This window comes from Ochotona princeps, chromosome 12, assembly GCF_030435755.1.
Source record: "Ochotona princeps isolate mOchPri1 chromosome 12, mOchPri1.hap1, whole genome shotgun sequence".
NCBI classification, from domain to species: domain Eukaryota; kingdom Metazoa; phylum Chordata; class Mammalia; order Lagomorpha; family Ochotonidae; genus Ochotona; species Ochotona princeps.
In genome coordinates, this window is record NC_080843.1 from 63,125,659 (window position 1) to 63,196,564 (window position 70,906).

A 70,906-nucleotide genomic window follows, 5' to 3' on the forward strand; every position below is an offset into this window, starting at 1 on the left:
CTTCTCTTTCTGCACCTTCTGGGACTCCCATAACTCTTATATTTGGCCTTTTAATAGTGTCTTTCAGTTGTTGAATACCTTTTTTTGGCCTGATCCAGCTCTGCTTCCAGGTTTTTGTTTGTTTCACCCTGATAACAGGAAGTATCTTCCAATTCCAAGATTCTTTCTCCTGCCTCCTTTATTCTATTTTGGAGACTCTCCACTGCCCTTTTAATTTGCTCCACTGTATCCTTCATTTCTGATATATCATTTCCAGTGTGATATATTCCTTAAATTCCTTGAATGGCTACTTTACGTGCTTCTCATTGTTGATAAGAAGCTTTATAACAAATGATTTGAATTCTGTGTCCCCCATTTTCTCCATGTCCTCCTCAGTGAACTCTGAGGTTGGCAAAAGCTTTTGTTCCTTTGCAGGGGAGTCGTCAATGATATTCATTGTGCCTCTGTCTCTTCTTTTGCTCTTGGTCATGGTACTTCTGGTTATCAGATTCTTCTCCTTGGGGCAGGTTTCTAACCTCTGTCACCCACAGGTCTACCGCTCGATTTCACTTATTGCAGTTGGCACATGGCTCTTTGTTTGTAGTCACTTGTACCACTCCCTCCAGAGAGTTCCAGATCTAGGTTCTTATGTTAGATTTCCACCATGGTCTGTGTAGCCCAGCTTCTGGCTCACCACTCTCTACCTCCTGTGATCCTGTGCTGAGGCTGCACCATTGTCTGTACAACCTTTCTTCTACTTCTTGTTGGACCAGGTCCCAGGATTAGGGATATGCCAGGTGTCCTATATAGCTAGGTTGTTGGTGGCGCTGATCTTGCCAGAACCTGTTGGCTGTTAGGTCTGAGGGCCACATGGACCTATTTTGACTTGTATGATGCCACAGTCGGCATTATTTTCCTGTGGTGCCAGTGCAATCCACTGAGCTCAGTGAGTTCTCACTGAACTCAGCGCATGTGCAGCTTACTGTTGTCCCTGCACTCTTAAATTCTTTGCCACACTGTAAGAAATGGCACCTGATGTGCCACTACTAGAGTTCTTGATCTGCTGACTGTCAGGTCTGAGGGCTACCTGGACCTGCCTTGGATGGAACCTGTAAGATGCCACATTGTTGCAGTTCACTGACTCAGAAATGAGTTCACTCTCAGTTCAGTGCATGTGCGGTACTGTCCTTAGCCCTTGCCTCCTTAAACAAAAATGGTGCCTGATACGGCTCTAGGAGGTGGACTTGGCTATGGAATCCACCCTGTTTCTGCACTGCCCATCTGGGACCTGTCATTTTCTCTCCACTCCTGGTCAAATCAAACAGACCAGCAGGACTAGCAGTTCTTTGTCTGGGTTCACCTCTGGAGCTCCCAGTGAACTTCCCTTCCCACCTTGTTGCCAATGGTGTTCTGGCTGCTGGTATCGCCATTCACTGAATGCCGCTGGGGTATCAGTCACTGCAACACCACACCATTGTTGTGCTGCTTTCCTGTGTCTTGCAGTCTCCAGATACCCCTCTGCTGTTGTTCTGTCCTCTTCAATTTCCTGGAATGTGCCCTCTCTGCTTCACACTGGCTAATATTTCTCTGTCTGTTTAAATGTGTCCTTACCCTATTCCACCATCTTGATTCCCTGGAAGAACAATTTAAAAAGTACTTTGGAGAATTCTGGCATCTTTAGGAAAACGGTGTCACTTCACAGGAACTGCTTTGAAGAACAAAGCTCACAGCCACCAGAGCCATAGAGTGCTTTTTAAAACAAAAAGTAAGAAAGAAAATCAGTAACTTATGCATGATGCCTCATAGGTCAAACTGTACTGTCCAAATTCCAGCCGTAGGCAATATTCTGGCTCAAGAAGACTTCTGAGCATTTTGCCCACCATCCTTCAATGCCAGGGTGTGTCTTGGTATTTTGGTTTTGCAAGAGCAAGGACACCTTGACTCGAAGAAGCTGAGTATTTCATTCATCATGTTTGACTCTTCCTGCATTGAATCCTCACACACACAGCAGAATTACTTCAGCCAAAAAGAGAGCTGAGAACCCATCGGAATGATTATGCAGTGGGTAAAAGTCCTCAACATCCAGGCTCAACAGCAGTGACTCTTCCAGGCATGATCTTAGCTTATTTCAACGTTCTTGGAACCTTTTGGAATTGTTTTTCAACAGAATAAAAAGAGAAACTAAATTCACTAACTACATGTAAAAAAGAACAAGACGTGTTTACAATCACATCTTTAAAACTCAAGGTTGCCAGCTCAGCATGGCCATCAACAGGTCGCCCTGTCTTCATACTTACAGAATATCCAAATATCAGAAGCCACATTTTTCAAGAAAGAGAAGTTTAATTGCCAAGCAGGGAAACTGGAGACTGGAGATAAAATTCAACTTGATCTATCCACCCAAAAGGAGTTTGGGGGCGAGCATTTGGTGCAGCGATTAAGCTGTCATCTGGGATACCAGTGTCCTGTATCAAAGTGCCTCTTTCGAAACCCAACTCCTCACTTCCAATCCAGCTTCCTGCTAAGGTGTGTCCAGGGAGGCAGCAGGCTTGGGTCCTTGGTACCTGCAACGGAGATCTGCATGGAGTACCAAGCTCCAGGCTTTGGCCAGCCCTACCTGGGCTGTTGTGGCCTTAATGGTTAGTCTTGGTTGCTGTAGACATTTCAGAAGTGAAGCAACAAATGGAAGATGTCTCTGCTTGTGTTTCTTTTCTTTGTCTTTCTGCCTTTCAAATAAAATAAAACTGAATACATAAAATAATTAAAACTAGGAAAAAAAATCATTTTTTAGAAAGGGGCTGAGGGGGCTAATGGTAGGGTAAATAGGGCCGTGCCTGGGTAGCATACTGGGTGGTGGAAGGTGACAGACAGGACCAAGAAGGGGTATGAATGGACTATATTCCACCTGTGCCATGTGGTCAGCGGCCATGGCCACTGGAATGTTGTGCAAATGTGTCGTTTAGCATAGTGAACTCTAAGGTAACTCTCAGGTCAGTCCGGGTCTACCAGCACAGGCTCCATTTGCCATCTTGATTTTGGTTGATTCTGTTTGGTTTTGTCATGGACCTCCTAAAAGACAGCTCAGCAGGAACTTAGTAGGAACAATTATAGGTTAGCAGGTTGCTGTACCACAATACGTTGGCATACAACTACTATGGGGGGGTCAGAACATGAGGCAGCAGGTACAGTTCAAGAATGGGTCCCTCCTACCTGCATGGAGGCCCCAGATGGGCTCTCAGTCTCTTGGCTTCTGCTTTTGGCCCCTGGTCCAACGAGCTGTAGCCATGTGGGGAAACAGCCAGCTGATGGGAGCGCCCTCCCTCCCTGACTCTCTGCCTCTCCAATAACTACCTCCCTAAAGACCCATTCTCCGAGGACAGTCGTATTCTGAGATACTGGGAATTCAAATGTCAACATGCTTAAGTGCTGAACAGAGTCATCTGCCACTACAGAAACAACACGGTCAGGTGCACACCCAGCATTGTTCTCCAAGCCCTCCAGAGCAGAGTGGTGGCTGGGAGTCGGGAAGCGCAGGAGAAGAGCTATAGCAGGAAGAACCTGCGCTAACAGCTTCCACACTCAGTGCTTCCACTGAAAGGAGTGGTCGTCAACAGCAGCTTGCTGTACTTGCTGAACGAACTCATTAGAAGGCAAGGCCTGGAGAGCAAAACATGTCTTTGTCTGCTGCTTCCTAACACGGACAGAACTGGAAGGTGTACAATTCAGATTCATGTAGTCCTGCTTCTGACCCCCACCAGCTGTGGTATCCTGGCTTAAGAAGCAATTTCACCTCCTGTAAATGCCTCAAAGCAAAGACTGCTCCAATGTTCTGTGACTTGAATTGGAGTGAGGGAGAGCAACAGCAGCACAGGTTTCACTCTCCCCTTCCTTCATCCACTTGTGCAGCAAGCACTGTGCCACTGCCTACCACATGCTAGGTGCTAGTTGGGAGGGGTGAAGACATCAGATGAAAGGGCCGGCGCAGTGGCTTAGCAGCTAATCTCCACCTGTAGCACTGGCATCCCAGAGGGATGTTACATCTGCTGCACTTCCGATCCATCTCCCTACCAATGCAGCAGTGAAAGATGGCTCAAGTTCCTGGGAGGTCACACATGGGAGACCTGGAAGAAATTACTGGCTGCTGGCCTTGGATTGGCTCAGTAATGGCAGTTGTGCCCACTTGGGGAATGAGCTAGCAGATGGAAGATTTCTCTCTCTCCTTCTCTCTGTAAATTTGCCTTTCAAGTACAAATTAATAAATCTTTAAAAAGAGAGAGAGGGAAAGAATCAAAGAAAAAAGACATAAATGAAGGAAGGAAGAGAAGGAAAGAAGGAAAGAAGGAAAGAAGGAAAGAAAGAAAGAAAGAAAGAAAGAAAGAAAGAAAGAAAGAAAGAAAGAAAGAAAGAAAGAAAAAGGAAGATGAGGCTGCCTGGAGGAGGAAGCATTTAATTGCACTGAAGATGGGCCAAGATTTTGATGAGCAGAGGAATTTCAGGTGGAAGGAATGGCAATGACTAGAGGACAAGAAACAGAAAATACAAGCTATATTTAGGGTTGATGTTTCCTAGAAACCAAAAAACAATTATGTCAGGAAAGAATGAGCTGTTGGTCCAGCAGCATAGATAAGTATTGGATTATTGAGCTCTTGGTCCCTGCCACACATGTGGAAGACCTAGACTGAGTTCTGGAATCTTGGCTTTGGCCTGGCCTAGCCCTGTTGCTGCAGGCATCGGGGGAGTGAACCAGTGGGTGGAGCACTTCTATCTCTGCTTCTGTCTCTGTGTTTTCAAATAAACTTAAAAAAAATTTTTTTTTCAAATCAATGATAAAAGCTTAAAAATTCTAAACTGTGCCTGGGAAGGTGCACCCCCACCCTTTTCCCACCCTGCCTTTTAGCGTGTGGTGAGCTTGAAGTCCAGCTTCCAGGAAGAGAGGCTGAAGAACAGAGCAGGAGGACCAATCTTTCTCCAGGGGAAGGATGAAGAATGAAAGGGGGCTGACAGTGAGTAGCTTTGGCTGTAACCAGCACATGGAACCTCTGGGTGGGATCCCCGCAGTCCTAGATTGGAGCCGAAGCAGTGGGCGTTTGGATGTGCGTGTCGCTGTGGGACGAGGCTGCCTATTTCTGAGCATCCCAATCTGTCACCAGTTGAGTGATGTTGTTGCTATACCAGTCACTCCCGGATGAGTGCTATTGCTCATGCAGTCACTTCCTGGGATATACTGACAGGAGAGCGGGAGGCTTATCCAAACACCATAAAGATCTTTGGGATTGGGATTGGGGATTGCCTATGGCAAGATACCCACCCCCTAAGAGTAGGATTGCAACATGACCTCCTCAAGTATGCCGGGGTGAAGGAATGAGGGACAGAGAGCTGCAGCCACCCAGCTGGCCCCAGGTTAGGCAGCTGGAGAGAACTCCCCGGCCCCGCTGTGGCCATATCCCTGGAGTCAGCAAGGACTTCCTGCCCAGTCCTATCATTAGGACACCTCCTTCTCACTTGTTTGTGAGTCAGAGTTCTGGGGGTACCCGATAAACAGTGCAGGGAAACTTCGCTTCTGGAGTATTAAGTAAGTCAGAGGGGAGGGAGGGATGAACAGGCAGAACTCAGGAGGTTTGCAGCACAAAGAAAATGTAGGAGTTGGGCCAAGGGGAAGCGCAGGAACACGGGCAGAGGAGCAGTTTATTCCCTGGAGCTTGTCTTTCAGAAAATGTTCCCGAAGAGCTTATCTGCTAGCGTGGTATTCAGACTCCTATCACCCAGGAAGGCTGCAAGAGACCAGTGTGAATCAGATTCCTTTTTTAAATATTTTATTTTATTTTTGATATTGTTGACATAGCAGAGAGGGAGGCGTGCCCATGGGGGCCTCCTGTGAGTCAGATTCTTGGTTATACAGCCTACGAAGATGTACACGCCAAACAGGAAGTGCCCTCCTGCTCCCCTTGTCCGCATCCTGGAAGTGCCCCTGACCTTGTTACGGAAGGCGTGGGAAACTACTTCCCAGAGGCCGCGTCTTCGAGAATGCTACCTTCCCAGGGTCTCCTTGACTTGCTACAAGCGCATAAAGCTGTCTTCTGAGACTGCTTATTTGGTGACTTCTGAGTGAACACCTCTCTTGTGTCCCTCGTGTCCCTGTTCCGTACACTACCACAGCAGGCACCTGTCACTTCCCACTTGCCAGGAATGGACTTCAGTTGGCAATACGCTTGCATCATGCCTAACAAATGTACCTTCCTGCACAAGAGTATGGGAACTCGGCAATGGAACGACCTGTGTGTGTGTGGACACGGGGCTGATAGGAACTCTCTGCACTTGTCACTCAACTGAGAACCTAAAACTGCCATAAAAATAAAGTATGTTTACAAGGAAGTGGGGTAATGTGGCATTTGGGATTGTGCTTGGCTCACTACTAGAAATGACTGCATCCCATATGGGAGCCCCTGGGTTTGAGGCCCAGCTCTGCCTTCAGCTCTAGCTTCCCACCAACGCAAACTCTATGAGGTGATGACTCAGCATTTGCATCCCCGTCATGTGGATTGAATTTTAGGCCTTGGCTTCAGCCTGGCTCACCCCCTGGCTATTGTGAACATTTGGAGAATGAACCAGCAGATGCAAAATCTCTGTCTCTTTACTTTAAAATCAGATTTTAAAAAGGAGCAATAGCCTAGTGGCTGAAGTCCTCTCCTTGTATGTGCCGGCATGCCATATGGGGTGCTAGTTTGTGTCCTGGCTGCTCTACTTCCCATCCAGCTCCCTGCTATGGCCTGGGAAAGCATCGGAGGATGTCCCAAAGCCTTGGGACCCTGTGCCTGTGTGGGAGACCCAGAAGTTGTTTCTGGCTCCTGGCTTTGACTTGGCTCAGCTCCGGTCGTTGCGGCCACTTGGGGAGTGAATCAACGGACAGAAGATCTTCCTCTCTGTCTCTCCTTCTCTCTGTATATCTGCCTTTCCAATAGAAATAAATAAGTCTTTTTAAAAAATATAAACACATACGTTTAAAGGGAGGAGGAAGGGGTCCCAAGCATGAACACATGGGCAGCTTCTAGAAGCAAGGCAAGGAAATGGGTTCCCCTGGATCTGCAAGAGGGACCTGACCTCGCCGATATTCTGGCTACAGTGTAGAGACCTGTTTGGAACTTCTGACTCCAGACTTGCAGCACACCACACATGGGTCTTTGTAGCAGTCCAGTATAACAGACACAGAAAACTAATGCGACAGTGTTGTTTTGATAAATGCACAACGGTTATGTGGGATAATAACGGGGGAGCTGACAGAAGACTGCAGAATGCCGCTATACTGCTTTAGAATGCTTCTGCAAATCTAAAATTATTTTTTAAAACATCTTAAAGTTGGGGCTGACATTGTGGTAATGTGGGCTAAGCCCCTGCCCAAGACACTAGCACCAGTTTGAGTCCCAGTTGCTTTGCTAATCCAGCTCCCTGCTTGTGGCCTGGGAAAGCAGTCAAAGACGGCCCAAAGCCTTGGGACCCTGCACTGTGTGGGAGACCCAGAAGAAACTCCAGGTTCCTGGCTTCGGATTGGCTAAGCTCCGGCCGTTGCGGCCGCTTGGAGAGTGCATCAGTGGACAAAAGATCTTCCTCTCTGTCTCTCCTTCTCTCTGCATATCTGCCTTTCCAATAGAAATAAATAGTCTTTAAATATAAAAAGTCCTAATTTAGTAATTATTCCTCTCCCTAAAGTTTATTTGTTTGTTTGAAATATAAACAGGCGGAGAGAAAACTCTCATCCAATCCCCCAAATGCTCCCAATGCCGTGAGGGCTGATACCAGGAGCCAGGAACTCAATCCAGGTCTTCCGCCTGAGTGGCAAGGAGCTAGGGCTGGGAGGCAGAAGGAGGTGCACCAATATGGGGTACAGACAGCTCCACTGCGAAGCTAAACAATCATCCTGAGACTTCCTGTTTACAAGGAAATCAGTCATACAGGATTAAAGACCATTCTGGTGACCTCATTCTTGATCATTTCTTCAATCTATTTTCAAATAAGGTCACATTCGGAGGCTGTGAGGACTAGGATTTCGCTGTATCTATTTCAGGAAATACAAATCAACCCACCCTAGGAATTCTCTTTACCCACAGACCATGGCTTTGTTAACTTCGTGTTATAGAACATCAGTTGTCCAATGAGAGTCCGCTGGGCATACCTTGGGCCAGACGTGGACCACTGCTGACTCTGCCTGTGAGGGTAGGTGCCCCTGCCATCAGGTGTCCCAAACATCCCTGAATACATGTGATGACCTTTGTCATTTCTTCTGGCTACCCTCAGACAGCTTCCTTACAGCACCCGGAGGGCAGCAGCCTTAGAAATCTTTCTGGACTACAGGGAACATGGGCCCAAAGGATGGCGAAAATGCAGATACCTACTTCTCAGTGTCCTTTACAGCAACACAGCTGTAGTTCTAAAGCTCTCCCAGGATATTCTGGGAGCCACTCAATAGCTTTTGGTTAGACATCCCTTTTGTACTAACACAGTCAGACTCTGTTCCGTTGCCTGCAAGCGACAGCCTTGATGTATGCGCCATGCAACAGTCAAGGTCAACACAGGTGAGCAGGAGAGCGATGCTAGCTTCCAGAGGACAGAGGCAGGCATATACTAGGCTGCAGCTGGCACTGAAGCAATACAGCAAAGTGGCTTCAGATCAGTTAGACTTGGATGCCAGTCTCAGGGTGCTCCTGACCATGGACAGAGTTGGTGGTTTTCAGAGTCTCATTTTGTTCCCTTTTCAATGGTAATGAGCAGTAAAAACAGTAAACTACTTTGTGGAATTGGGAAGGGAGAGTAAATGAGACAGCATGCTTCAAACTCTCACCATACTAAGTGGCTTGTTCTCTGTGTCGACTTGATTAGGCTACCAGGTGCCCAGGTATTTGCTCAGACATTATTCTGAGTGTGTCAGTGAGAATTTTGGGGTGACGGGAACACTGAATCAGTACAGCAAAGTGTCTCCATAATGTGACTGGGTTTTTCCAATCACCCGAGGGCCTGGACTGAGCAAAAGGTTGGCTTCTGGGGTCAGTGGTATGGTGTAGCAGATAAAGCTGCTGCCTACAAAAGCTGGCATTCCACATGAGCTCTTGTTCAAAACCCAGCTGTTTCACTTCCAATCCAGCCCCCTGCTAATGCATCTGGCAATGCAGTGGACGCTGGCTCAAGTGGTTGGGCTCCTGTAGGAGACCTGGAAGAAGCTCCTGACTCTCGGTCAGCATGGCAGAACCCTGTAGTCATTCTCTCTCTCTCTCACTCTCTCTCTCTCTCCTTCCCTCCCTCCCTCCCTCCCACTCTCCTTTCTTTCGTGTCTGTATGTGAATCTTAAAAAAAAAAAGAAGAAGAAGAGGTGACTCCCTCAAGCAGAAGAAAATTCTGTCATCAGATGGTCCTTGGATTCAAAATACGCCTTAAGCCCTCCTGGGTCTCCACCAGTCACTGAAGACTGGAGAGATGTCAGTTTCTATAATCACAGGAGCCAAATCCTTATCGCAAATCTCTCCCTCTGTCTCCCTCCATGTCTATACCTATACGAGCACTGATATGAGTACAGGTCAAAGTACAGACAGCTCTTGTTGCTTCTGATTCTCTGAGGGATGGTGACTAATGCACTGTAATACGTGGAGCAATAGTGCAATACTCAGTAACTATGGCAATTGCTGTTGCTGTGAGCTCTATTTTTGTACAGCAAACAATGTGACCAGCACACAAGCCCCAGGCACAGCCCCTCAACCATTGTTGACAGCATCCTCATATCCTCCGCCAGGCTGAGGAAATTCATTGACCTTTCTGTTATTACCCTCAGTCTATTACCCCTCTCCTGTCTCTCCCAATACCATCACAGGTGCCTGCACGCACACACACACACACACACACACACACACCCCAGCCTGCAATTTCTGGAGACAGTTCTGGATCAGATTTGTGGGTTAGGGATGCTTTAAGTGAATTTCCACTCCCAGCCTCTTTCCCTCTTTAATGAACCATTTACTCCCCCTTAGGGTGTTTGCCAGTCTTCCTCCTCCTCTCCACCGTGCTAACCCACTCCTCAGGACAGATCAGGTACAAGTACCGAGAAGGGTCACACGAATGCTGCATCTCAGACCCCATGGCCTAAAGAGAGCCTGAGGGGAGAACCCTGCCTCAGTGTCCACGATCCTCATCCCCTGCCGGCTGCCCACAGCCCAGGATGGCTCTCAGAGCAGTGGTCAGGGACACCTGGTTACAGGGATCACCCAGCGAGCAGTCTCACCGCAGTGCACCAGGCCATCCATGACCCCATTCCTGCTGGGCCTCCCCATCTCTTCTAGTATGGCTGCCTGGGAGGAATAGAAGTTGGAAGTGAGCCCACTGGGATCTTGCTTGCTAGGTCGAAATCTGAGACCTGAGACCTGAGACCCAGGGAGCATCACTGCAGGTTCTTTTCCCAGCACTCAAAGCCACAGCCACAGGGCCCCAGGATCTGCTAGTTTGAGAAGTTGTCTCATAACATAATGACACTCTGAAGGCCTGGCTCAAGCCCAGAGCAGTGGGGCCCCTCCTTCTCTCCTGGAGCCAGGCCTCCTGCTCCCATGGCTAATGCAGCACTAGGCCATCGCTGCACCTCCTGGTCCCTGGTCAAAACATGGGGGTGTGGGTGATCCTACCGCAATGGATCATTGACTGGGATGTCTGGCACATATTAAGGTTCAATGCACTAAGAACTATTGCTGAGGGAACAATAACTTCCCAGACTTGATATGGGAAAAGTCACATCCTTTTAAGCAGCTGCTATAGAATACCAGGAAATGTTTTTCCCAAACTCCCTTCATGATGTACCAAAACACCTTTGGAAACAAATCAATAAGACAGCTGCCACTGAGTATCTTACCACATAACACATATCACCAGCAGTTCTACCTGATCAACAATATGACTGTCATTTGAATATATGGACACTTACCTTGCACCTTCCCCAAGGCTGCAAGTCCATGAATAGGGAAGTTGGGGGATTTCAATGCAGACCTGATCCTGGAGCCCACACCATCCACTCCACGAAGCTCATAGGCAGGAGTTTCTGAAACACACCTGGTTTTCCAGAGCTATAAATCTACATTTGTCTTTGTAGACAAAAACTGTTTCTAGGGGCTGGCATTGTGGCATAGCTCATTAAGCTGCTCTCTGCAGTACTGGCATCTCATGTGGACACAGGTTTGAATCCCAGCTGCTCCTTCACTTTTGATCCAGCTCCCTGCTAGTGTGCCTGGGAAAGCAGTAGAAAATGGCCCAAGTATTTGGGTCCCTGAGAGACTCAGAAGAAGTTTCTGGCTCCTGACTTTAGCCTGTCCCAGACTGGCCATTGTAAACCGTTTGGGAATTGAGCCAAAGGTTAGAAAATCCTACTTTTTCTCTGAATTCTGTGTCCATATATTCAAATGACAGTCATATTGCTGATCAGGTAGAACTGCTGGTGATATGTGTTATGTGGTAAGACACTCAGTGGTAGCTGTCTTATTGATTGTTTCCAAAGAAAGAATTCTGTCTTTCAAATAAGTTTTTAAAATATTTTAAAATATATGTTAAAATAGAAAAAAATATTTTTAGAAATGAGTTTTGCAGTTGACACCATTCTTACTTATTCCTGTTTAATTTTTATTTATTTATGAAAGAAAGAGAGAGATTCCGTTTCCTGTTTCATTCCCCAAATGCCAACAATGGGAGATGGAATCAGAGTCAGTACTCAAAACGAGGCACTTGGACAGGAGATGCAGGCATCTTCACCGGGCCAGTTACTGGCCTTGTCTTAATTTGAATGAAGCTCTCACTCTGGCATAGCAAGTAAAGCCACCACCTGCAATACCTCCATCCCACATGGAAACCAGTCCCTGTGCCCAATGCTCCACTTTCGATCCAGCTCCCTGCTAATGCACCTGGGAAAGCAGCAGAAGATGGCCCAAGTGCTTGGGCCACTATTCCCCACATGGGAGACCTAGAACAAGCTCCTGGCTTTGGTTTGGCACAACCTCAGCTGTTACAGTCACCTACGGAGTGAACGAGCAAATGGAAGATCACTTTCTCTATCTCTTCTTCTCTCCATAACTCTGCCTTTCAAATAAATAAGTCTTTAAAGCAAGCAAGCTGGTAAGAAACAAGTTAATATTTTCTAATTGTAACTATTCAATCTTCAGTTGAGCACATGCCTTCAAGAACATCATACCTAATAGCTCTTTTTTTAAAAAAGGCTTATTTTTTTTTTAATTGGAAAGGCAGATTTTACTTGGATAAGGAGAGATAGAGAGAAAGATTTTCCATCTGCTTGTTCGCTCCACGGGTGGCTGTAGCAGCTGAGGTTATGCCAAGCCAAAGCCAGGAGCTTCTTCTGGGTCTCCCACGCAGGTGCAGAATTCCAAGGCCTTGGACCACCCTCCACTACTTTTCCAGCCATAAGCATGGAGCTGGATGGGAAGTGAAGCAACCGGGACATGAACTGGCACCCATATGGGATCCTGGCACTTGCAAAGTAAGGATTTAGTCATAGAGCCATCATGCTGGGGCCCTTAACAATTTTAAAAGTAAGAAACATCCCTCAGGGCCTGGTGCAATCGCCTAGTGGCTAAAGTCCTCTCCTTGCATACATTAGGATCTCATATGGGCACTGGTTTGTGTCCCTGTGGCCCCGCTTCCCATCCAGCTCCCTGTTTGTGGCCTGGGAAAGCAGTTGAAGATGGCCCAAAGCCTTGGGACCCTGTACCTGTGTGGGAGACCTGGAAGAGGCTCAAGGATCCTGGCTTCAGATTGGCTCAGCTCCAGCTGTTGAGGCTACTTAGGGAGTGAATCAGCGTATGGAAGATCTTCCTGTCTCTCCGCTTCCCTCCGTATAGCTGACCTTCCAATAAAAATAAAGAAATCTTTATAAAACAGATACATTCCTTCTTCAGAAAGGGCACTCTCACACTCTATGGGGCACTTTGCTCTCTCACCTAACCCTAGGATGCAGCTGCTATGGGTTTTGGCCACCAGTCAAGTGGAGTCAGTCTTAGTTCACAGTTCACTCACAGAGCTGCATGAGCTGCACCTGTAGGACTGGCCTGCGCTCCTGGGGGAAGGAAGACACGGGCTACATTCAGCACAGGGAACCACAGAAAGCAGATCCTCAATGGAAGTGACTTCAAATTATGCAAATTGCTATTGGCAAAGTCTTTTTTCAATGTGTGAGGAAGATTGAAAGCACCTATTTTGTTCAAGCGACCATCTCCAGGAAATGTTCGGTTGTCCAATTAAAGATGGTAAAGGGGCTGCCTCCAATAGCTTAACCAGAAGAAACCTGGAATGTAGATTTATATCCCTGTGTTCCTGAATGATGCAGACACTATGTTAGGCCATCTGATTGTGCTAATGGCTCAGCTGAGCAAGTATTTCTGAGTTTCCTGCTGTGTAATTGTTATGGTATAAACATGATTTAGCTCCCAACTCATGCATTTGCACTCCAAAGCCTTAAATCAGTGGTGAATGGTTTAGTGGCTGAAAGATTAAGACCCAATAATGGTATCTGGGAGGTGGTCTTCAGGGCTCTGGGGGCATACCCTGGAAAGGTGGTTGTTGGAAGAGGATTGGTTATACAAGTGGAGTTCTGCCCAATCGATCTGTTTGCTGACTTTCTGCTCCTTCCTCTGCACAAGCTCTGCCACTTCCAGCCTCCACCATCATCAGACACCAGAGGATGGGCTGCCCGATCACGCACTGTGAACCTCCAAAACCTGAGCCAGAAGGAACCTTCCTCCTCCCAGGTCTTTGCCGAGTGACCATGACAAGCTGACATAGTCCTGGCCACCCAGACAGCACCTTGAAGGTGACAGAGGACCTGTCCTGACCCTAATGGTGTTGATTTTCCACCCAAGGGATGTGAAGACAGCCAGAGGGGAGTGCTGACAAACTGTTTGATCCAGAATGGCAAGTCTGTTGTGATGAAAACTGGTTTTGCTTTTGGAATGAAATTGTTACTTACATAGCTGCAGTTTTCTAAACAATAAACAATGTATTAGTGTTTAGGAAATAGTCTTTTTATCACTATGCTACATCTTTCTTAAAAAAAGAAAAAGATTTACTTACTTACCTTTATTTGAAAGGCAGAGTCACAGAGAGAAGAAGACAGAGAGAGAAAGCTCTTTTAGCCACCAATTCACTCCCTAAATGGTCACAGCGGCCACAGTAGAGCTAATCTCAAGCTGGGAACCAGGAGCGCAGGTGCAGGGATCCAAGGTCTTGATCCACCCTTCACTACTTCCCCAGACCATACAGAGAGCTGGGTCAGAAGTGGAGCAGCTGGGACACAAACTAGCGCCCATATGGGCTACCAGTGCCACAGGCAGAAGATTAGCCACTGCATCAGCCCTGCCACATATTTCTTATTAAATATCAAAGTAGCTTGAAACTAAGTTTAATAAAGTGTTTCGAATTAGTGCATCTTGGGGCCAGTGCTGTAGTGTACCGTGTTATGCTTCTGCCTGTGATGCCAGCATCTCATATTGAAGCACCAGTTTCAGGCTGTTCTGCTTCCAATCCAGTTCCCTGATAATGTACCTGGCAAAGCAGCAGAAAATGACTCGAGTGCTTGGGCCCCTGCCATCCACCCAGGAGACCAGATGGAGTCCCAGGCTCCTGGTTTTAGACTGCCCTGCCCTGATCCTGCCTTGGCCATTTTGGACAATTGGAAAGTTAACCAATGGACAAATTTCTTTCTCCCTCTCTCCCTCTCTCTTTTTCTGTCTCTCTCCCACTTTGTCTTTCAAATAAGTAAATTAGGTCTTTACAACTGCCACGAACACAAAATATTTCACCTTTTGGCAAGAGATCAAGCAGTAAGAACAGCTTGTTAATCATACAAAATATCTTTGCATTGTAAAGTCGAGTTAGTAATTGCACGTAATGGAGAGTTGAAATTGCAGCACACATGATTTGCAAAACATCTATTCTGGTCCCAAATTAGCAAATGCATTGTCATCTCGTCTTTCCTATTGGCCCTCTTGTTTACCACTGCCTTCTCCAGAGACTTATTTTAATCCGTTTCTTCAAACAGATATTAATAAACTTCAGAATTTCCTCTGTGCCCTTCTCTTCCACAGAAGCAAAACAAGTTTGTTTTCTTCTAGTGTAATTGACTTATTTTTCCATGATTCGAGTTGGCTTTCATGGATTGCATGTGAAGTGCAGAATGCTTGCAGATGTACAAATTAGCCATTTGGATCACATCCATTTTTCTCTAGGACTACTCTGATTGCAAAATTAATTGAATCATTCTGCAGGGTTTTAGAATGGAATTAGCAACTGAACCATGGCCAAGGGAGGCTGAGCTGTGACAAGGGAGGGTTGAGAGTTTCAGGGCTGAGGCGGGCATGGGCGAAGCTGTGTGCCCACCTCCTTGTTGATGAAGGAAGCCAAGTGTCACATCATAGGGGTGAAGCAGAGCTGTTGGATAACCGTGTGCAGACTCTGTTTATCCAAGCCACTGCTTTTCTCCTTGGTGTTTCAAGAGTTCTGCCCGTGGCAGAAAAATATGATGTCCAAGGCTCCTGCAGTCACGTCCTCTTCGTTGCTGAGTGAAGGGGAGGCTGGCTCAGAACTCAGCTTCCCCTGGAAGGACTTGCTCAGTGCCCAGTCAAGGCCAAACCCTCAAATCCCCCACCCCACAGACAAATCCCACAGCTTCCAGCCCAAACCACCTGCTGATGACTTCACACAGATCTCTCCCCAACGCCAGGGTAGCTGCCCCAGGAGTCTTCTGGGTGTTCTTTAAGCCCCCTGAGCCCCCAGGAGACCCTACTGCCAATCAACAGGAAGCCAGCAAAGAGAAACGGAAGCAAGGCTATCTTTCTGAGAGCAGGGAGGCAGCTTCTGCGCGAGGCCAGCACTAAAGACCAGGAGACAAAGAAAGCTGAGAGGTCCTAGTCTGTGTTTTGTGGTGCAGCACAGTTCTTGCTCCGTCACTCAGCTGTGAGTGTTTCCCAGCAGGCCACAGTGAGCAATGTCCAGAGAGCTCGAAGGGGCGCCCGGCTCCTACCACTTACTTCATTCCAATATAAGCAGCCTGGAGACATCTCCTACACTGTCCCTCAGTCTTCACATTGTCACTTCTTCCTGTGATCCAGTTCCTGGAGGCAGGGGAGCCCCTGGGACCAAGTTCCATCAGGTATCCTTGGGTTTACTGAAAAGTCCTGCTCTACAAGGCAAGCACCAGGTGAGACGCTTGGAATACAAAGTCATAAAACAGTTACTGGAAAAGTGAATTGAAGGATCAGCTTAATTTGATGCAAAAAAATTTTTTTTAAAGATTTATTTTGTTGATTTTAAAGAGTTACACAGTTGGAGGAGAGAGGCCAGGGCTGGGTTAAGCCAGGAGCTTTGTCTGGGTCTCCTGCATGGATTCAGGTGTCCGAGGACTTGGGTCATCCTCTATAGCTTTCCCAGGTGCATTTGCAGGGAGCTGGGTCAGAAGCAGAGCAGGAGGGTACGAACAGGCACCCATAAGGAGTACGTGCTTTGCATTGGCTACATAAACTATTATGCCACAACTCCAGTCCCAGCACAAACTATTTTTGCAACCTATGCATAGTTTTGTCAGAAAATGCATTTTGGTGAATGCTTTGAACACCTTTGGTTTACAAGGATTTCAAGGTTGCTTTGAATCAAAACAAATGTACCCTTTGGTTTTATTACCTTTTGGAGAAGCAGAGAGACAGAGAGAGACAGACAGTACTCCCATCAGTTCACTCTCTAAATGTCTATAGTGGCCAGGGAAGAGCCAGTCAGGAGCCCGAGTGGCAGAAACTCATCGCATGCTGCCTCCCAGGATGCACATTAATGCAAAGTTGGAGCAAGGCTTTGGGTCCAAGTACTCTGATGCGGGACATGGGTGTCTCACCAGGGGCGTGAGCGCTTGGCCAGATGTCCACCCCAGGCTGCAACATCTTACTGGGCCTCCTTTATGAGAATCTGGGGAGAACTCCTTCCCTCTGTGGGCATGCTGCTTTGAACCTTATTGTAGCCCACATGTGAGCTACTGACCTAACTATTGACCCCAACCGCTGGATTCACCACACATGTAAACTTGAGATTGACCCGGCAGGCCTCACTGCCAACTGCTTCTCCCAAGCCCTCACGCCCATGCTGAACCAGGGCACAATGTCAGGCTCCAAAGACTCGCTCAGCACAGCTCTACCCTCCAGCATCTGGTAACCTTGTGTGTCCTCTCAAATCTCCATGGTGTGAGTCACGTCGACTTCTCCTGAAAACCACTCACATGTAGGTGCATCTTGGGCTGGACATTTCACCTGACAGTTAGGACAGGGTTGAAGATGCCTGTATCTCACACCAGGACTCTTGGAAACGATTGCTGGCTCCTGACTTCACTTCCTGCTCATGGAGATCCTGGGAGGCAGTGGTGATGGCTCAAGATCATTGACTCCTTCAGGTAGACCTGGATTGAGTTCTTGGCCTCTGCATTGCTATAGTTGTTGCAGGCATTTGAAGAGTGAGCTGGGGAATGGAGGCTCTCCTCTGTGTCTCAAAAATAAATAGATAAATGAAATTTAAGAAGCACTGTCATATAACAGATTAAACCACTGCCTTCAGTGATCACATCCCATGGGGTACTAGTTGAGTTCTAGCTGCTCCACTTCCAATAAGCTCCCTGCTAATGGTCTGGAAAAGCAGCAGGGGATGGCCCAAGTGCTTGGGCCCCTGCACCCACATGGGAGACCCGGATGAATGTCCTTACTCATAGCTTCCCCTGGGCCCAGCTCCAAGCTTTGTGGCCATTTAGGAGTGAACCAACAAATGGAAGATTTATATCTCCCTCCTCCTTTCCCTTCCCCTCCCCACCTTCTCTCTTTCTCTCTCATCCTGCCTTTCAGATAAATCTTTAAAATAAATTTAAAATAAGTCTTTTTTTTTTTTTTTTTTTAGGTACACTCTTCATGGAGAGCTGATTCCATCCTGATTGAGTAGCTGGTCTTTTAAGATGTTGGAACTCACTCATTATGTGGCTGACCTGCTTCGCCTCGCAGCGAGCTATGCTCACACTGTCCTCCCCTCATTTAAGCCTTGCTAACCTAAGAAGAATCCTCTCTGTGTGGCAATAACTCACGTAACTCGGTGAATCAGACTTTGATCATTCCCTTATCCATATGTCAGAGTCAGGGAAACAGGCACACAGGGAGATGTTTGAGCTTACCACCCCAGGATAGGAGGGGTCCCTTGTGTAAGAAATACTGCAACAGGAGGCTTTGAGGAAAGGCTGTATTTATATTTGCAATAACAAATATAACTTTTGGTAACTTTTCAGCATTTGATCACAATCCCCCACCTTTTCCCTTGGAAACCTGGTGGGACTCAGTGGGTAAACCTGCTTCCTGCAGCATCAGCAACCCAGTTTGTTTGCTCCACTTGCAATCCAGCCCCCTGCTAATGGCCTAGGGAAAGCAGTGGAAGACGGCCCAATGGTTTGGCCACTGCCACTTATGTGGGAGACACGAATGAAGCTCCTGACTCCTGATCTTGCCCAGCCCTGGCCATTGCAATCATTTGGGGAGTGAATTAATAGATGGAAGCTCTTTCTTGTAACTCTTTGAAATAAACAATTTTCAAAGTAAGATTATTTAGGAGTATGGAAAGGCTCTGACAAGAGAACCCATGTGTGACTCCAATCCCTCCCCATCACCACAGTTCCTTCCTCCCACAGTGATTCCCTCTGCATGAGCCCCTCTCCACCCAGCGACACCCGTCCGGGTTCAGACTAGGGGCAAGCACTGAGTGATTCTGGGATTTCCTGCCAATACAATGTCTATAAAAAGACACTTAGGAAACAAGGAGCAATGTTGCCATTTTGCCTTTAATGGAAAAGTACTTAGCAGTTACAGTTTTTAAAAAAGGTCTTTTATTTAGAAAAAAACATCTCTCTCCAGCTTCTAGGCAGTCTCTGTCTGAGCTTTCAGAAATGCACAGCCACTTGAAAACTTAGTAGAGTCTTTAGAAAAATAAACTCTGAACATGTGGTTAAAACGGGGAAAGCCCAGTCTTGTTAGCTGCACAAACGGGTTAAGAAAAAGGAGCCAGGTCCAGGTTAGCCGGCTCACCCTAGTGTAGAGGCAGCCTTGACCTTGGAAGACAGGGCCTGCTTGAAGCGCCGTTTCAGGTCCTGCATGTTGGGCGAGCGCGGCCGGGGGATGACCGAAGACCTTCGCCTCTCGCCGCCAAGGCCGTGTATCTTGCTGACTTCCTTGCATAGATGCTGAAACACCTCACAGACGTCCTCATAGTTCTCGCTGGTGGAGATTTCAAGGAATAAGCTGCCCAGCTCATTGGCCAGCTGCACGCCATCCTGCGTCTGCACCTGCCGGAGGTGATGGAGGTCACCCTTGTTGGCCACGATGATCACTGGGGCTTTGGACTCGGGGTGCACCTTCCGGATGTGCTGGTACAGCGGCCGGATGGCCCGGTAGCTGTCACAGTCAGTGATGGAATAGACCAGTAGGAAGCCCTCTGCCCAGTGCAGATATTTGGACAGCGAGTCCACCAGTTGTTGATTGAGGTTGTCTTGAGTCTGAAAGGAGAGGGGGAGGTCAAGGTAGTCCTTGGCAGGGGTCCATGCCCAAGTTCAATATCAGAGCTGCCCTTGAAGAAAGTCTTGAAAAAGAAATTACTGAGTATAGTTCCCAGTTCCTACTGGGCTCCTGCAGAAGCAGGCTTTGCGACAGGGAAAGTGTGGGTTCTCAAGCCAGCTCCCCGCCTGGATTACTTTATTAACCGTAATCCATGCATTATTTTAAAATGCCTTGCACAACAGGCAGTTTCTGGTGAGCCCTGGCTGGCTGAAGAACCGACTTCAAACCCAAAGGGTTCAATTTTTAGGAAACCAACTCCTCATAAACAAAACTCTGAAAGGAAGCCAAGATAAATATCTTTTCCCCAACCCATAAAAATATTTTTAGCAGGCAACTTCTCCAGAATGTTAGAGAAACAAATTCCTTTCTTTGGGCTCTTCCACTAGCTGTTTCCTCCCCCTACAAGGGAGTAGCAATTAGTAACTTGTTAATGAAGTTACATTCCAGAGTGCTGGCCAAGAATGAAAATGATGGCAATACTGTATGACTTTGGGAAGAGCCAGTAACTGCAGGGTTCTTAAGGCCTGGCTGGGGAGGGAAGAGGGGAGGAGGAGCAGCGAGCAGACCCTCTGTCAGCAGAATCTGCGCCCCCACACACATCACCCCGCCCCAAGTTGGTTCTGGAATTGGCTTCCTGGTCCACCTCTGTAAGGAGGGACGGCACAGCTTGTCCAATGTGCAAAAGGAAAAGACCGAGCAGCCCGCGGCCATGCCAGCCTGCTCACACCGTCCCTACCATGCTGGCCCCACCTGTGGACAGCTCACTCCTTCCCCACTCCCGATCCCCATTCCCCGGCCCCACAGCAGTTCCAGCGCTGGCTGCCCGGCGCCCATCCCCGCACGCTGCCCCCCAGCGGGGGCAGGGGCTAGCCCTCTGCTCCCCTCCCCTCCACAAGCCTTACCTGGATGCCTCCGGGAGTGTCCTGGATCTGCAGGGACAACTGGTCCCCCTCCACATAGACGAGCCGTGAATACAGCTTGCCTGGGAAAGATGGAAGGGGGAAAAAATCGCACATTCCGGCTACACTAGAAAGCAAGGAGGCAGGCCAGCATAAAAAGCAAGGGGCGCGCTAAATGATTCTAACCTGTGTTCGGTTCATAGTCTCCAATGAACCTCTTGGTCAGGAAACGCACGATCATGGCTGGGAAGAAAATTGGAAAAATCGGTCAGGGAGTTCGAAGCCTGGCACCCCCGGGGAACTCGCTGGGCGCAGACACTCAGGACGGCCCACCAAGGTGCTTGCAGGGCCATTTGGCCACCCCACTCTGCAACAAGCCACCCCGGCGAGAGCTCAGCAATAGATGCCCTGGGAGCCGGCGGAATGAGCCGGCATCTTCGCAGCGCGCACTCGGTAGAGTGAATCCTGCCCCGGAGCTAAAGCTCCAGCTTCCCGCGGTACTCACCGCTCTTGCCCACGCGACTGGCGCCCAGTACGGCCAGTTTGATGTCCTTGGGCAGGAGGTAATCTGAGGTGGACTCCGGAATTGGCGCCAGCAGAAAGTGCCCGGACATGTTGGGTGGCCGCATGGAGCGCGCCCAGTGACCGAGCGCGGAGCTAACAGGCCAGCGGGCACAGAAGAACGCGCGAGGCTCTGCAGGATCCGGGATGGAGCAGTGGCTGCAGGAGCTGTCCAGACCCACGGCTTTTAAAAGGCCCTGCGCGCGGGCATGGTCCGGGCCGCCTCCAGCTCCTCCCCATCCCCGCCCCCTTCCGCTGCCCGCTGCGTGCGCCCAGCCTGGCGCGCTCTGCTGGGGAGCCGTGGGAACTGGGCCACCCGGCCGAGAACGCGCGGGGCCTCCTGTCACCCCAAGCCCCGGCGATGAACCCGAGAGCGTGGTAACAGAGGGGAGGAGGGAAGAAGAGCAATCCGCTGAATGTTTTTCCAACAATGAGAGCGTTAGATTCCTGTTGAATGTCGTCCTTGTTGTTTCCAAAAGGAGCTGCCGGGGTGACATTAATCTAGGAAAAGAGGAGGGAAGAAGGGAGGGGCTAGAGCCCTCGATTGGTATCAGCGAGTTCACTGTGACCTTGCTCTAGGTATGTGAAGTCCACTGGGGGGCGGTAATTGTCTGCAGCTCCTGCTGGCCCGGGGCTTGCACTGACTCATGCGTGAACACTCCGTAAGCATTCCACAGGCCGGGAGCTCGGGCTCCAGGCTCATCCTCCATCATTAATACCGTTCAGTGCACGTGAGTCATGCATGCATTTGCTCCATTATTCAAGTGTGGGCTTCTGTTAACGGTGGTGGAATGTAGGCTGGGAGTTGGGGAGTGGGAGGAAGACAGCACCAAAGAAGACGTGCAGCTAAGTTCTGGGATTCCGAGAGCTCACTGTGGCAAGGCAGAAGGCTCCATCTTCATCCTTGGGCTTCCTGCGTTCCAGCCTCAGTGGTCTGCTGCCTCTAGACAAGGCCATGCCTGGTCACTCCATTCCAACCCAAGCACAGTGGTTTCAAACAACCCCCACTGGAAGCCATCCACAAGTCTATAGGTCCGGGGGAGAGCAGGGGATGGGAATAGTGAGGCTGTTTCAAGCCAGGCTCTGCTGGTCCTCACTGAGTTCTCTGGAATAAGCTCCAAGGCTTCGGCAGGAGTGGGGAGGAGTTTAGGAGCTGGAAAGGTTGTTCCGTCGTGGTCTCCCATGGGGGTGACTCCTGATCTTGCTGTAGAGTCTCATTGAGATGGCACGGTGAGAAAGTCACACATCTCTGGTCATCTAGCAGGTTGGCCTGGCCAGTTCTCATGATGGCTGGTTGTGAGCCAACTCCTGCGAGAATGAGTGGAAATGGACAAGGTCTCTAGGAAGCTCGGCTCCAGGATGGAGCACCTCAAATCTGCTGCATTGTACTGGTCACAACAAGCCATAAGGCCAGCGGCAGATCCAAGCCCATATCGGAAAAATCTGAATCATGTGGAATGGCAGCGGAATGGGGTCCATCTTGCAACTGACCATGCTGGTGATTGTGCCTCCATCTATCTACCCAGGCCAGTGATCTGTGAGTCATGCTTGACTCCAGTCACTTCTGACTTTATTGGTTAATCACCACATCTCATCCCGTCTCATGCCACTGTCTCTTGACATTTGCTCTGCATCTCAATGGCTCTCCTCATTTCTCCATCGAATAACCTGGACTTCAACCAGTACAGCTTGGTGTGACTCCACGGACAGCTGCATCCCTTGGAGTTGTATTCCCTAATCATCGCCCCTTCTCCCACTCTCAAGGTACCCTTGGAGCCTTGATCCCAACCTCATGACCTTCTTCTGGAATATTTGTTTCGTGCCCATCTCGAGGATGGTCAGAGACTCGTGTCTCCATAATGTCTCCATAGTGGTGCCTGGGACTTGTAAGCCTGTCACAAATGATTGCCTGTATGGATTAAGACTTGTTAGATGGGTGTGGGCTCCATTGTGTGAACTGGAAGGCGGGAGTCATGTTTGTGACCGTCATCCCAAAGCCTTGGTTTTGTGAAACCTGCCCTCAGGAGAAATATCCCAGGAATCCTGAGATGGGCCACCAGAGGCCAGGTGTTCTGACTTTTGACTGTTCATCAGGCCGTCTCCTCTGTCAAACCGCAGTTTAACTGAAAAGACTTGGAGCAGAGCCCTTTCTGCCCTGGTGGAGGGAAGGCATCTTCGAGTCAAAGGCTGCTTGAGGAACACCTGTGAAACTGTTAGGGCCCCGGGCCCAAAAGAGGCTCCAGAATAGGGGGACGGAGCTGTTGCCTGTTTTGTCTTAGCCGCTCCTTAAATTATCTATCTATCCATCTATCTGATTTATTTATTTTTATTTGAAAGGCAGATTTATAGAGAAAGGAGGAAAGAGAGGAGCTTTCACCTACTGGCCACACACCTGGATCTAGGTCAAAGCCAGGAGCCCAGAGCTTCTTCCAGGCCTCCCACATAAATCCAGGACCCCAAGGACTTGGGCCATCTTTTGCTACTTTCCCATGTACATTAGTAGAGAGCTAGATCTGAAGTGGAGCAGCCAGGACTCGAACCAGCACCCATACAGGATGGCGGAGCACCCATCACAGCAGAGGCTTAACTTAGTTTGCCACAGCATTGGCCCAAGACTTATTTAAAAGGTAGAGTCAGAGAGAGAGAGAGAGAGAAGGGAGGAACTCCCATGTGGTCTTCAGCGTGGGTGCCAGGGCTCCAAATGCTTGGGTCATCTTCCATTGCTTCCCCAGACAGATGACAAGCAAGGAGCTTGATCAGGAGCAGAACAGCTGGGGCTTGAACTGGCAGCCCCATACACAATGCCAATATTGCAGGCATTATACTATACTATACTATACTATACTATACTATACTATGCTATTATATTATATTATATTATATTATATTATATTATATTATATTAATTATTGACTCACTGCATTAGACTGCCAGCCCCTGGCCTCTGCTTCTTAGATATAAGATGGCTCCTGCAGCATCAAGGCTTCACCCAGAGCTCTTCTAGGTCAGAAACAGCCCCTGCGCCATCCACCAGTCATAATCTAGTATCAGTACTGGCTCTGTGGCACAGTGGGTAGAGCAACTGCCTGCAGTGACAGAATCCCATTGGATGCTGGTTCAAGGCCTGGCTGTTCCGCTTCTGATCTAGCTTCCTGCTGATGTGTCTGGGAAAGCAAAGAGGATAACCAAGTGCTTGGGTACCTGCCACTCACATGTGTGAGCTGGAGGGAGTTCTAGACACCTGGCTTTGTCCTGACTCAGCCCAGGCTGTTGAAGCCATTTCAGAAGTGAGCCAGTGAGTGGGTGATGTCTTTCCCTCTCCTTCCCCATCTCCCTCTTTCTCTCCAACTCAGCCTTTCAAATAAATAAAAACATCTTTTTAAAACAAAACAACAGTATCAACTACCTTCACTCTACAGCCTGAGTCCTCGAGGGGAGGTGGAGGACTAATGGACAGACCTTCTTGTTTTCATTATGGAGTAAAGCAGTTCTCACAAGAACTCACTGGCCAGAATGAAACAAGCCAGAAAAGTAGTCATCCAAGTACCTTGCAAAGAAAACTGGGACGGCCTTGGCTAGCTTAGAGAAACCTGGCTCCTGCCGTTCAGAAATCAAGAAACAGGAGAGAGAATGATCGTTGGACACAAACAATGAGATCTCTCGTTCACATGCAGGCGTCTCAGAGGAGAAGCATCTTCCTTGGTCGACTCCTGAGTGTATCTCCTAATTTCATTGCTTGTTCTACATCCCCTTGTCTGGAATAAGCTCATTTGTGTTTATGGTCTTAAGCCTGTTCTCTGTCTAGTGATAATTAGGTTCCATTTGGAAATGACATTACACCTTTGCTCAGATCTCAAAATATTATTTTGTTCTTGGGAAAGCTCTTAGCCTCTGCACATACACCAGATAAAATATGACCTTTTAGTGAAGACAATAAGCTACTGAATTTAGGATTATAAATAGCCTTGCCTGAGTTGTTGCTGCTTCTATTCTGCTATTTCATTGTAGATCTCTTTGTGTCCAGAGTTATGTAAAATTGTGGTGCGACCAATGTAACACAGACAAGCTGAAGTGGTTTTTCCAAAGATAATAGGAATGCGTAGGCATAGATACAGATATACAAATCTGTGGGTGTTTAGAATGAGTGTGAAGGGCAGAATTTGGTAATGTGCAAATAATATCAGACTAGGGCAGTTATTAACTATTTCCTAGCCAGACTGACATTTGAATTCCAGTCTTCAGGTAAGACTTGGATGAGGGAGAAGGGTACATCTAGCAGAGGCTGACACTGGCTGTGCAAAATGGTGAACACAGGCAGATTGCAGCAAGCTTAGGGAGCAGCCATGCACGTGAAGGCATGTTGGATGACCTTAAAGGTCTAGGCCCAAACTGTGGATGCCAACGAATGCCATGGAAGGGGGTGTATTGGGATTCTGTAGAGGCTGTTGACTGTTCTGGGAGCCACTTGCTGCCACCACATCCATGGCAGGAGCTTACACAGCACCAGATCTAATCATCTCTACACTGAAGGAGCTTCAACTGTTGACTTATCTCCCCTGAGCAACTCACTCCCTCCGCAGGTGGAGGATATCCTGGTCTCATTGACACCCAAGCATGCCCACTTGACATGATTTCCACACAGTCCAGTCCTGCTGGAAAAGTGTTTACATTTTTGGTGCCTCTTGCATTAGTAGCTGTGAAAGCCAACCTGTCCACTGTTCCTTTCTACACACACTTCGGCTGTTTGCAAACAGTCACATGCAGACTTTGGTCACTTACTCAGTTTTCTGTATACTTTTTCCACTTCTGCAATAACAGCCCCACATGCTGCCTCACTGCTGTTATTCATAACCTAGCAACTTCTCTAACAGATTCTGAGAGTCTTTTGCATAGACAAGACCAATTTTTTTTTTCCATTAAGTGAGGCTGGGGAGGAAGAAACAGCCTACAAACACCCGGATTCCAAATAAATCAACTGCAGTTTCAAAATTTATCTTGGGCATAAAAGGGAATAAGACAGGGCCCGGCGGCGTGGCCTAGCAGCTAAAGTCCTCGCCTTGAATGCCCCGGGATCCCACATGGGCGCCGGTTCTAATCCCGGCAGCTCCACTTCCCATCCAGCTCCCTGCTTGTGGCCTGGGAAAGCAGTCGAGGATGGCCCAAAGCTTTGGGACCCTGCACCCGCGTGGGAGACCTGGAGGAGGTTCCTGGTTCCCGGCTTCGGATAGGCGCATACCGGCCGTTGCGGCTCACTTGGGGAGTGAAACATCGGATGGAAGATCTTCCTCTCTGTCTCTCCTCTCTGTATATCTGACTTTGTAATAAAATAAATAAATCTTAAAAAAAAAAAAAAGGGAATAAGACAAACCTAACTTATTTTGGCAATTTTACTGCTTGGTTTTAGTGATTGCTTATAGTCTAGCATTTTTTTCTCCATCCCAGTACTGAGAAAATGTTAATACTATACTAGTGGGACGATTGAAGAGATATGAACATGACTGAGGTTTTTTATTATTATTATTATTATTTGAAAGAGGGAGGGAGAGAGTTCTTCGTTGCACTGGTTTGCTCCTCCCATGGATGCTACAGTGGGGCTGGACTGTGTTGAAGCCAGGAGCCTAGAACTGCAACCAAGTCTCCCACATGGATGGCAGGGGCCCCAACCCCTTGGCACATCTTCTGTTCCTTTCCCAGGCACATCAGCGAGGAGCTGGATCAGAAGTGGAGCAGCCAACCCCCCAGCCCACTCCCAACCTGCCCGGGTGATTTCTTTTGCCACAATATTCAAAGGTAAACTTCAAGAGTTTTTATTCTTGTATTCAACTCTTAGGATTATGTTCCCCTGAACAAAACCAGAACAATTTATCTGACTAGCAAGAGAAGAGACACAAAGTTAAATGGCCGATGCAGTGTCATTCACAGTCATGGCTATTACTCACTTGACAGCAGGGCAAAAGGTTTAGAGCTGGAATATTTTCCTTGGGGCTACTGTTGTGGCAGTTACGCCATTGCCTATACTATGAGCATCCTATATGAGTGCCTGACCCAGCTCCCAACAGTCCAGGAGCTCGGGACCCTGCCACCCACACGGGACACTTGGCTGAAGCTTCTGGCTCCCGACCTTAGCCTAGGCTATCCCAGCTGTTGTAGCTATCCAGGGAGTGAATCAGTGGATGGCAGACCTCTGTCTTTCAAGTAAATAAATAACTTCACAAAAAAGGATAGTTTCCTTCATTTTCATTGTTAAGTGTAAGAAAAAGAAGTTGTAAAGGGTTGGTTTATAAATTCATAATCTGTGGTGGTTGGTGACTATTGAAGAGGATCCACATTTCAAGACAGACATGTAATTTAATCAGCATACACACACACACACACACACACACACACACCCTCTAATCTGAGATTCCCGTGCAACTCATCTATTTATATATATATTTTAAAAACCTTTTTAAATGAATCTGTAATACCTGCAAGACTTCCAGATGGAGCTGCCCACGGGGCAGCTGGAAATGTAGAGCTGCATTTGTGTAAGTGTGAGCTCCACCATTTGAGCCTCAAGTGTACCACAGTTAAAGACATAGGTGAGAGGTTCTAGAACTTGAACGTGCTTCCCAATCATGCAGAGTAACGCACAGTGCTGGGGCCCATCCCAGAATCTCAGTCTACGTCTGGGGAAGATCCACATTTTCAACAAGCTTCCAGTTAATCCTGACACTGCCTTTGGTGCCCTGCTTTGAGAACCCCGGGTTAGCTATGCAGGGAGGATTTATAGAGAAGGAAGAGAGTGACAAATGTAGCACATCAAGGGGTGTTGAGAGAGTGCTCTGAGTTAACTGTGTTAGCTGATGCCTCCGGAGAAAATTCACTCGCCTCGCCAAATATTAGGGAGCTAAAATTAAAAGTGTTAACTAGCAAGTTTTTGGTAACCTTTGAGAGTACAGTCACATCACAGTAGTGGAGGCGGAAGCCAGATTTGTAGTGGGCGACCAGGAAATTTAGCTACGAGAAGAACCAAGAAGGCACAGGAAACACTGCTTCATTGGTGTGCCAGCTTTCCCAAGTCTGTAGGCTGAAGTCAAGGAAACAGCAAGTGGAGAGAGTCCAGGAAGACAGCAGAACAAGAGGCCAGGCAACACCAACTCTCACTGTTCACACTCCCGACTACCTTCCTCCGCCCTGGTCTGTGTGGACATGCGGGTCTAACTGTTTGTTCCTCCTACGCTGTCACTGCCTTAAGAGGTCTTTATGGCGTTTGCTTCCGTTCCCAATGTTCTGGAAACATTCTCCATCTTAATCAAGACTCCCAGATGAACGTTGATAAACTTACACATTCCAAAGTAGGCTAGGCAGTGGTAAGCACTCTAAAGGATAGAAAAAAGAACACAGGATATCAAATTGTGTGGAGGCTGAAAAAAGCCGGTGGAGGGGAGGGTTGGATAGGCCATGGAGACCTAAGACAGAAAAGCAATGCACAAGAGAAAATGTCACATACAAAATCTTGGCAGTTGGGCCCAGAACAACAGCCTAGTGGTCAGAAAGGTCAGAAAGATGAGATACAGCAAGAGGTAGAGAAAGAAACAGAAAAGTGTCCCAGAAGCTGAGGTCACACTCAATAAACAAATGTGACATTTTCTCCCAATTTAGCAAGTACCGCATTATAATATGTTCAAACATACCAAGACAACAATTTTTCATGGTAAGCTGGAGTGCCAACCATTGGAATAACTTGAAGGGTGTGGTGCAGTAGCCTAGTGGCTAAAATCCTCGCTTTGCACGCCCAAGATCCCGTATGGGGACTGGTTCATATCTCAGCTGCTCTACTTCCCATCCAGCTCCCTGCTTGTGGCCAGGGAAAGCAAAGGCCCAAAGCCTTGGGCCCCTGCACCTGCATGGGAGACCTAGAAAAAGTTCCTGGCTCCAGGGTTCAGATCAGCTCAGTTCTAGCTCTTGTGGCCACTTAAGAAGTGAACCAGTGGTTGAAAGATCTTTCTGTATATCTGACTTTCCAATTTAAAAATTTAAATCTTAAAAAAAGAACAAAACAAAAAAACAAACAGCCTGGAAAATCATTTTGTTGGCATGCCATCCAGAACTGGAAAGCACATATTATAGGTGCTGGTTCAAGACCTAGCTATTCGAATTCTAATTCAGTTCCCTGATAATGTGTCTGGGAAAGCTTTGGAGGATGGCCCAAGTACTTGGACTCTGCACTGTCGTGGCCAACCCAAAAGCCTCTGGTTTCTGACTGTCCTGATCTGGCCACTGTAGCTTGTGCAGAACGAAACAGTGAACGGAAGATCTCTGTCTCTCCCGCTCCATAATTCTTTCAAACAGATTAATCTTTAAAAAACAAAGACTCAGGTCAGGTGTTTAGCACAGCAGCCAAGATGCCACTGGGGATCCCCACATCTCACACCAGCTCTAGTGTGAGCTCTGCCACTGACACGGGAGACCCAGGAACTGTGGGTTGCTGGCTTCAGTCCGACCCAGCAAGCCAGCAGACAGACCTGTGTGTCCAGACCTGGATTAATAGACCCTAGGTATACAAAGCATCTCTGGGAATCACTTGGTCCAAACGACTCTAAGTCATTTCACTGATAAAGCGTGCCAGGGAATAAACAGAAACAATCTCAGGTTTCCTGACCTTTATACATCATGTGGGGGACCTAACAATCAATTCCCCATGACAAAAATGGATAATTGGCCTTCAATACAGAGAAATAGTCTCATAAAGTCAATAGGGACACTGAACATACAGAAAATGCATTTTTTAATGTAACACTTTCCTCATTATCCTCTAATTCAAAAAGACTTGTGTACCAGGGATCATAAGGTGAAAGTTTAAAGACACAGTCCCCAAGTAGTGAGGGAGACAAATTCTTAAAAATTACAGTCACTTGAACAAAATTAGAAACATCTGTTGGGGTGGGTAGTTGCTCAACAGGTTAATCCTCTGTCTATAGTGCCAGCATCCCATATGGGCACTGGTTCTAATCCTGGCTACTCTAATTTCAATCCTGCTCTGGTTCCTCCTGGGAGGGCAGTGGCAGGATGATTCAAGTCCTTGGGACTCTGCACTCACATGGGAGACCCAGAGGAGTCTCCTATTCAGCTCAGCTCCACGCCATTGTGGCCCATATGGGGCAGTGAACCAGTGGATGGAAGATTGGTCTCTCCTCTGTACATCTGCCTTTGAAATAAGTAAAAAAATTTCACAGGAGCCACATGGAGAATTTCATTCCATGAAACCAAACCAGAGGTAATTTCTCTTCTAAGTGCAAGTCCCTTCTGCATTCCTCTCCCTCCATCCGTGAAGTATAACCTAAGGGAAAGACTGAGCAGAGAACAGGCATGTCAGACACAAGCAAGGCAGATGGGAGAGAAGGAACTGAGAGAAAAAAAATATCTCATTTTCCAAATATCTCTAGCATAAATTAAGAAAACAATAAAGGAAAAGCAATTTAGTAGCAAGCAGTTTACAAAGGGTAGAAGGTGAAGTTTTATGTCCAAACTCATTCTATCACATACATTACACGTGCCAATTCTTTGTGTATCTAAACAGCTTTTTTACGACTTTTCAGTGGTAGATTCAGATAACTTCCATCTGTCAGTTCAGTTCCCAAATGGCCACAACAGCCAGAGCAGGAGTTCATCTCAAGTCTGGAACCAGGAGCTTCTTCGCGGTCATGTGGTTGTCGGGCCCAAGGACCTGAGCCATCCTCTGCTGCTTTCCCAGGCCATACAGGGAACTCCAAGTAGAGCAGCTGGGACTTGAAGCAGTAGGAGATCTTGTAGGCAGAGGATTAGCCTGGAAAGCCAGCACAGCAGGCACCCAAAGCTAATTTAAAACACACACATCTCACTCACTGCAGCTGGATGGTGTGATTAGGAAACTGGCATGAGGAAAGCACACTTAAAATTTTCCTTTAAAGATTTGAAAGTCAATTCACAGAGGGACAGAGATCTTCATCCACTTATTCATTCCCCAAGTGGCCTATCTGGCCAAAGCTGGGATGGTCTGACACCAAGAGCCAGGAGCTTGTTTCTAATCTGTCAAATGGGTGGCATGGGCCTCAAAAGTTCTTGGGCCATCCCGCACTGCCTTCCCAGTTAGTAGGGAACTGAAGCACATATGGACTTGAACTGAATTCCATATTGGACATCAGCACCATAGGCGGCTTTACTGGCTACATGCCAGTCCCTCTTTCCTTACACTTAATATTTATTTTTATTGGAGGTAGGTCTAGAGACAGATCTTCCATCTGCTGGTTCACTATCCAAGTGATATGAAGCCAGGAGCATCCTCTAGTGGGTGCAGGGTCCCAGGAGTTTGGGCCATCCTCCTTTGTTCTCCCAGGCCACGAGGAGGGAGCTGGATGGGAAATGGAGCAGCCAGGACATGAACTGGCACGCATGTGGGATCATGGCACTGAGGATTAGCCAACTGAGCCATGGTACAAGGCCTGATTTCTTTACACATCTGACAGTCACACCTCAAAACAGACACAAGAATTAAATACATCTTTCATAAACTGTTAGTGGTGTTAACCATTACTCCAATGTGGAGATCTCAACCATATGCATCACTCAGTCTCATGATACACCTCAGTAAAGGGTGGGCCACATGCACCTCTATAAAGTCATCAGTTGCATTTAGTTGATTACAAAATGGAGCTATTTTCACCTCACACTACTTTAAGTACGCAACAAACAATTCTAATCCTCACAATGACCCTTGAAAGAGGGACACTAACTCCCATTCCAGCTTTTTAAAAACACCCTGCTTGGCCCAGACCCAGCTGTTGCCCTCCCAAATATTACAGGGGGGATGGGGAAGAGTGGACAAGGCAGGAATGGATACCAAGTTCTGAAATAGAACTCAGCTGTGTTAGCTTAGACTTCTCCACTGGAACTTGGATCAATACACACCAAGAAAGATTCAAGTCATTGCTTTTGGTTGCAAGAAACAGGAATTTTCCATTGACCAATACGGCAGTCGTCTGTTTAAGGGAAGTTAGCAATGCATAGCTTACTTTGCCATACATCGATATTGCATCACTTTTCCCTTTCAATCAAAGCACAAGACCACCAATTAAACTTTTTCCTACCCATAGCATCTGCTACACCAGGAATACAAGGGAGTTTCTTTTAATACATTTAATTATTATTATTTTATAATAGTTTCATATTCCCTTATCCCCTCCTCAGTTCCTCTATATCATTACTAAAGTATAGTTCTTCATACAGTCATAAGTTCATCATTGTGGGCATGGACAAGGGAGTTCTTGTTCTCCAGTTGAATAGTAGAAAACACAACTCGAACAAATCCGTTAGGCCTCACCGACCAGTCAGCCACAAGCCTTTGGAGAATCACGTCAGCCTGGCAGAGGCACACTTTGCAACAAGGCTCTGCTTCAAGGACGGAGGGCGGCAGTTCCTAAAATGGAGTAGCACACACATTGGCGAAGTCCAATTTCCACTTCCACAGAACATGAGCTAGTCTGTGTGCTGCCTCCAGTCCGGCCTTGGTACTCAGCATGTCACACGACAACAGTATTTGCTCCTTTGATATCAACCTGGCCAATGCCAGTATCTTGAAACTACCAAGCTTTTTAACTGAAAAATTAACTAAAACACTTCAAAGTTAACACCTGCCCATTTCCTAACCGAGTTTCTGCTCACCCCAGAAAGAGAAGCTTAAATAAGGGCTATACACAATGAACCAGGACAGAGTTAAAATGTGATTTAAGAACTCCCATGGGAAATAAGACACCACACCTGTACAAGACTCTAGAGGTCTTTTATTTTGTTTTCATTTGTTATGCCATGAATTCATAGGGAATGGGCTCCAGCAGCTCGGGTTCTTTCCCATTGGTTCTCACGAAGTGAGCTTCCCTGGGTGGAGCGGGCTGGCGCTTCAGCTGCACCCAGGTACCTTTCTCTTTGGCTTCTTTCTTCTTCTGATCATTTTCCTTCACCCGCTTCAGGAAGCTATCCCGGCTCTTGGAGTGTTTGATGTGCTCAATGCGCACATTGATCCTCTTGGCAAGAATCTTGCCCCTGCAGAGCAAGCATCAAAGTATCAACAGCAGAAAATCATTGAGCTGTTTCATTTGTTAAATAAAGTATGGGTCTTTTTTTTCCTAAACCCTGACAGGATAAATCAACAAGATGGTTTAATTGCTTATCATCCATCATCAATTTTTCGGCAAATGCCCCACGTTTAAGCTCTGCTAATAGGATAACACCCTCAAAACATTAATTTTCCAATAAAAAACAGACTAATAAAATCTAAGACTCCAATTTATCATAGGAACTAGAATTGCTTAGCACTAGTCACATAAGGCTTTCCATTTCAGCTTGTTTCCTCTGACAGGTTACAAGACAAACACTCAAGTCTGCCTGAGTTTTAAAAGGATAATTTCTTTGCCCCACTTGAATGACCAATAAAGACATGAAAGTCCAATTGGCAAAGTGAAAAGGGGGTGTGAAAATGCCAATCAGTTAAAAAGGGCAGGAAGTTACTTACTTGACTTGCTTGTTTACAACTATGCCAACAGCATGCTGCGTAACATTGTAGACTCTTCCAGTTTTGCCATGGTAACATTTATGGGGCATTCCTTTCTGAACAGTACCCATTCCCTGGGTTAAAAAAAGGACACAAATGTTACAGCAGCAACTTCCTCTTCCTTTGAAACCTTGAATTTACGAACATGTCCAACTACAGCACAATCCCAGCCCCTCTTATGATTTGGCAACTCAAGAGCTTTCAGAGCCGGTGAAATGTATTTTTTCATATTGCTTCAAGCAATCAAAGAGAAATTCATCATTAAGCTCTGGAGTACCACACCGTGACACAGCTTTCACTGGAGTTTCTTTTCATGATATTTTCCAATTTTGCACTATCTTCAAGTGGGTATGCGTAATGATAAAAATTTAACTAAAGAACAGAATTCATAAAGCATACATTCCATTCTGTTAGCATACCTTGATGTCTACAATGTCACCTTTCTTGTAAATGCGCATATATGTGGCCAAAGGAACAACTCCTGCAAAGAAAGATTAGCTTTTTACCATATATACAACGAAGTTTCACAAACTGCCAATGGATAATTATCCCTGACAGCAAAATCAGGGTAGTTAAGACACTACTACACAAAGTTGTATAGTGAATGAATCTAAGCAGATGCCGACACACACCCATTAATAAGCCACAACGTCTGCCACATGTACTCACCATGCTTCCTAAAGGGCCTGGAGAACATGTAGCGGGTGCCTCTCCTCTTTCCCTTTGTGTTCGTCATCTTGGCCAATTACTGCAACCAGAAAATGACACAAACTCAAACACAACTGAAAACTGACAGCCTTGTTAACACAGAACCTTGCTCATCTGAAATGTTTTTACGGTACCAAAGAAATGTGACAAGATCCACATCAATTCATTAAAGGATAAAGTTTCCCCTTCTCAACCTGGCTTTCTACATCTAATATTTAACTAAAGATCTCATTTCCTATTTGTTTACTGCTGGGTGGGGGGGTACAGGACTAGCTTCACAACCAACCAAATCCTGCGCAGCGCGCCCTCGCTTCCTTTGCCACAACGCCTGCATGTAAGCTTCCCTTCATCTGTAAGGCCAGGTACCACTGGCCACAACTGCTGGAACCCTCAAGTGTGCCGGAGCAGCTAATTTATCACATCAGACTTCACTTTTACTCAGAATGCCATCTTCTTTGGTCTCAAACAACCAGAAGAATGATTTTGGAACTCTGGGATTACTTACACAGATAGAACTGCCATTCCCAGCAGACTCCTGCCATGAACAGACGCAGGCCAAGGAGGTGTGACCTCTGTAGACTGGTCTAACCTGACTCTTTCATTTAAAAACGATTCTACTGAAGCATTCCTCTTGCACAAACTGAGTTAGTCTACTGACAAGACTGTTCCACCTTGCCCAAGGAAACCGCGAGGTCTGCTTGCAGAGTACGCATGAAAATTCTACTTTGGAAAAAGCATGTAGGCCCAGGTCCCCTGTCCTACTCCTTTAAATCTTTCCTATTCGGGCTCGAGCTCCTAAGCAAGCACGGCTGCTCGGCGGGCTGAAGGCACGCCGTGGAGCCAGGGGCAGCATGGCCAGCACCGTGACCCTGCACTGCTAGGCCACCTCATTTCACGATGCCCACCGTGGGGCTAACAGTTCCAAGAACTATGTCGTCTGGGCTGCAGTGAGGAGTACGGCCTAAGTATAATCAATACAGTAACAAACTGGACAAGCGACTCAACTGCGCCTTCCCCGTGCCCGATTCCCATGCCAGCCCCAGTCTAAGCCCTAAAACAGCACTTTCTGCACGTCACCTCGTCGGCGGCTCGCGGCCCGGGCCGACTCGGCCCCACGGGGAGAACCACCACCGTCCGTTGGCGGCCCGGGCCAGCTCCCAGGCGGCCCCTACTCCCCAGGCGTGTGAGCTTAGCTCCTACGTGAGCAACAAACCCCCCACGCTAGGGCTCACGAGGGCAGCAGGCCACGCAGCGCGCTCCATGCCAAACGGCAGAAGATGAAGTCTTCGCCGGGCAACCCCAAGCAGCTTCCCCGCGCCAAGGCCTCGGTCCCGGGACTCGCCTTCCCGCCGGTGGGCTCCGGCCGGGAAACAGCGGCCCTCGCGGCCCTCCACACCCTGCTCGGGAGGCCCCGGGGCTCGCCTTCGCGCCGCTGCAGCGCCGGCTACCGGGAGCCACGCGCCAGGCCTACCTGGAAGATGGCGGCTCCGGCCGAAAGGAAGGGGGCGGGGCCGCAGCGCGCGTCTTACAAGGGCCTGAGGGCTGCCCGCGGCGCTGCCTGAGAGAAGTGCCGTCCGAAAGACACTGTTGCCCAGAAAAGACGTTTCTCCCGGAGAACCAGCACTCTCTATGGGGATATTTTCCCTTCCCCAGCGAAGCAGGACATCAGCTCAAGCAAGATACATGTGCATCCTCGGTCAGCCCGGAAAGGGGCCTTGCAGGGTGACCCGGGAGACGCCGGCGCCCCGGGCGCGCTGACGTTATTCTGCAGGCGTCTCCTGTCGTGAGGCTGCCGGCTGTGCTGTGACGTCATTGCCCGTGGACGCGTCCGTGGCGCCTGTTGCCGACCGGCTCTTCAGAAATGATTACAAGAATGTTACCTGGCGGTGCGTCTTTGCAGGAGTTGTCTTATTTATTTATGTTTTTACTCCCATGCGTCTAAACAGATGCACCTCGGCAAATGTGAACACCTGCACCGAAGTGTGTCATTGTAGTGTAATAAGAGAGGCCGTTGTTTCATTCACTGCGCTATTAGAAATCACTTATATATTTATATATTTTTAGCCTATTTTTATTGGGAAGACATCATATTTACGGAAAGAAGGAGAGACAGAAAGAGCTTAACTCCCCAAGCGGGCACAATGGCCGGTGCTGCGCTGATCCGAAGCCAGGAGCTTCTTCAGGGTCTCGCAGGCGGGTGCAGGGTCCCAAGGCCTTGAGTTTCTGCTCCAAGATCCCATTCTGGATACCACAGACCAGGATTTAGTTATTACATGTCTTTATGTGCCTTGGGCTGGGAAATTTTCTCAGACTTTTCTAATTTTTGTTGGTGATTTTGATGATTTTGAGGAATGCTGGCTTGGTGTTTTGGGTAGGCTGCCTTGCTACTAGAATTCATCTGTTTGCCTCATGATTGTAATGTGTTTAGGATACATTTTAAAGAAGATATTATACCATTGTTTTTGAAAATTTACACTTAGGGCCCAGTACAATATCATAGCGGTGAAAGTCCTCGCCTTGAACGTGCCAGGATCCCATATGAGCACCGGTTCTAATCCTGGCAGCCCTGCTTCCCATCCAGCTTCCTGCCTGTGGCCTGGGAGAGCAGTCGAGGATAGCCCAAAGCCTTGGGACCCTGCACCCATGTGGGAGACTTCGAGGAAGTCCCTGGCTCCTGGCTTCAGATTGGCTCAGCTCCAGCCATTGTGGTTGCTAGGGGAGTGAACCATCGGACAGAAGATCTTCCTGTCTGTCTCTCCTCCTCTCTGTATGTCTGCCTTTCCAATAAAAAAATAAATGAAATCTTTAAAAAAAATTTGCATTCTTTTGACTCATGGGATACATAGAAAACTTTTAGTTTCTAAAAACTGCACAAGATTGTCACTTCTCCGCTTCACCATAACCTTTGGCTTGTCAATTTGTCTATCTGACTTGATTTTCTGTACTTCATCCTTGTAATCACTCCCTTTCAGCTCTCTCTAGTCCCACTTTGTCATATCACCGCCTTAGCAAGTGCACAGCTGTGGATGAATGCAGCCAAGTACAGGTGGATATTGTTGGAGCCAATCTCATAAACGGGCCACCAGGTGTGACTGTATCACAAGCTACTCATCCATGGATGATATTTTTAACAATCAGACATGTTTTCTTTGGCCTACAGAATAATGCCTTTTATCATTATTATTAAGATAGAGTTCATTTTCAACAAATTGGAATTTCTGGCATGTCTTGAAAATCCAGGAGATGTGGCAAGAACCAGTGCCCATATGGGATCCTGGCACATGCAATGTGAGGACTTTAGCCACTGGGCTATGGCACAGGGCCTATGTCATACAGTTTAATCTAATAGTTGGACATGAGTCCTGTTATCTTTTCCTCATCTCCCATTCTGTTTTCAGGAAATCTGATTTCTGTTCTATCGCGCCACGAAAACTGCCCTTATCAGGCATCAGTTAATTCTAGGTTCCCAAAACCAGAAGGTGCTTCCTGTTCTTATCTGTTCTGATCTTTCAGAAGCACTGGACTCTTGGCCACTTCTTCCTCCTTGAAAAATAACCCTAGTGACTGCTCCACAGACTGTTTTGTTGATTTCCCTTCTCTTCATGTTCTCGGAAGAATAGATTTTCTCCTGGGGCCAGCAGGATAGTATAGCACTTGCTGTTAATATTTCACTTACAGTTTCAGCATCCCCTGTGGGCACCGATTCATGTCCCAGCTGCTCCACTTCCCATTAAGCTCCCTGCTTGTTGCCTGGGAAAGCAGCAGAGGATGACTCAAGGCCTTGGGGCCCTGTACCTGTGTGAGAGAACTGAAGGAAGCTCCTGGCTTCGGATCGGCTCAGCTTCAGCCACTGCAGCAATTTGGGGAGTTAATCAGTTGATAGAAGATCTCTCTCTATCTGTCTCTGTCTCTGTCTCTCTCTCCCTCTTGCTCTCTTTGTCTCTGCTTCTCTCTGTAAATCTTCCCTACAAATAAAAATAAACAAATCATAAAAAAAGAATAGATTTTTCCCCTGGGGCCAGCATACAGTGGGTAAGGCTTCTGGTGATGCCTGAATCCAATAATCAAGCACAGGTTTGAGTCCTGCTTGTTCTACTTCCCACCCAGCCCCCTGCTATAATGTGTCTGGTAAGGCAGTGGAAGATGGCCCAACTACTTTAATCCCTGCACCTGTCTGGGAAACCAGGATGGAATTCCTGGCTTTTGGCTTCAGCCAGACTCATACCTGGCTGTTGCAGCTGTTTGTATAATTGACCAATAGATGGAGGATCTCTCACTCTCATCCATTTCCTCTCTATGTAACTGCAGCTTTCAAGTAAATGAATATATAAATACATACATCTTCACCAACACACACACACGTATATATGTGTGTGTGTATCTTTCTTGAGTCTAATGGGTCTCCTGCTACATTATCCTCCCAGATAACTTTCAAATTGCCCCCATCATTTTCAGTTTTATGTCTAGGCTGCTCTCTTCCGGGTTTTTGCCCTTAAGTTAGGCCTCTCCTCGAAACTTCCGTGCAAATTGATGTCTATTCTTGGGTACCATTTAACTTTTCAAAGTTAACATGTCCAAAATAAAACCCCAAACTTGTTTCTGCTCCAGTATTTTCCATCCCAGACTGGCAAAGCCAGGGACCTGGGTGTTACCTTTAAGCTTTCCCTTCTCTCCATATCCAATACATCAGAAAGTTTAGTTTCAGTTCCGCTTGGGAAGCACATATCCAGTTGTCCTGTCTTTTGCATCAGTGGCTGCTACCATTGGCATTTCTCACTTCCAGCTACCCCCATGGTACATGGGCCTGTGTGAAGCTGGGAGCCTGGTGCTTCCTCCAGTTCCAGGGACCCAAGAACCTGAGCCTTTCTCATCTGCCATCCCAGGCTGTAAACTGGGAGCTGGATTGGAAGTGGTCATCTGGGACTTGAACTGTTGTCCACATTGGATGCTGATGTCACAGGGGGAGGATTAGCCCACCTGCCTCTGGGCCGACCCCTATTCATTTTTTACATAATAGCCAGATGGCTCTTTAAGATTTATAAACCTGATTGGATCACACCCTTGCTGAAAGTCCTCCAAAGGCTTTTAAAAGTGCTCTTAGCATGAAATCTAAACTCCTTACCTTGTCATATAAATCCCTCTATGAACTGCTTCCTTCCCTCTCCAGGTTCACTCAGTTCCCACTACCCCCTCACTGCTTGGCTTATTCCACTGCCTTCTTCAATCTCTCTCTCTCACACAAGATTCATTTGTATTTATTTGAAGGAATTACAGGGAGAAGGAGAAACAGAGGTAAAGGGATCTTCCATCTACTGGTATACTGCTCCAGAGGGACAGCAGGACTGGGTGAGGCCCAAGCTGGGACTCCCACATGGGTCGCAGCAGCCTGTTCTCTTGGGCCATCCTCTACTGCTTTCCCAGGCCATTATCAAGGATCTGGATTGGAAGTGGAGCAGCCAGGACCCCAACAGTAGCCTTTATAGGATGCTTGTGTTGCAGCTCGAGGCTTAACCTGCTCTGCCTCTATGCCAGCTCTCTTCAGTTTCATAGGCAATTCAAGCTCATACCAGTGCCAAGATCTTTAAGAATGATGTTCCCTTTGCTCTTTCAATAACACAATCTTTCTCATTTTCTTGCTTCCTGAAGGAAGCTCCTACAGAGAATGGATGCCTGAGTGGGAGCTGGATGCAGAAGGTTGAAAGAGCAGCTCGAGGAGCAGGCATATGGCCTGAGCAAGGGAGGACAGGCAATGTGATGTTGCCGGTGCAATACCAAAATGCTGAGAACTACAGCGGGAGGGGACATTGTGCGGCCTGTTGCCAGGAAGCTGCACCCTGTTCTAGGTCAAGTCCAGGATCCAGGTCAAGTCTTAACAGAAGGCACAAAGATGCCGGCAGCCACAGCTGACACTCACTGAGGCATTAGTCTGTGTTCTGGGAGTTGCTTTGCAAATATCATTTCATTGAATCTTCATAACTACCTTAACAGTAACTGGTGCCTCCTGCTCTTGTGCCTTTAGAGATTCTGAAATGTTAAAAAAAAAAAAAAAAAAAAGGAGCTTTTGCCATTGCTGGTTTAGGATTCAGCTTTCTTAAAGCAGCTATGTCAAGGGTGTTCGCCCATCTGTTTGAGTTTTCAAAATTTTGTTGCTGGTTTTTGTAATGTAGTTTGAAGTTTTTGGACACACACACACACGACTTTAATGGAGTTTCAGCAGAGAACAAAATTAGAAAAGGGTATTTAGTCAGTCATCTTGATGTGGAAACCCTTAGAGATGAGCTATGTAAAAGCAAAGTAGCCAATAGTTACATTAACTCATTCATTGTGTTAGTTGAACTGAATGTTGAATGCTACATGAGAGGCTGGGTTGTAAAGTACATGTTGTTAGTCTTTGTTGTTGTTACTCATTTCTAATAGCTTCCCTATTTACTTGGAGCATAATTACTGACCATATATTATTGTCCTCTGTGTGTGTGTGTGTGTCTGGTCAAGTGGCAGAAAAAGGGAGAGAGAGACAGAAAGAGATGCTCCATCTATTGACTGACTTCCCAAATGGCTGTGACAGCCTGGGCTGGGCCAGAACTAAGCCAGGAGCCAGGAACTCCATTTAGATCACCCACGTGGGTAACAGGAACCCAAGTACTTGGGACACCTTCCTTTGCTTTCCAAGGCACATTAGCAGGTAGCTGGATTAGAAGTGAGACAGCCAGGTCTTTAACTAGAGCCCACATGGGGTGCTGGTATTACAGGCGGCAGCCCTGCCCACTGTGCCACAGCACCAGTGCTGATGTTTATCTGTTTTGAATAAGTCTACCATAAATGTTTGGGACATGTTTTAAATTTTTTAAGTACATAAATGGAGTTAATCTTACATATAAGTTAAATACATATATGGAGTAAAAGATAGTCATATTTCTAGTTTATAAAAACTACCACAAAATGCTGATTATATTTTTTGGCATTTTCATCTGAAAATGAGAGGCATCTCTTTTCTTTTCTTTTCCTTTCTTTTTTTGTTGTTTTTGAATTTTTACAGTACAATTCCATAGGGTCTGGGATTTCCCCTTCCCCAAGTTTCCACCCCCTAACTGATTTGCCCCATATTATTACAATACGATAGTCCTTCATAAGCAGTCAAAAGTCCATCAGTCTGTTATTTAAATGTGCCCCAACATTACTGGTACAGACAGTGTCAGACAGTCCAGCATCCCATTGTCTAGCTATATCTAACCGTTTCATTGGGAGTCTATCTTTGATTTGGAAGTAGAGATGCATATTGTGTTGTGTCTTCACATCTGAATATGATAGCCTCTATTATTCCTTCAGTATATATCCCCTTAAATGAGAAGCCATGAAACAAAGTCAATAACAGATATGAAATTAAAACAAAAAATTTAAAGCACCATGGAGTCACAAAAGGTACCACTGAGTAACCAACACATGGGTGAAGAAAACACAAAAACCACTTAGGTAAAATGATGCCATGTGCAATCCACAAGCCAGCAATGAATTCGACAAGAGAAAAGAAACTATTTAGAAGAAATGAAAATGAAAACAAAAACATCCAAGCACATGGGATGTAGCAAAAAATGTATGAAAAGGGTTGTTGATCTTGCAATTTGCATGATGGGTGCCTTGTATTAGAGAAAATATATGGTATTTGTCCTTTTGAGATTGGCTTATTTCACTGAACAGAATGGTTTCTAGTCGGGACTATCTAGTTGAGTGGCTGAGTGATATTCCATGGAGTAGATGTACCAGTTTCTCTAACCACTCCTCTTTGGACAGGTATCTGGATTGTTTCCATGTTTTTGCTATTGTAGTTTGTGTCGCCGTAAATATAGGAACTCTGATTCCCTTCTCATATGCAGTTTTCATTTCCTTTCTTAACAGAGGATGGAGGATAGAACAAATCAATCAGCTACCCCAACCATGTGTTGGTACTGAAAATCTGGGCAAGCAGAGACTCTAAAATGGACTACATCAGCCAGTGGATTCTGGAGAGATTTTATCGTGCTTGAAGTGGTGAGATCGGCAGTGGTTCAGAACTGCTGAACTATCAAAACCTCATGAGCAGAACCCTCAGAGTATGTCCCACATCAGGGACCCTGGGGTTGTGTCGGGTGGCTGCCCTCCATCCCAGGGTACAGAGGTGTTTGGAAAGCTGGGTGTGGCTTCTCTCCTTATCTCAGCTCTTCCCCAAGATACAGGAAGGAAAAAAAAATGTCAGAAAAGTGGTCTCACCCACTTTCTTCTTAACCCTTCACCCTAATCACCCTAATCAACTATATACAAAAATCATCAAAATAAAAATAATAATTTTAAAAAGCAAATGAAAATAATAACTTCAAAAGATGAAAGAGATTTGTATCACTATAGTTCCTCCCCAGGAGGCAGCCACACAGCCTCACAGAGCCCCCCAGGAGAAACAAGCCTGACTGCTGTGTCAGCCCCAGGTGCCCTGACTGCAGCAAGAGGACCAAAGCCTACAGCACACGTGTTCCTTGTGGGTGTCAAGGTCAGCACGCAGCAGACCAAACGGGCTGTGAAGAAGCCAGGTGACACGGATGTGACCGTGGGCACTGCCCCAGTAGGCATGACACAGGAAAGGGCAGATGCTCAGCTGGCTCCTGGCTGTGACACCCTGGATGTTGCCAACAAAAATTGAGATCATCTATACCAATTCCAGCCACCATATGTTATTTCAGTAGAAAAAAAATTATTGAAAATTTAGAAGAAATAGGAAAAACATTAAATGCAAAAAAAAAAAATGGAAAACCCAAAGTCTGCTTACTGCCCATGAGCATCTAGATTAAAGCAGTGCTGGACTCAGTGGACTCGGTGATGAGTGTCTAAAGATGAATAAAATGTGAACCTTGCCCTCAAGAAACCTGTGCAGAGTCTGCGACGGAGACCAGGTGAGGCATTACCGTAGCCTGTGTGGGGGCTCCCAGGGCACCAGTGTGAGTGCGGTGGGAGGCCAGGAAGGAGGCCTGTGTGTGTGTCTGTGTGTCTGCACACGTGCCTGGATTTGGGCCCTGTTTGAGCATCTTCCCTCTGATTTATAATGCGCCTTTGTCCTGTTAGATTGGCAGGAGAACAATGGCAAGTGAGAACTTATGAAGAATTTCTAGGGTAGAAGGTATATAATGAGCATCCTTGTCTCAAAAAAAAAAAAAAACCCTGCCATATAAAAAAGATAGCTAAAGTAATGAGGGGCAGGAATACTGTGAATAATTGAAAAATACATCAAGAGGAATATTACAGCCAGATATACACAGAGGAGGAGAGACAGAGAGGAAGATCTTCCGTCCAATGATTCACTCCCCAAGTGAGCCGCAACAGGCCGATGTGCGCCAATCCGATGCCGGGAACCTGGAACCTCTTCCGGGTCTCCCACGTGGGTGCAGTGTCCCAATGCATTGGGCCGTCCTCAACTGCTTTCCCAGGCCACAAGCAGGGAGCTGGATGGGAAGTGGAGCTGCCGGGATTAGAATCGGCGTCCATATGGGATCCCGGGGCTTTCAAGGCGAGGACTTTAGCCGCTAGGCCACGCCGCCGGGCCCTGAACTCTGTTTTTTAATCAAGACAAAAACTGCACCTTTCCCAGTTCTGATTCTCTTCCTGACAACGGGTAGGCAAAATCAGACCTGGAACCACATGGCTTGACATCCAAGTTGAATCTCAACTGCTAAATCCAAATAGATCACCATTCAACTGTTTTCTGTTCCCAAATCTTGCCTTTATGTTCTAGTTTCTAAAATATCCAGAGCTACCCCAGACTGTGAGGCAAGTGCACCATGAAGCAGAACTGGTCAACCAACCAACAACAGGAAATGTGGTAGTGATGTGGACAGCTGGGAAGGCCATTTCAGTGACTTGCAGAGGTCCAGTTACGTTTAAACAGTAAAGCCACCTTTGGAACTATGGGAGCAGATAAAATGTCACACTATGGTAGTGGGTGGGAAGCACCTACTGGAGTATTAGGACGTGCAGTAAATGTGAGAGCAATTGATCCATTGGGATCAATAACTCCCATTCCTAACAGCTCCCAGGTTTTTCTAGACAATGCCATCACCTAGGGTTATTCACGTTTCTTGGCAAAGTTACTTAGGATTTTTGTGAAGCAGGAAGGAAGAGGCTCACCCCTGGCCCCACATGCTTGCTTCATAGTAATCTAGCTGAGAGCAGGATGAAGCCAGGAGCCTGGAACTCTGTCCAAATTTCAGATATGGGTAACAAAAATGGCAGCTGCTTGAGCCATCACCTGCGCCTCATAGGCTGTGCACTAGATGGAAGCTGGATTCCAGAGCAGACCTGGGACTGGCACTCAAGCACTCTGCTTTGAGGTTAGGACAAGTGTGACTAATGTGTCAAACATCTATTCCCTACCCATCTGATCGGTTGATGCCACCTGCACCTGACTTGAGGCATTTCTGAGGCTAATTCAAAGTTCGTTGAAAGTGAAGGATTTTTGAATACTGGATGTGAACTGCTTGCAAGGGAAAGTGCCTCCACAGGTCTTAGTTTTTGTGACCTCTAAATTAACTGGCAGAAGAATAGGTAGTTTCATTTAGGGAGACAAAGACCTGCACAGAAATGGAAAGAGGTGGAAGCTGGTGTTGTGGCGCCGCGTACTAAGCTATATCTACGAAGCTGGCATCCTATATGAGTGCTAATTTGAGTCTCAGCTACTCCACTTCTGATCCAGCTCCCTGCTAATGCACCTGGGAAAGCAACAGGGGATGGCCCAAATGCTTGGGCCTTTACACCCACGTGAGAGACTAAATAAAGTGCCTGGCTCCAGCCTAGCCCAATGCTGATCACTACAGCCATCTGAGGAGTTAACCAACAAATGGAAGATGTGTTTGACCTCTCTCTGTGTTTTTGTGTCTCTCTCCAGCTCTGCCTTTCAAATAAATAAAAATAAATAAATCTTGAAAAAAGGAAGACATGGAAAAAGGCCTTGGGAGAGCTTGGGAGAAAATACGAGGGTATTCTGGAGGAGGGGGCTTTATCAAAGCTAGAGAAAAGAAAAAGACGTTTTCACATTGGGAACTAAGCATGAGTTTTGGAAGCAAGTAAGCTTGTAGCTCACTATTTTCTCACTTCCTGTGAGCCTCTGTCTTTAACGTGGGGACACACGGCCTGGCTTAAGAGAAGCTTGCCCTGGGAGATGATGATACAGAATACTTCTGCGATTTTGTGCAGGTGCAAAGGCTGCCGTCTGCCTTGATGTACCTGACACGTCTCTTCTCCACGTTCAAGAATTGTTGAAGTCTCGTCTGAAGAACCGTGGATATGTCTGAGACCCTCACATGAGATGTGTGATATCAGAAGTATTTTTTTTAAAAAGCTTTCTATTCTTTCGAAAGAGTTACAGAGAGAGAAGAGACACAGAGATCTTCCATTTGGTAGTTTACCCTCAACCCTTAAGTGACCATACCCTCCCATACTGAGCCAGGCCAAGGCCAGGTGCCTATAGCTGCTTGCAGATCTGCTGTGTGGGTACAGGTGTCTAAGCACTGGGGCCGTCTTCTGCGGCTTTCTCAGGGAGCTGGATCAGAAAGGAGCAGCCAGGACTCAAACTGGGGTCCATATGGGATGCCAGTGTCACAGGAGGTAGCTTAACTTACCACCGTGCCACAACGCTGACCCCAAAAGTATTTTGTTTTTTAAATGATTTATTTATTTCATTTGAAACAGAGGGAGAGAGATCTTATCCACTGATTTGGTTCCTGAATGACAGTAACAGCTGGGACTGTGCCAGACCAAACTCAAAGGCACGGAACTCAGTTGAGTTCCCACAGAGGGGTTGCAGAGACCTAACCACATGAGCCGTCACCTGCTCCTTCCCAGGAAGGTGGAATCAGGAATATAACTGCTCTCAAACTCAGGCAGCTGATTGGCAAAATGAATTCCCCAAAAGGTGTCTTAACCAAACATCCACCACATAAACTAAGATCATTTGCCTCTAACATCCACCCCCTGATGACACATCTTACAAAGCGTGTGACAGAACAAGAAAAAGGCAGGAGACCCCAGGCTGCCTCAGAATGGTGACTATGAGAGGAAAGGTGCAGGCCAATGTGGCGAGAGTTGGACTAACCACTGCCTCATTCCCTCCAAGACTTTCTTGAATGATCAGCAGAAAAACTATGATTAATCAGACTTAGATATTCAACAGATATTGCTGGAAAATGAACTAAACCTTTAATGAAAACAGGTGATGGTGTCTGTTGCCAATGTAGATGTAAATTAAGGGAAAATTAGAATTTAAGAAAATGTGTACTCACCACTATCAGCTTGACAGCTCCCCCAACCTGAGCTACTGTTCTGAAAACAAGTGATGACGGTCACAAAGGCTTTTGGCTTTATAAAGTATATTGGACAGGGCCCGGCGGCGTGGCCTAGCGGCTAAAGTCCGCGCCTTGAAAGCCCCGGGATCCCATATGGGCGCCGGTTCTAATCCCAGCAGCTCCACTTCCCATCCAGCTCCCTGCTTGTGGCCTGGGAAAGCAGTTGAAGACAGCCCAAAACTTTGGGACCCTGCACCCACGTGGGAGACCCGGAAGAGGTTCCAGGTTCCTGGCATCGGATCGGCGTGCACCGGCCCGTTGCGGCTCACTTGGGGAGTGAATCATCGGACGGAAGATCTTCCTCTCTGTCTCTCCTCCTCCGTGTATATCTGGCTGTAATAAAATGAATAAATCTTAAAAAAAAAAATAAAGTATATTGGACAAGCCAACTGTTGGGATGCCTCACTGAATACACCATGTCTTCAAAATAGGTTTTAATGCAGCAACTAACAAACTTCATAATGCTAGGGTTTTGGATTTCACCTAGTATTTTTACAAATATACCACTTGGGGCTGACATTGTGGCATGGTGAGTAAAACCACCCTCCACAGCACTGTAATCCCATATGGGTGTTGGTTCAAGTCCTGGCTGCTTCATTTCCCATCCAGATCCCTGCATGAGAGGATGGCCCAAGTGCTTGGATGCCTGCTGCTCACATGGGAGACCTGGAAGAAGCCTTTGCTCTTGGTTCCAGCCTGGCCCAACTCTGGTCATTGGGACCACTTGGGAAGTGAACCAGCAGATGGAATATTTTTTCTCTCTCTGTCTCTCCTTTTCTTTGTAACTTTGCCTTTCAAATAAGCAAATCTTTTTTTAAAAAATATACTCTTTGTTAATGTTGGAATAGTATCAAATAAGCATAGCCGTATCTATGAAGAGTTTCCTTCCTCATGGCCCTGCTCCTTTTTTTTTCTCCCTGAGAAGCGAAGGGAAAGAGAAAGAAGAGCACAAACACCCCCTGGTTTGCTCCTGAATGCCCGCAACAGCAAGGGCTGGGCCAGACTGAAGCCAGGAGCCCCAGCCAGGTCTCCCACCTGCGTGGCAGAAACTCAACAACCTTGGCTATGACCTAGCCTATTTGGGTCTGCATTGGCATGAGTGTGAGTCAGGAGCCAAAGCCAGGAATATGAACCCAAGTACTCCTGTGTGGGATGTGGGCGACTTAGCCACTGGACCAAGCACATGTCCCTAAAAAGGCCATTAAAATATTTTTCTCTTGGGTAACTTGGTTTCACATGGTTGTTATTTGTTTCAGCTAAAGAGCCTATGCAAAGAGATTCATTAAAGAAGCGACTGTGGTGATCTTGCTATCTCCAGTTGAACTTAACATTAAGGACATTGCTAAGAATAAAATAATAATTTTAAAAAGCCAAACTTCTTACAAATTTTTTTTGCAAAACTTGTGTATCAAAAAGCATGCCACTTACATTAACCTGAAATGACAGTTTCATTATTTTTATATAATTTAGGTATTATTCCTAAAAATTCATTTTGATTTCTAATATGACAACTTTTGAAAGCTAAAACCTCCATAAATCAAAGTTTCTTTTTTTTTTTTTAAGTATTTATTTATTTGAAAGAGAATGGGAAGAAGAGATAGAGGGAGAGAGAGATCTTTTATCTGCTGATTCACTCCCTAGAATGGCCACAGGGGCCAGGCCAAAGCCACAAAGCAGTAATTTGATCAAGGTCACCGACACAGTGGCAAGAATCCTAACACTTGGTCATCTTCTGCTGCTTTTGCCGGTACGTTAGCAGGGAGGCTTCACACACGTCACAGTGCCTGTCCCCCAAAGTTCTTATTGATTCCTAACAATTTTTAGACTGTCATGATTAGAATTTAGACGAGATCGGGCGCGTTCAGGGTGGTATGGCCGTAGACATGATTAGAATTTAGATTGTAAGATTTAGAATGTAGCTCCTGGGACCCAAAAGCTTCAAAAGCTCTGCCCTGCCCTGGTCCATCCTTCTGTTCATCAAGGCCCACTTTCACTATTTCAAGGGAACCTGGGATGCCACTAGGCATGCCTAAAGAAATTTCCTCCTTTTAACAAACTTTGACTCTTATGGTATTAGATGAATGTGTTAGATGAATGTGTGTTTCTGCATGCTCTAGCCTTTGCAAAATTTTCCAGGAATGTGGACTCGTGGGGCTATTCCCATTTGCTATATGGATTTGGACACTGTGTAGGACAGACTTGCAGACTCACCTCCCACAGGAGGTCTTGAGATTTTACTTCGATTTGCCCAGTGATTATTCAGACCTTGTCTTTCATTTGTCATGTCCTTAGGTTTTGGGTGAAACTGCTTATACACCAACCAGGTTACATTTTATGGGAAATCATAAAACTAGCACTTGATTCATGCTTGTTAATATTGATCTCAGAGGCACTTCTTCTAAAAGGAAATCCACAAAATTTCCTTGCAACAGTAACCTTGGTTGTCAAATGAAATAGGTGAGCCATTAGGCTTTCTTGTCCAATGAATAGATTTTTAAAATTTCTCCTATTACTTTTGAGCTATCATTGAAGTAATCAGCTATACTCTGAGGGAATAAAAACCTGTGATTAAAGTATTTTGACTGAAGTACTTGCTGACAAAACCTTTTCTCACCATTAGAAAATTACTCTGCCCAAATTCTACATATGCCAGGAATTTTTGAAAGACTTTTTGGGGCGGGGAGCAAAACTGACAATAACTTTAACCATCATGATGAACCACAATGACAGTGACATGGAAATACTTGTGCAAAAGAACTGCTATAGGGCCCGGCGGCGTGGCCTAGCGGCTAAAGTCCTCGCCTTGAAAGCCCCGGGATCCCATATGGGCGCCGGTTCTAATCCCGGCAGCTCTACTTCCCATCCAGCTCCCTGCTTATGGCCTGGGAAGGCAGTTGAGGACGGCCCAATGCATTGGGACCCTGCACCCGCGTGGGAGACCCGGAAGAGGTTCCAGGTTCCCTGCTTCGGATCAGCGCGCATCGGCCCGTTGCGGCTCACTTGGGGAGTGAAACATCGGACGGAAGATCTTCCTCTCTGTCTCTCCTCCTCTGTGTATATCTGGCTGTAATAAAAATGAATAAAATCTTTAAAAAAAAAAACTGCTATAAAACAAAAGTTTTAGAGCTGGGATTTGTAGCTGAAACATAAAATGTTAATGTGAACATTTGTCAGATATTAGTTTAATGTTGCTAATTTGTAATTTTACTGCAACTAATTTTCAGAGAGGCTTAAAATCGGATGTGTGAGGACCAGTGTTGCGCTACAGTGAGTTACACTGCCACCTGGGAGACCTGCATTCTGCATCAGAACGCTGGCTACTGCTTTAGTTTTTTTGTTGTTGTTGTTTTGTTTTTTTTAAGATTTATTTATTTTTATTACAAAGTCAGAAAAACAGAGAGGAGGAGAGACAGAGAGGAAGATCTGTCCGATGATTCAATCCCCAAGTGACCAGCTGCAACGGGCCGATGCACGCCGATCCGAAGCCGCGAACCTGGAACCTCTTCCGGGTCTCCCACGTGGGTGCAGGGCCCCAAGGCCTTGGGCTGTCCTCAACTGCTTTCCCAGGCCACAAGCAGGGAGCTGGATGGGAAGTGGACCTGCCGGGATTAGAACCGGCGACCATATGGGATCCCGGGGCGTTCAAGGCGAGGACCTTAGCTGCTAGGCCACAGCGCAGGGCCCTTGGCTGCTGCTTTTGATCCAGCTTCCTGCTGATATGCCTGGGGAAGCACAGAACATAGTCCAAGGGGCTGGGCCTCTGCCCCCACATGGGAGACCCTGATGGAGTTCATGGCTGTCGGCTTCAGCCTGACCTAGACCCAGTTATTGTGGCCCTTTGGGTGAGTAAACCAGTAGATGGAAGACCTCTCTGTTTTTCCCTCTCTGACACCCTGATTTTCAAATAAATAAATGAATCTTTTTTTTTTTTTTTTAAGACTCACATGAGACCAGCAAAGCAGTGCCTGGCTAAGTCCACTCAACTCCCAAATGATAGGAGGCATCATTTTATGCTTATTATGATCATTTCTTATTTTTGGTTGCTGTTTTATTGTTTTTATTAGAAAGTAAAATTTACAGAAAAGATCTTCCATCTACTGATTCACTCCCTAAGTGGCCTCGATGGTAGGAGCTGAGTGAATCTGAAGCGAGCAGCCAGGGGCTTCTTCCGGGGCTCCCATGTGGGTGCAGGGTCTCAAGTCTTTGGGTCATCCTCAATTGTTTTCCCAGGCCACAAGCAGGGCACTGGATGGGAAGTGGGGCTGCCAGGGCATGAAGCAACACCCATATGGGATCCCGGCGTGTGCAAAGTAAAGACTTTAGCCACTAGGCTGCCACGCCAGGTTCATAAATCTTATATAATGTACCTGCTCTCACAATAACTCCATAACCCCTTAATCTATTAACCTATGAATGCAATAATTCATTAGGACCAAATCCTCAACATTTAACCACTTCTTAAAAATCCACCTGAGGGCCACCTGCTGGCACAGTGGTTTGAACTGCTACTTGAAGCACTGGCATCCAATATCAGAATCCTGGTTCAAGTGCTGGCTGCTTTGCTTCTGATTCATCTCCTTGATGATGGGCCTGGGAAGGCTTAGATGATGGCCCAAGTGCTTGGGTCCCTGTTGCACACGTGGGAAACCCAGATGGAGATTATTGCTTTGGGCTAGCCCAGTCCCAGTTGTTGTGGCCATTTAGGTAGTGAACCAGCACATGGAAGGTCTCTTTCTTGTCCCTCCCATACACTCTTTCTCTCTCTCTCATTCTGCCTTTCAGATACTGAATACTTCAAAAACAGGAAAGAGCCCATGTCTTAGTACCTCACAGTGGAGATTATGTTTCGACATGGATTTTGGCTGGGACATTTGAGTCGTAGTATGGAGAAATGATGTTTTTCTCTGCTATTTCACTAACATTTTTCCAAGGGAGAGAGCAGGGGAGATACGTACGTATGCCCCATAAAGGAGCAGCATCTAGTTCAAATCCTGTTGAATTTGGTTGGAAATCCCACAGGTTAAACACACACACACACCATACTACACAACGATTTTATTAGTATGTACCAGAAGCAGCTTTTCATATGTGCAAAAGGACACATTCCAAAGGATTCCTCCAGAAAGACTGAGACATCAGATTTAGCCCATTTTTTTTCTAAAAACATTTAATGTAAATTTCTATATCTCTGGTTCCTGGCTGATGCCACCTACAGTCTTAGCCATATACATGATGCCTTGGCAAAGTGCTTGAGAGCAAATGAGCTGGTGGGGGCCCAAGCATCAGCAGTAACTGGAAGGTTGTTGGGCCTCACTATCTCGCTCTCTTCCCTTGGACCCACAGAGCCAGGAGCTGTAGGTTGACCAGGTCCCCAGCTGATCTGTGTGTTTATTAAAATGATTCACTATTTTTTTTTGTTCCAGATAATTTTAACACATCATCTGACTGGCAAGTCACTTCTAATAAAAAGAAGCTGAAAACAGATGTTTTTCTTCCTCTAGACTATTTAATTTTGTTCTCTGTTGTAACTATCTAGTTCCAAAAGAAGCAACTTGGTGTGACATTGGTGGAAGGAGGTTATTCAAAGTTTAATTTCATTACATAGAGACACAGCAAGAATCTAGCAGAGAGAGAGATTTCCAGGAGATGCTAAGAACTATTTGAAGAAAGGAGATTTCATAGACATAATTTCTCTGAACTAGAACCTTCCATCATTAAAGTTGAAAATTGAATAAATGATATGGATGATTGGACAAATGGTTGCTTCAAATGCATGATTAATGAATAGGAAATAAGTGACTCTGTCACTTGGCTCAAATATATTTCTCTAGGAAATGATTAACATAATCAGGAAGACTTTTTAAACTGGTTCCCAGGCACCAGCATTTTGGCATAAAAGGGTCAAGCACTGCCTGAAAAACTGGCATCCCATGAGTTCCGGTTCAAGTCCTGGGTGTTCCATTTCCAGTCCATCTCCCCAATAACATGTTTAGGAATCAGTAGAAAATGGCACAAGCGCCAGGACACTTGCTATGTGAGAGGCCAGGATGGAATTCCTGACTCCTGGATTTGGCTTGGCCAATCCCTGGCTAGTATGGCCATTTGGGGAGTAATTCAGTGGATGGAAGACCTTTCTCTCTCTCTCTCTGTAATTCTGTCTTTCAAATAAATAAATTAGTATTATTTTTAAAATAAAAGTAGTGCCCAAGTACCACTTACATTGTATTATAATCTCTGAGAGAAGGGCTTTGCCGATTTTTATTTGTTGTTAAATATTTATTTTTGTTTTTGTTGGAAAGGCAGAAAGAAGGAGAGACAAAGATTTTTCATGCACTGGTTCACTCCCCAAATGCTGTCAAGTTGAACCATCATAATTTGGGGACCATCTGCTTCTCAGTTCTGACACTGCCTGTTTGGGGTTCAAGTCATTTCCCTCAGGTTGACAGCACTGGCTCACAAGACCACCCCTGTCTTTCCAACCAAATGGCTATGGAATTGGGACTCCTTTAGTCCACTACTTGGGTTTGGTTAATTTGCAAACCCAGCTGCAGAGCTCAGGAAAATATATTTACTACTTTAAAAAAGAATAAGATTATACAAAGGAAGTAGAAAAATGCTGGATGAAAGAAGCACCAAGCAAGGAATAAGCGAAGGGGGACAGAACTTTTATTTTGCCTAGGGCACAATGCCCTCTGGGTACCTTCATGTGATCATTAGCCTGAAAACTCATTGTATTAATACAAGCAGGGCTACTTAGGGAGGAAGAAGGTTTGGTCCAGCTCAAAGGTTCACAGTCCAAGATCAGCTGCTGTTATGAATCTGGGCACCTGATGCAGCCAGAGGATGGCAGGGAACAATTGCAGAGTGAACCAGGAAGCAGAGAGAGAGAGACATGTGGAGCAAGCCCAGCCTAAGTAACCTACTCTAGCTCAAGTCTCTGCCCTTCATCTCTTCACCATGAACATTAACCCAAGGGTTTCAGGAGTTCTGTGACAGAATGGGGAGGAAGACCAGATTTATTAGGATCTCATAGGATACCACTTAAGGAAAAGGTATATGAACTGAGACCTAAAGACTGGCAGGAGGTGGTGTGGCCAGAATAGAAAGAAGGACAGCATTGCTTAGCTCTCTCCTTGGGAAACTGTGTGTGTGTGTGTGTGTGTGTGTGTGTGTGTGTGTGTGTGTGTGTGTGGCGGCAAGGGGGGGGGGGCTCTTGCAGGTGGACATGATCACACATGGTAGCATTCTGTGGGTGTTCTCAGGATGTGCACATGGATGTGAGTTCCGAACAGGCTGCCTCAGAGCCACTCCCCCGGCCTACTCACCATGTTCCCTTCTGGGTTCTGCTTGTTTCCAAGGAGGAGGGGACCAATGTCTCCATGGGGCTTGTGCATCCTTGTCGTTAATCCCCCCAGTAATCAGGTGGGAGAGGGGTCTTCAATGCAAGTTTAGAAGTAAAGATATTGAGGCTTGGAGAAGTTGAGTAATTTGCCCAAGGTCACATAATTATGATGTGAAAATGCTGAGATTTTACTTTATTGCTTTTTAAGATTTATTTATTTATTTGAAAGGCAGAGAGGGAGAGAGACAGAGAGAGATCTCCCATCTGCTCATTTACTCCCCAAATGTCTGCAACAGTCAGGGCAGAGCCAGGAATGTCGGGGACCCATCCTCCACTGCTTTTCCAGGTAGAGTAACTGGGAGCTGGATTAGAAGTGGAGTAGGCAGGACTCAAACCAGAACTTGTATAGGATACCAGCATTTCAGACAGCACCATATATGTTTTTAGACTTTAATTTATGTGGGGGCAGTGCCACAACTCAATGGGATAACTTCCACCTTAAAGTGTTAGCATCCCAAATGAGCACGTGTTTGAGTCCTGGCCACTGGCAATGCAGTGGAGGATGGGCCAAGATCTTGGGACCCTGAACTTGTGTGAAAGACTCAGAAGAAACTCATGACTCCTGGCTTCGGGTCAGCTCAGCTCCTGCCATTGTGGTCACATGGCATGTGACCAGTGGGTAGAAGATCTTTCCCTCTCTGTCTCTCTCTCTTTAACTGTGCCTTTCAAATGAAATAACTGTATCTTTCAACCTTTTAGAAGATTTATTTATTTTACTCAAAAGCTGGAATTACACACACACACACACACACACACAGAGAGAGAGAGAGAGAGAGAGAGAGGAGAAACAGAGAGAAACAGAGATCCTCCATCCACTGATTCACTCCTCAAATGGTTGCTATGGCCAGAGCTGTGCCATTCTGAAGCTGGGAGCCAGGAACTTCTCCAATGTCTCCCATGTGGGTATAGAGGCCCAAACACTTGAGCCATCTTTCATCACTTTCCCAGACCATTACCAGAGAGCTGGATCAGAAGTAGAGCAGCCAGGACATGAACTGGTACCCACAGGGGATGTCAGGTGGAGAATTAGCCTGTACCAATCCTGTGCAGGAAGTATCTTTTAAAAAATTTTTATTTATTTTTATTGGAAAGGCAGATTTATAGAGAAGAAGAGACAGAAACATCTTCCATCCATTGATTAACTCCCCAAGTGGCCACAAGAGGCAGAGCTGAGCCAATCCGAAGCCAGGAGCCAGAAGCTTCTTCTAGGTCTCCCATGCATCTGCAGGGTCCCAAGATTTTGGACCATCCTCCACTGATTTCCCTGACCACAAGCAGGAAGCTGGAGGGAAAGTGGAGCAACCAGGACATGAACCTGCAGCCAAATGGGATCCCGGTGCTTTCAGGGGGAGGATTTAGCCAATTGAGCCATTGTGCCAGATCCAGGAAGCATGTAAAGGTACTGCAGCACAACACCAGCTCTAGTGCTGGGATTTCAATCAATTGGAACATCTGTGAAGTCCACATGATTTCCTAGGTATCCACAGATCCTCTTTTTCCATTCTAAAAATTTAAAATACAGCAAGGGATGTATCATTAAGCAATGTCATATGATTTCATCATTGTGGGTACTTAATACATGCGTAGATGGCTAAGAAGTCTCCAGACAATGGGATCTTATGGGACATCTTTATGTGACACATGACTGTGCACAACATAAAATTTCCCTGAGAGAGTGCACAAGCCCAGCCCGATCTAGGGTCCCCAGCTCTATACTTCCCTATCATTAACTCGTGATTTGAGGCCCTGGACCAGTGCTGAAGCTAGAAGCTGGGAAGCCCATCCAAATCTCCCATGTGGGCGGCAGGACCCAGATCACCTGAGCCATCACCACTCCCTCCCTGGGTGCGCATTAGCAGGAAGCAGGAGTCAGGAGCAGAGCTGGTCTCTTGAACCCAGGTATTGTCACACGAAATGTATCCCTTTGGGCATTTTGCCATGAAGCCAAACACCTGCCTGTTAGCCACTCTTTTTAAAAAATTATTTTGTTTATTTTAAAGTCAGAGTTACACACACACACATACACACACACATACACACACATACACACACACGGAGAAAGAGAGAGAGAGCGAGAGGTCTTCCATGTATTAGTTGACTCTCCAAATATCTACAATGACTGGGTAGGCCAAACCCAGGGGCTTCTTTTGGGTCTCCAAAGTGGGTGAAAGGACCCAAAGACTTGAATCTTTCCAAGGAGCATTAGCTGAGAACTATATTAAAGTGGAGTAGCCGGGACTTGAGTTGTTGTCCATATAGAATGCCAGCATAGCAGGTGGTAACTGGCATACTATACCATCCCCTCCCCCTTGGTCCTTCTTAAGTGCACAGTTCACTGGCATTAATGACACTCACACTATGTGCCATCATCATCACCATCAATCTCCAAAACTCCTTCCATCTTGCCAAACTAAAATTGTGTTCCCATTAATCAACCATTCCCCATGTTCCTCTCTGCCCAGCCTCTGGCAGCCAGCACTCTACTTCCTGAATCTGATTTGGTAGCTCTGGGTACCTGATGTGTGACTGGCTGAGCTCAGTGGGCACCATGTTTTCATGGCTTAGCCCTGGGCGCGAAGTCTGTCTCATGTCCTGTACCTCCTGAGAGTCAACAAAGAGACTCAGGGAGAAGGAGTTAGGTTGTGGTAAAAACACGTACCATAGAAAAGACTGTGGCAATGATGGTCAATCAGAGAAGACACCAGAATTTTCAAAATGTCAAATCCTAAGCTCACTTAATGCATATGGTCTCTATCTCATTGTTTATTGAATACAGTTATCCCTTGATATACTTGGGAACTTGATTCAGGACCCTTCTGCCCCTACAGAGAAGTCCATTATAGTTATATAAAATGGCACACTGGGGGTGGGTATTTAGCCTAATGGTTAAGACTCCCTCCATCCCATATCAGTATGGCTGGGACTGACGCGAAGCTCCAAGACCTGACTCTAGCTTCCTGCTGTTGCAGAGTCTGGGAGGCAACAATGATGGTTCAAGTCATTGGGTCCCTGCCACCTGTGTAGGAAACCTAGAATGAGATCTCCAGCCCAGGGCCATTGCAGGTGGGAGTTCTCTCTCTCCCCCCTCTCAAAAATGATTAAGTTCTATAACTGTATAGAATGTACACACATCCTCCTATAAACTTCAAATCATCGCTAGATGGCTTCTACTGCCTGATACAATGTAAAGGCTATGTAAATATTTATTGTGCATACGGTTTAGGGAATAAGGACAAGAAAAAAAGTCTGTACTACCCCAGTACAGACAACATTTAAAAAAAAAATATTTGCCATTCATGGTAGTTTGAATCCCCATATGCAGAACTCAGAAGGCCAACTGCAGTCAGAGAAAGTTCATCCTTCATTGGCGGGATAACTTCAATCAGTGTTCTCCAGAGCGTTTCCTGGATGAAAGGAATCCTGTCTTAACACTGGGGTGAGATGTATTTACTTATTCATTCATCAGGCACATATGAGGCCATGCCCCAGTGCAGCAGGTGGCTTTTGCTCGCATCTCTAGGCCTATCTCCATCTTCTCCACTTTGCCTGTGTCCCATAGGCTGACTTGTGGGATCGGCTTTCAACTGGGGTTAGATAATGAGACGCAGCAGCAGGAGAGGGAAGATTGGTAGCCAAGTGAGGCTGGTGTATTGATTAGTCTGGCTTGCTCTCAGCATGGTTGCTGGGAGTTGGCTGCTCTGAAGGAGCTCCTTTCTGGCACCGCATTTGCAGCTAATGACCCAGAAAATGTTTTCACTACCCACTTCTCTATCAGCAAACCTAACACAAGGCAATTCGCCTTCATGTGTCAAGGACAGCAGTCTATCTTCCCTGTCTTGTCTCAGGACTAACTCAATGCCCGCTGTCATAATATAATCTGAAATAACCTCATTTGTCTTGACAGGCCACAGGAAAGCACACTAGTTCATTACACTCAGGGCATAATGCTAATTGTATCTGGTGAACAGGAAGGAACAAGCACTTTAGATCCATTGGTAAATCACACACGTGTCAGAGCTGGGAGGCAGCCCCCTTGGGAGCCTGGGGGTGCACTGCATCCAGGAGGTTCCTGAAGGTTCCTCAGTCTGATGAGGCATTGTCTGAAGGGAAGACAGAGCTTGCACCTTGTCCCACCTAACAGGTGGAGGGCATCATGCTCAGTGGGCTTATTTGAATTTTAGAGCTAAACTGTGCGAGAGCTGGGTCTGGGTTGGACCGGGTGTGGCGGGGCTGTAGCTCCCAACTGTAAGAGCCCGAATGGGTGTGGACTGGTAGGGCAAGGCCACTCTTCTTTCCAGGACATGAGGTGGGCCAAGAACTCACTGATGTATGTGAGAACTGCCACTTGGAGGTGACCTTATAAAGGAGCTTGGGGAACTTCTCAGGATACAGTCCCTGCAGGTGGGTGCAGGAGCCAAGACTGGGAACAGCCCAGACCAAAACAGGTAACAATACTTGGCAGCATACATGTATGGGCATGAAGACAGAATGTGTGGTAGCCAGGGTTAGGATGGGCCACAGTATGCATTGGTTTGTATATGAGATGGGGCTGGGGACAGAATTGACCAGGTGACTGCAATCACCAGTGTTTGTGTAGGCTGATGTGGGTGATGGACTGAACTGGACCCCATACTGTCTAGCACACACACGAGTCAGGTAGGGTTCACCTCTGGCGAGGTTTTTGGGGGATACCCTCAACTGAATTGCTGGACTCAGAACTCCAATCACAGTGAAAATCACAGGATATATGGTCTGTCTGTGGAGTGCGTGTGTCAGAACTGGGTCTCTACAGTTGCTGAGGCCTGTGTAGTGGATGGCATGCCCAGATGCTCATGGGGGGCACGACAACCAGTTCATTGAGTCCTGCAGAGGAGACCATAGAGGGCAGAACAAATTGAATAGCTCACCTGGACAAGCATCTGGGCGAATCGAGACTCTAAGGTGGACTCTGTCAGCCAATGGACCTTGGAAGGATTTCCTCAGCCTTAGAGCAATGAAATCAGCAGCATCACAGAACTATCAAAACCACTAAAGCAGTATCCTCATAACATGCTCCACATTGGGGACCCTGGGATGACATCTGATGTCCTTTCCCCATTCCTGGGTACTGATGTGGTTGGGTTGCTGGAAGTGACCCTCTCTACTTTTCTCTCCACTTTCCTCAGATACCAAAAGAAAAGAGATTGGAAACAGTTGTGTCATCCAGTCGCCCCCATTTCTTGACCCTCCCCACTATATATAATTGGTGGTCCACATGGGCATGAATCCCTCTCTGCTGTGCAAACATCATCCAAGATAAAATGAATTTACTACTTAAAAAAAAGAAAATCATTAAGAAGAAACCACTTGTGTAACAAGTTTATCAAGTTGTTTGGGAGCAAGTGTTTGACACAACGGTTAACCGCTGCTTGGGATGCCTTTATTCTATAATAGAGTACCTGGGTTCCAGTTTAGATTCTGACTCCAGCTGCCGGTTAATATGCACCCTGGGAGGCAGCAGGTGAAGCGAGTAATTGTCATCCATGAAAGACATCCAGGCTGAGTTCCAGGCTCCTCCCTTGGGTCTGACCCAGACCTAGCTCTTATAGGCATTTGAGTGAACCAGTCATTAGAATACCTCTCTCTCTGTTGCTCTTTGCCTTTCAAACAAATAAAACTAATTAATTAAAAATATAAATGAAAATGTTCCATGGCTGTTTCATTGCAAAAGGAATGAAACAGTTCATAATAGGACTAGAAAGAGCTCTAATAAGAATATTTTTAATAAGAAATTTTATTTCCTTACATACACGCTGAATAGTTCAAACCCTGGAAGTGCTAAATGATAAGGCAGTGACATATGTTGAGGGGAGGTGGGCGTTGTAGAGCGGTTTAAACTGTTGCTTGGGATGTTCAAATCCCATAGTGGAGTACCAGGTTAAGTGCTGGCTACCCTGCTTCCCATCCATTTTCCTACTGATGCATCCTGTACTTGGGCCATCTTTTACTGCTGTCCCCAGATGCATTAGTAGGGGACCAGATAGAAAGTAGAACAGCCAGGACTCAAACCAGTGTCCATTTTAAATCCCAGCCTGGCAAGGGGACTTTACTTGCTGTGCCACTACACTGGGCCCTATTTTTAAAATGAAGATCTATACACAACACAGTAGACTTTGTTAAAGATCAGAGGAAAGAAATGAGAGCAATGGCATAAAGGATCAGAAATAAGAAAAGGGGAAGAGAGGCACAAAGTCCCGTAGATGCCGCAGGATCCTCACATAAAAGAGTGTCTGCAGGGAGAGCGGGACCGGGAACTGGTGAAGGGAATGGGAATGCAGGGAGAGAAGGAAGGAGGATTTTTTTTCTTTCAAGAGAGAGTAATACAGACAGACAGAGAGAGACAGTTCCTGTCTCATTGGTTTACTTCCCAAATGCCAGCAGTGGCTGGGCAGGTCCAGAGCTGGGCTACAGCAACTTGCTGCCGTCCAGGGTCTGCATTAGCCAGAAGCTGGAGTCAAGAAACAGAGCCAGGAATTAAGCCCAGGCACATCAGTGTAGGGACACAGGCATTTTACCCAGAATTTTAACCATTAAGCCAAGAACCTGCCCCCAGAACTGGTGTTAGACTCCAGCCTCGGATTTCTCCACTGTGTCGGGCTGGGACCTTTATTCTCAGGTAGCGCACTTCAGTTGTCATTACCCAGAGAGAACCAGGTTCTCGGCCACTGCTGCCTTCCTTGGCTCCTTTGGGGTTTCCTTATGTTTCTGCTCATAAGTAATGATCTCATTTCTGAGCCATGCTGTGCAGGCTATATGTACTTTTTTTCCCGTTTTTCTCCTTGTATATTTCATGTGGCATTGCTTTTGGTTTGCAACTGATGAAATGCATCCTACCGAGCCACTTTGATTGGGAAAGTCATTACATTAGCTTTGTAATTTTTTTTTTAAAGAAAAATGCTGTGAGTTCAGGTAAGTCTGAGCAGCATGCGGGTGCCTGGATTCCCTAGCCACCGGGCCGTGGGTAAGGGAACCTGTGCTGGGCCAGGCTTCCTGCTGGGGACCACAGTTTCCCATCAAATGCTGCTAGGTGGGGGAAGGTCCTAGGCTTGTGGGTAGCCAGAGTGCCAACCAGCACTGGGCTTCGCCTGTTGTCCACCCAGCAGCGAGCTCTGGGGTCTTGGGGGTATGGAATTACTTCCTAGGGACCTCCATGGATAAGGCCACTGTACATGTAGATGAGGAATGAATCCTGAGGGACACCCAATGACAGGAATACTGTACTTACAGGTAATTGAGGGGACTGAGACCTGGTGGTTTGGAGGGGAAAGACCTGAAGATCTTTAAGGGTCAGACTGATGCACCAGCCCATGTGGGAGTCCTGGGTTGGGCTTGTTAGCATGGAACATTGCTGACCACCACATGCCAGCGCACACATGCTAGCCCTGTCTGGCAGAGCTAGGTCCCAGCACCTGACTGTGAGTTTTGGATCAGGAGATGGGTCACATTAAACTGGGCCATGACACCAATCAGCATACAAGAGAACCAGGTCGGGGATAGATTTGGTGGGGGATATGTGGACCCAACCCTATGGAACTACAAGTTCCACTGGTTCGCTTGAGAGTTGGGGTAGTGATGGGCTGAGCTAGGTGTGACTATGGAACTCACCGATGCTTACCAGTACTGGGGCTGGGAAAAAGTGGGGCAAGTCTAGGCTGTAGCACCCACATGAGCACCCTAAAACAGGGTGTGGGGTGGGCTTAGCTGTACCAGCTCACATAAAGGCCAGGACAGATGGGGCAGGCCATGCCAAGTAAGGGCCAAGCACTCACTGTCATGCGTGAGATCTGGGTCTGGGGGTGGCCCGAATGGGGGAACCTGGGAAACTCCCCTAGTGAGTCAGAGTTCCTGCTGATGAGCACATGGTCCAGGGATGGGTGTTGGGCAGCCTGGGTAGGGTAGCTCCATCCATCCCAAGTGTGTGAGTTGGTTCTGGAAGGGGGCAGACCAGGCAAGACCGAGCAAACTTTAGCCCACTGGCAAGTGCAGAAACCAGGATGAAGTGCAGGTCATGCTGGGTTGGGTTGCCATACCAACTGGTTTGCATGAGCCAGGGATGACAGCAGACTGAGCAGGGTCAGGTTACAGCACCTACTAGTGAGAGCTGGGACTGGGGCTGGCTGGGCCAGGCCGGGCTGCAGCAACCAAGGCAAAAGCCAAGACAGCTGAGGGGCTATGCCAAGCTAGGTTAGAGCAACCACTGGCATGTGCAAGATCTATTGCTGGGCTCAGAACTGGTTGGGGAGCTAAGGGGATGCCTTGACTGGGTTGTGGGTCCCATTGGTAAGTGTGGGAGCCAGAGTAGGAACTGCGGGCTGATATAAACGTGGCTGTAATCTCCCTTGACATGAGTGTGGACTGGGTCTGGGTTGCTCCAGACTGAGCTAGTGGCCTAGCACCCACTGGTGCTCATGAGAACCAGGGTGGGTGTAGGACAGTCTAGGTTAGGTCTCTGCACCCGCTGAGCCATGTGTGAGCTGTGTTTGGGTGTGGACTAGGCTTGGCTGGGCTGTAGCACCCAACAATAAGAACCAGAATGGGTGAAGGCCAGTCAGGAAAGGCTACTGTTCCTGCTAGGACAGAAGGTGGACTAAGTAGGGCTGACCCATGACCCACCGGTGTGCGGTGTGCACAAGATCTGACACTGGGAGAAGGTCTGATGGGAGAGCTTGGGGAACTCCTCTGTCAGGACACAGTCCCTGCAGGAGAGCACAAGAACCATAACAGGAAGAAGCCCAGGCCAGGCCAGGTAACGGTACCTATTAGCACACATTTGGCCCAGGTCTAGGGCAGACCAGGCTAGGCCAATTCATACCACCCGCTGTCAAATCTGAGAGCCAGAATGGTGTGTGGGTCATGCCAGGTTGGGCCGCAATACCAGCCAGTTCATATTAGGACCAGGAGTAGGGGCTGGCTGGGATGGGCTAGGTTGCAGCCCCCACCAGCGTGAGCTGAAACTGGGGGTGGGCTGGATTGGGCCAGGCTACAACACCTACTGGCAAATGTTGAGGAGAGGCGGGCCATCCTACACTGGGCCACAATGCCCTAACAGCACACGTGAGATCAGGGAGAGAGCAAGCAAACCTGGTAGGGGGCTGCAGGGAGCTCCCTGGCTGGGCTGCTATTTCTTTGGTGAGCGGGAGAGCTGGGATCAGGGACAGACCAAACCAGGCAGAGCTACAATACCTGTTGGCCTGCATGTGAGCTGGATCAGAGATAAGCCAGATTGGGCAGACTATACCTACTGGTACATTCATAAGCCAGAGTGGGTGAGGGTTTGTTGGGCTTTGCTGCAGCATCAACTGTCAGATTCTGGCATGGGGTGGGGGTGGGGGCAAATTCTGTCAAGCTTAATTGCAGAACCACCTGGAGAGTGCAAGATCCAGGAGTGGGAGTGAATCCAGTAGGGAAACAGTGGGTACCTCCCTCTTGGGTTGCAGCTCTGACTGGTGAGTATGAGAAGCAGGATGGGACAGCCATGGCTAGAAAGAATGGCACCGGTCAGCACATGTGTGGGCTGGATAGTGGGGCTGGTTGGGTTGAACTTGCCTTCAATGCTCATTGACATGTATGAGAGCTGAATGGGATGTGGGACAGAGTAGACCAGTCTGCTGTACATACTGGCAAGCATGGAAACCAGGGCAGGGGGCAGGCTTGGTGGGGGTTATTGCAGGTCACTCTGACTAGGTTACAACTTCCACTAGTGTCCGTGAAGACTGAATGTGTGGTGGGCAGGATCTGGTTTAACTGCAACACCCACTGGTTTTCATAGACGACAGGGCTAGAGACAGAACGGACCCAGCAATTGCAACCATCAGCATGTGCATAAGCTGTTTGGGGTGACAGACTTTGCCAAACTCTATTGGCACGCACACACAAGGATCAGGTCTGGGATCACCTCAGATGAAGTTTCTTTGGGGATCCCCCCCAACTGAACCGCTGGATTCAGAATCCCAACCAGGGAGAAAATTGCAGGTTCCGTGGCCTGACTGGAGTGCATGGGTCAGAGCTGGGCCTCCTCAGTGGCTTCGCCTGAACAGTGGACAGCATATCCAGGTGCACATGGAGGATATGGCAGTACACTGGAGCCTGCAGAGGACACCTGGTACCAGAATAGAAGATGGAGAACAGAACAAATCCGTCAGCTACTGCAGTTGGCAATTAATACCTAGGCAAATGGAGACTCTTAGGTGGACTGTGTCAGCCAGTGGAATCTCTGGAGATTTCACTGTGATTGGAGTGGCAAGATTGGCAGCAATACAAAACTGTTGAACTATCATGGTTGGGAGTTTGGCTTCTTCCTTTATCTTTCCCCTCTCCCCAAGATATAGGAAGGAAAAAAGAATGTGAAAACAGTGGTCTCACCCACTTTGCTCTAGCCCTTGGCCCTTTGTACTCTAATCAAACATATAAAAATTATCAAAAATAAAATGTATTCAATTTTAAAAAAAAAGAATAATGCTACAAGGTAGGAAATGCATTCCTCTCCACATGTAGGGTCCTTCCTGCAGTTGACTGATACGGCTTCATTATCACTTCCTGGACACGTGCAAAACCAGCCCTTATCTTTCAAATGAACTCCACGCCTCTCTGCTGAAGTCCACACACAGTCATTCTGTAACGGAAAGTGAGGCTTGGGAAAGCAAAGCACAGCTTTCAGTCTTTCGCCCTCCCACTGCCTTGTGCCCTATGTCACCAGCACCTCCCACCCCAGCTCCTACCTGGGGGTGGATTGTCCATAAATAGTGTGGCATTTGGAGATGTCATTGTATCATCTCCACACGCTGTGTCTTAGCAGCCACCCCCGCCAGCACATGTATCATTGCAGGTCCCCTTGGGTCACTTCTGCCTTCCTTTTGCATCTGTTTGGTTTCTAGTGGCGGCTGCCCAGCTGACCTTCTGGGATCCTTCCTCCACCCCCTGCCAACTGCTCTGTGGCAGGAGATCAGTACTTAGTCACAGTCCAGCCCTCCCTTTCCCTAGATGACTCATCCTGCTTCCCAGGTCTCATTGTTTCGTCTGTTAGTCATCCCAGTGGCCTTTCTGTAAAGTCCTCCCCGGCGCTGTACTTGTCCTGGAAGCCCGTTCTCCTAGGCGTTTGCAGGAGGGCTGAGGACATCCTCCTCCATGTGACCCTCTAAAACCCACTAAGCAACCCTTGGCAAGCATGCCCTAGCAAAGAAGCAAGCAAGTGATAAGTGCCGGGCTTGCCACAGGTGTTTGAAAGTTACTCATCTCTTGCTCCCAGCCAGTTCTAGCCTACGATGGGGAATACCATTTCAAGGATGACTTTCTAGCCTTCCCATGGCTAGACCAAAGTTCTGGCCATAAAGCAAATTTTGGCTGTAGCTGCTCAGAAGTATGTTTAAAGACATATTTGTGTGTGTGTTGTTCCTTCTCATTGCCTAGAAGAGATGAGGTGGTAGGAGCCACATAACCTCCAGGATTGTGAAGCAGCCTGAAGAAGAGCAATATAACAGAAGGAGCCAGGATCCAGGTGCTCATGTAGCTCTGATGACAGTCCTGGGCTATTTTTGGCTTATTTTATGTATGTGAGGAGTGAATTTCTGTTTTTTTGAGTGACTGGAGGTCTTGTGCTTGTATGCATACATGGCAGGGTGTGAATGTGTATGTGTCGAGTTTGTTAATCTCATGCCTCTAAATGTAATCTAAATTAATTCAGTAATCCTCAGACTATTTGTGTACGTGTAGGTGTGTGCGTAGGCATGTATGAATATACAGTATAATTTGTTTTGTTCCACCTGCATACATTGACATAAATAATTAATAAATATCTAATCAATAATAACAGCTAATTATTGTACAATGATCAATATATAACTTTCATTATATTGATCCTTTCCAGGCTAATTGGTTGGTCTTTCCTCTGTTTATGAATAGCTCAAATGTAACAAATGTTTATTATGTACTAGCTTTTTGCTAAATTTGTTTTTAGGGGCCTGGTGCAATAGCTAAATAGCACCGGGAACCCGTATGGGTGCCGATTCATGGTCCTGCTACTTCCTTCTCCCAAAGCCTTGGGACCCTGCATGCATGTGGGAGGCCTGGAAAAAGCTCCTGGCTCATGGCTTCAGATCGGCTCAACTCCGGCCATTGTGACCATTTAGGGAGTGAACCAGAAGATAGAAGACCTTTGTCTCTCCCCCTCTCTTTATAAATCTGATCTGCCTTTCTAATAAAAATAAATAAATCTAAAAATAAAAAAGACTTGTTTTATTTATTGGAAAGAGAATTATATATAGAGGGAGAGGTACATAGCTTGCCTCGGCTAGTTCATTCCCCAAATGGGCACAATAGCCACAGCTGGGTCAGGCAAGAGCCAGGAGCCAGAAACGTCGTCTAGGTCGTCCATGTGAGTTCAGGGACCCAAGCACATGGGCCATCTTCCACTGCCTTCCCAGGCACATTAGCTCGTTGATGGATTGGAAGTGAAGCAATTGGAACTTGAACTAGCATTCATATGGCATTCCAGTGTTGCAGGTAGCAGGTTAACTTGTTATGCCACTGGCCCCTTGTAATACACTGGCCCCTATGTATTAGATTTTTAAATGATTTGTCTCATTTTATCTTGGCATAATCCTATCCTGCTACTATTCCCATTTTAAAAGAATGCATTGGGGTAAGCATTTGACCGATCCAGCCACCAAGACACCAGTTGAGATACCTACAACATACATCAGACTACTTGGCTTAGCTCCTGATTCCAGCTCTCTACATCCTGGGAGGCAATGATGATGGCTCAAGTGTTTGGGTTCCTGACTCATGGTGGGAAACCTGGATTGAATTCCCAGCTCCTGGTTTCAGCCCAGTCCAAACTTACCCACTGTGGGCTTTTAGGGGGTGAAAAAAGCAGATGTGAGCGTGTTTTCTCTTTGTCTCTCAATTAAATTAAAAAATAGAATAAATCAGTCAATGCCAGTAAACCGATACTCCAAGATTGAGTAACATGTACAAGGCCACACAGTTGGCAAATACTGGCACCCACCAGAGGTGGAGTACCATAGGGTGTGGCTCTTTTTGAACCCTAATTCTAAGGTGCAAGGACCTACCCAGCGGGTGCTGATCATAGTGAGCTTAACTGCAAGGTGCAGGCAGTGCACTGGGGTGGAAAGCAAACTCCAGACAGGCTTGGCTGAGCCAGGAAAGTCGAGGAAGGCAGCAGAAAGGGGCTCACTGAGCAGCAGCCTTTCCAGCTCCAGTATCTCTCAGGCCAGCTGCGCAGTATAATTTTCTTCTTTCTGGGGAGGCATCGTGACATTGAGATTGTACTTTTGCCTAAATATTTCTATCGGATTCTTTCCTTGGGACTTTTCCTTTGTTTTATATAGAAGTTTTTAAATGTATATTATCAAACTCATCATCATTCCTTATGTGCTTGTGTTAATTCTGCAAAGTAGCTACATGGAAGTACATCTTGTCTTATTGATTTACACTCAAACTCATTATGACATAGAGGAATATGAGGTCCAATAAAATACCGTAATTTATCAACTACACTTTAATACCTGCAGATATTACACATGAGCTGTAAGTAAAGTTGAGTAATTAAATGATCTTTCTCACTCTCACTTTGGTAAACTAACAGATGAATTTTGAAAATAAAAAATCATCTCATTTAGACTAAAACCCTTTGGAAAATTCAATACTCGATATGCTCAAAAAATGCTATGATGGATAGCTCATGAAAATGGCTCTTAAAGAAAAAGACAATGATACTGCAGCAAGGTGAAGGAATCCACCGTGGGAGGAGGGTACAGGGAGGGGTTGGGGGAATCCCAGAGCCTATGGACCTGTCACATAATACAATGTAATTAATAAAAAAAAGAAAGAAAGAAAAAAGAAAATGGCTCTTACTTGTACTCCTTGCTCTGTAGTTATTCTTTTTTTTTTTTTTTTTTTTTGAAAAAAGAAATTTTTATTTTTAACATTGCTTACAAGGTGGAGAGGGGCTGTGGGCCTCTGATTAGGGCTGAGGTAGGGAGGAAGGTGGGTGGAACAAATGAGTTTTTTGTTTTTTGTTTTTTTTTTCTCTTGTATCCAAAGGGAGGGAAGGGTGGGGGTCACTTCTTGCTCTTCAGAGGACAGGGGTCAATCCTTGAAGTGACCTTAGAGACCCCAATGTAGGGAAGAGTAAAAACAGAAATGTTTAAAGATTTCATAAAAGAAATACTCAACATACTTGGTAGCCGGAAGCTGTGATCTGGAGCACAGGTATGCAGACATATTTGGGGAGGGGAAACCCCTGCTCCAGCTCTTCCTGCACCCCACATCCCAACATTCCCACACCCTGACACCTCCACACCCCAACACCCCCAGACCCCAACACCTCCACACCCTGACACCCCCACACCCAGACACCCCAGACCCCGACACCCTCACAGCCCTAAAGTCCCACAGCCCCACACCCCAACCCCGTTCTCTAACCCGCCGCCACCCGGGGAACTGCGCAGCCTCTGTAGTTATTCTTATCCAAGAGAAAATGATTTTCCAATTTCATTTTTTCCTGTTTTTTATTGGAAAGGCAGATTTACTGAGAGAAGAGATAGAAAGATTTTCCCTCCCCTGGTCCACTCCCCAAGTGGCCTCAATGTCTAGAACTGAGCTGATCCAATCTGAAGCCAGGAGCCAGGATTCAGGAGCTTCTTCTAGGTCTCCCACATGGGTACTGGGTCCCAATGCTTCAGGCCATCCTCCACTGCTTTCCCAGGCTACAAGCAGGGATCCTGATGGGAAGTAGAGCAGGATATGAACTGGTACCCATATGGGATTCCAAGTGCTTCTAGTGGGGAGGATTAGCCAACTCAACTGTTGCAATGAACCCTTAATTTAATTTCAAACATTGATACTGTAGACTAGACTAATAAAATATCCCATCACAAGGATTTTATGTCCAGTAAGATTCCTAAATACCAATGTGCCCACCTTTTTAATCAAATCTTGTAGATGAACATATAACTTAGAACCTAGTACAAATTCTATGTATTATAATTGTGAACCCCTATTGCAGATTAGTCTCTGAGTTGGTCTTTTTCCTCCATAATAATAACACAAGTAACACCAATTGCAGGATATGACAGAACTAATTTTCACAAGAAAATGGATTATCCAAGTAATATGATATTAATTATTTCATTAGTAACTGAATATAGAAGCAATACTCTTTTTTGGTATATATTTTAAAGTACTGTAATAAGAAATGGTTACGCATTAAAGTGATTTAAAAAGAGACAGACATTTGGGTGCAATGCCCAGCTCTGGAGCCAGACTCCTGCTCCCAGCTACACAGAACATAGGCGGCAACATTGTTGGCTTAAGGAATCAGTCTCCTGTATTAGGGAAGTGAACCAGTGAATAGGAGCATGCTCTTTCTTTCTTTGCCATTCAAATAAAAATAAATAACAATAACAAATAAAAAAGACAGCCAACTATTTTGATCATAAAGCGTAAAAATACGCAACTCTCAGGCCAAGGCAGGGTGTATTAGGCAAGAAAAGCAAACTGAGTATGTGCAGAAAGAGTTAAGATTCCTAAGAACTCGTGGCAGCAGTAATACAAGCCCTAGGACAATGATAGAAACAAAACTAAGATTGCAGGCCTATAATTCACAAAAGACAGGAAGTGTACATGGTTAGTAAACAGAAGGAAGCTTACTCCCACTACAAAGAAATGTAAAGGAAAGGCTGAGAGGTTTCAAATATCTCACATTAGCAAGTAATTTAAAACAATGCTGTTGAGTGGAAGAGATGGGAGTGAATACTTCTTCCTTCCGGATCTGGGGGAAGCATTTGATTTGTCATCATGAAGCATGACACTAACCGTACATTGCTTATAGACATGCCTAATCACATTGAAAAACTCCTTGCTATTCCTATGTTGTCTTTCATTTACCATTTCTACAATAATACACGGTGTTGGCAAGTGCAACGAGACAGATCTACTCTATAGCAAGAGTGGAAGCTTATTTCTTTCTCTGGAAATCAATGTAGCAATATGTATCAAATATTTTATCTATATATTATTTTATTTCTAGACAACTGACTTAAGAAAGTAAACCAATACATGGTCAAAGATTTATTTACAAAGATACTCATCAGGGGCTGGCCCAGTAGCTTAGCAAACTAATCCTCCATCTGCAGACATTAGTTCTAGTTCCAGCTGCTACCCTTCCATTCCAATGCGGCCTGGGAAGGCAGCGGAGTATGGCTCAAGTTCATGGGCCCCTGCCCCCATGTGGGAGACCTGGAAGAGGCTCCTGGCTTCTGCCTATGCCCTCCCCAAAATTGCAGATATTTGAGGAGTGAGCCAGTGGATGAAGGATCCCTCTCTGCCTCTCCTCCTCCTGTCTTTGTAACTCTGCTTTCAAATAAATACATCTTTTTTTTTTTTAATTAAAGCTATAAATAAACTAATGTAAGATCAGTATTAGGAGAATGGTTAAAACAATCCTGGTCAAACCCACAAGAGAATAGAGGTTTAATGTCATGGGAAAGTGTTTTGAAGGAATGAAGAATCAGGTGAAGAAGAGGTGTGGTCCAAGAAAGAGCCTTCAGAGCCAAGGCCATGAGGGGTGTGGATCTGAGATGATGGGGCTCAGGTGTTATGAAGCTGGAGTCCGTGACAGGAGAGAAGACTCAGGTTATTGTCACACAGCCAGAAAAGGGTGGGTGGGGGTAAAATAGAACAGGGAAAATGAGAGAGAGAGAGATTCATTGCTGAGGAGGGTGGCC

General features: G+C 46.6%; 2 protein-coding genes and 2 non-coding genes across 6 annotated transcripts; all 4 read right to left on the minus strand.

Moving 5' to 3' along the window:
* Positions 1-18,834: 18,834 nt before the first annotated feature.
* RASL11A (RAS like family 11 member A) lies at positions 18,835-21,226 on the minus strand. The gene is made up of 4 exons (XM_004577569.4): positions 21,030-21,226; positions 20,711-20,767; positions 20,528-20,607; positions 18,835-19,564 (listed from the first exon to the last, which is right to left on the minus strand). Exons 1-4 carry the CDS (start codon positions 21,151-21,153, stop codon positions 19,094-19,096), a joined length of 732 nt encoding a protein of 243 aa, XP_004577626.2. The 5' UTR covers positions 21,154-21,226; the 3' UTR covers positions 18,835-19,093.
* An 11,643-nt stretch (positions 21,227-32,869) lies between these two features.
* On the minus strand, positions 32,870-36,013 carry RPL21 (ribosomal protein L21). Of its 3 annotated transcripts, none has more exons than XM_004577570.3 (5): positions 35,833-36,013; positions 34,323-34,401; positions 34,073-34,134; positions 33,615-33,727; positions 32,870-33,145 (listed from the first exon to the last, which is right to left on the minus strand). In XM_004577570.3, the coding sequence occupies exons 2-5, from the start codon at positions 34,387-34,389 to the stop codon at positions 32,905-32,907; spliced, it is 483 nt and encodes a 160-aa protein (XP_004577627.2). In that variant the 5' UTR covers positions 34,390-34,401; positions 35,833-36,013; the 3' UTR covers positions 32,870-32,904. The 3 variants fall into 3 exon arrangements, with proteins under 3 accessions (XP_004577627.2, XP_058526568.1, XP_058526567.1); XM_058670585.1 differs by lacking the exon at positions 35,833-36,013 and adding an exon at positions 35,704-35,831; XM_058670584.1 differs by lacking the exon at positions 35,833-36,013 and adding an exon at positions 35,439-35,569.
* Positions 33,444-33,573, minus strand: LOC118758049 (small nucleolar RNA SNORA27). Its single transcript, XR_004995504.2, has one exon. It is a non-coding gene; the product is annotated as a small nucleolar RNA SNORA27 (small nucleolar RNA).
* On the minus strand, positions 33,850-33,921 carry LOC118758047 (small nucleolar RNA SNORD102). The gene has a single exon (XR_004995502.2). It is a non-coding gene; the product is annotated as a small nucleolar RNA SNORD102 (small nucleolar RNA).
* Positions 36,014-70,906: the final 34,893 nt, after the last annotated feature.

Bases quoted from the DNA above. Each gene is read 5' to 3' on its own strand.
- RASL11A (XM_004577569.4), bottom strand. From the start codon at position 21,153: ATGCGGCCACCCAACATGTCCGGGCACTTTCTGCTGGCGCCAATTCCG. The intron at 20,608-20,710 runs GTTAGAATCATT...CATCTTTCCCAG, and splicing joins AGACTATGAACCGAACACAG to GCAAGCTGTATTCACGGCTC. The intron at 19,565-20,527 runs GTAAGGCTTGTG...CTCTCCTTTCAG, and splicing joins ACACTCCCGGAGGCATCCAG to ACTCAAGACAACCTCAATCA.
- RPL21 (XM_004577570.3), bottom strand. From the start codon at position 34,389: ATGACGAACACAAAGGGAAAGAGGAGAGGCACCCGCTACATGTTCTCC. The intron at 34,135-34,322 runs GTGAGTACATGT...CTTTCTTTGCAG, and splicing joins CAGGCCCTTTAGGAAGCATG to GAGTTGTTCCTTTGGCCACA. The intron at 33,728-34,072 runs GTATGCTAACAG...TTTTTAACCCAG, and splicing joins GTGACATTGTAGACATCAAG to GGAATGGGTACTGTTCAGAA.